We start from the raw sequence: 72,089 nt of genomic DNA, 5'->3' as shown, positions 1-72,089 counted from the left end.
AACAATGGTTCCCACGGCAATGTGTGAGGTATCATCTTGTTTTTATACATATAGCACACCAAAAGTTAGTTGATATAGATTTTTATTCAAAAATAATTTTAAAATATTAAATTTTTATTTGGTGTTATACATGTACTACAGTGTAAAAAACTAGTAGCTACGAGTGAAAGCTACACGCTAAAGACCATTTCAATATTGAAAATCAGTTATTTGTGGAGAAATGAATCAAAATGGATGTATATTGAACTAAAGTATGTCTAGATACATCCAATTCTCTGATAAGTATTTTCGGATGGAGGGAGTATTTCTGAAGCATCGGTGCATTTTTTTTTTGCATGGTAATACGTGCCTCATTTATATCACAATAATCATAGTACAAATCACGTACATACCAACCTGGCAAAATTGAAAAGAAAGCAGAAAGCTAGTCTTTACACAAAGGAACACCAGCCAAGAAGCAAAATTACAAACAAGACTGAACAATCCTCTCAGCTTGACACCAACATTCGTCACCTACCTCTGACACCACCACAACAGACACCAAAGAAAAAATAATGGATCACCTGCACACCCGAGCTCGAAGAAGCTCCATCGCTAATATGCAGCTTTGCGGACCTCCAAAGTGGCTCATCAAAGACGAAACCATTACTGTTGAACGGATTAGGCCAGGGAAACGCCCCGGAGACGCCGTCGAACTCTAGATCAAGCACCCCCATACGACTAAGACGTCGGAGGAGAAAACCATATTTGCCATCCACGAACCACGAACTCAGCACACGATCCACCATCCACCAGATGCCGATGATGCAGATCGCAATCTGCATCCGCTCCAGGACTACTTCTCAAGCTCTGCACTGGTGCTGGAGCAAACGTCGTCGCAATGGTGGAGCCCGACGACACAGGTCCACCACGAGGATGCGACACCGCCGCACCATCTTAGTTTGAATAGACTGGTTTACAAATCTATCCCCGACCATAGGATCGATCGCCTCGTCGGAGTAGAATCTGAAGAATTCTTATTTAGCGCTACCATTGTCGGCCTCGAAGCCACGACGATGAGCAACCTAAAAAAACCTAAACTACAAGAGTCTAAAAACTATCCACACGGATCCGATGACCTCACTCACCACGGACGACCAAGGTCGCCGGCGGAGGGGAACCGCCGGAGGACAGCGGTGGGGGAGACTCCTGGCGACGGCGAGTCGCCTTTTCTTTCTTTGAAGGAACGAAAAGCAACGCATCTATGCTTATTTATAGAAACTGGACTCTTAATTATGAACTCCTTTTGTATAAACTAGGTGATTTCCCCGCATGTTGCTGCGGGCTTTTAAAGACTAACTTTAAATAAATTTTGTATTATCAATAAACCGATCTAAATCAAAAGCCATTATGTTTGGAAATAATTGTGTGTGAACAAAGAGTATGCATGTAGTAGGTTGGATCATTGAAGATGGAACAATTAAATTGAAGTATGCATATGCTACGAAATAGTTTTAATGGATGATGATGTGGCACATTTGGTGAGGTGGAATGTTAAGAGATTAGAGATAATGGAGATTAACCATTTAAGTATTATAGATAAGTATAGATGCTTAAGAAAAACCACATTTGTTTTAAGCACCTTACGTTGTAGAAGGTCTTAATTCCGCACTTAAATAAAATCCAGATAAACCTAAGGCCAAATGATACTTGTGTATTTGAACATGCCAAATGGCATGTAGTATGTACTCCCTCGATCGACGAATAAGTGTATGTTTGGCACTTAAAACTTGTCCACAAAAAAAGTATATGTCTATCTTCCCACTGTACTTTAAAGTACACCCTCCATTTTTATATAAAAGGCCAAAACTCATATTACAGGTCCCAAGGTAAAATTTAATACTCCCTCCATTCCCTTATACAAGGCCACTATGTTTGCATCTATACAAGGCTACTAACAGTAATCGAGACAAAAATTAATGATGTTTCCTCGTACTAGCAACATGTTTAATACTTGCATGCATGTAGTCATAATGACACTGTGCTACTTCCTCCTTTTCGGTTTATAGGGCTTATCTCAAAATTTTAGATTTCTTATTTTATAAGTCTCAATTTGATGGTTCCCTACCACATGTTCAGATTTCAAGGTGCATTAAATCATTGCATGCAAGTATTAATAGAAAATTAACCAATGCATGGACTTCATGCATGCATGCATTGCAATTAATGCATTGGTAAACATAATTTTTTGAGGAAAACGAGTGTATTATTGAGTGCTTTTGCAAACTATAAAAAATATTCCACCACTCGCCATCTACCTTGGTTGATAAGGTTTTTGAATTGAACCCTATAAACCGGAAAGGAGGTAGTACTTTCTTCTCATTCCTTCCTTGCATGCATGCAGGTGTATTAATGATCACAGTTAACGAAAAGAAAAGTTGGCTTGCTAAGCAGTCATTAAATTTTACCTTGGTACCAGTAATTTGAGTTTGTGGCCTTGTATAAGAGAATGAAGGGAGTACGCGCTTTGCAAGTCAACTTTTCATTTTGTTTATTGGGATCATTAATATGCCGCAAGCATGCAAAGAAGGAACAGTTGTGTGTCATTATGACTGCATGTATGCAAGTATTAAACAACTTATTAGTACGAGGAAATATCAATAATTTTGGCCTTAATTACTGTTGATGGCCTTGTTAGATGCAAAATGTTTATTCCATACTTGCTTTGTATAAGTAAATGGGGGAGCAGAAAAAGATGCGTCTTTCTTATCATACAGTAACCAAGACCAATAACATTTATCACATGGTCTACTTACTTTCTATATGCACTTTGCTCATTGGGGTGGGGTAATTAAATAAGAGAGATGATGGCTTGGACCTTTCCAATGCATTTTTCACTCCACTCGATAATATGTTCTAAAAAATTTATATATATATACACTTATTCATGGACGGAGGGAGTAGATAGAAAAGGACAATGAGGTAGTACATACCCGCGTGATCAGAGTCTTCCGAAAGGGGTACAAGACCACACGCCTATCACCGCAATTCCATACGTCTGTTGGCTCGACATTTCTGTTAGAGTAGTCATTATGGTATACGACTTCTAGTCCAAGTCAGTTTTGTACCCCTACCCCAAGTCGGTTTGTACCCTCTTATATACTCTTGTATGCCGCACCAAATCATCAATAAGCAACAGTTTTATTCGGCTTTCATGGTATCAGATACCGGTCCCAGGGTTTAGGGTATGGCTCCGCCAACGCCACCGCCGCCGCCGCCGCCCGGCTACTTCGAGCGCCGGGCCGCACTCATCGGCAAGGCTGCCAACGCCGCGGCCGCTTCTCTCTCGGCCCTCACCATAGCTCCACAAAACTACCCTGCACCCATCCTCGCCGCACCAATATCTCTTGCTGACACAATCTCCGACGTCAGCCCCTACATCCCCATAGTTCTTGATCTCGCCGCCCACAACTACTACCATTGGAGACATCTCTTCGATCTCCACCTCGGCCGCTGCAACCTGCGCTCGCATGTCGCCGCCAACTGTCTTCCCCGCCCCGATGATCCGCAATGGTTGAAAGACGATCTCGCGATCGTCCAGTGGTTCTACACCCGCATCACCACCGAGATCTTCAACATGCTCGATCACGACGGCGCCACCGTTGCCAACATCTGGCACTCCCTCCGTCAGCTCTTCCAAAGCAACACCGACGCTCGGAAAAACGCTCTCCACACCGAGCTTCGCAATATGGTGCAAGGAGACGCCCCGGTGAACCTGTTCTGCCAGCGCGTTAAGACCATTGGCGATGAGCTCCGCGAACTCGGCGATACAGTTAGCGACTCACAGCTAATCAATATCGTCGTCGTCGGCCTCAGCGAAGACTTTGACAAGCAAGCCTCGTTCATACCGATGATACGACCCCCTCCTACCTTCGCTGAAGTACGTTCCTTGCTACAACTCACGGCGGAAACACAAGCTCGCAAGGATTCTCGCCCCAAGGTCTTTCATGATGCGGCTCGTCCTCCTCTGTCATCTACACCAGCGCCGCCTTCCAGGCCGGCTCCTGCCGCCGGGCCGTCCGCATCGTCATCTGTTCAACCGCCCCCAGGCTGGCGTCCTAGTCCGAACTACCGCGGCAAAAACCCTATCTACAGGCCGCCGCCGACTCGTTCGGTTCCGCCTACGACATCACCAGCATCGAGTCCTGCACCACCCACCAGTGCTCCATTTGCGGTTGCATGGCGGCCTCCTCATGATCCTTGGACGGGGCTTGTTCAAGCATGGCCCATGCCCTGGTCCGCTCCGTCCACCCTCGGTGCTCCGCCGGCATACTCAGGTGCCTGGCAACCCGGCCTTCGGCCGCCTACTGGTGCTCCCGGGGTTCTCAACCCCCGACAGCCGGCCAATGCCTATCACGCCGCCCCGACGTATGCTCCTTATGGTCATTACAGCACCGACGGCGGCGCCTACTACACACCTCAGCCGGCCCTGCTCCCGACGCCACCCCCACCACAGCCGGCCAATGCCTACTACACTCCCCAGCCGGCCCTACTGCCTTCACCATCGTATCCGCCGGCACTGCTTCCGACGCCACCCTCACCTGCGACGCCGAGCTGGGATCAAGCTGCCTTTCTCCAGGCCATGAATAACTTTGCTGCACAAGGAAACTCAGGTACGGATTGGATCTTTGATTCAGGGGCCTCTAGTCATATGTCTGCATCTAGTAATTGGTTATCTTCTTGCACTAAATCTCCTTTCCCTTCCATTATCCTTGGAGATGGATCATCTATTCCTATATATTGTGTTGGTCAGGCTCAACTTCCCTCTTCCACCAAACCTCTTTTACTTCGCGATGTTCTAGTTGCACCTGCCCTCATTAAAAATCTTATCTCTGTTCGCCAATTTACTTGCGACAATCTAGTTTCGGCTGAATTTGACCCTTTTGGTCTATCTGTGAAGGATTACCTGACCACGGCCGAGATCGCTCGCTTCAATAGCTCCGGTGATCTTTATTCTCTTAATGGAGTTCCTGCCGCCACCCCTCCAACATCCATGCTGGCCTCCGTCGATCTCTGGCATCGTCGCTTGGGCCATCCCAACCCCGCCGTCTTAGCTTCTATGCTTAGTGAATTTACCATACCATGTAATAGGGACTCTCATAATTTTGTGTTTTGCGAGTCTTGTCAATTAGGCAAACATGTGCGTCTTCCCTTTAGTTCCTCTAGTTCTTGTAGCACTTATCCCTTTGAATTAATAATTGTGATTTATGGACCTCTCCCATTGCAAGTGTTTCGGGTTTTAAATACTACCTTGTTATCCTAGATGATTTCACCCACTTTGCCTGGACTTTTCCTCTACGCAACAAATACGAGGTCCATTCTCGTTTCCTTAATTTTCAATGCTATGTGTCTGTTCACTTCTTCCTCCCAATTCGCTTTATCCAATGTGACAATGGTCGCGAGTTTGATAACATTAAAAATCGTACTTTCTTCTTACAACATGGCATCCTGCTTAGGTTCTCATGTCCCTACACCTCCCCTCAAAATGGTAAAGCAGAACGCTCTCTTCGCACCCTCAATGATATAGTTCGCACTCTCCTCATTCAATCATCTATGCCTCCCAAGTTTTGGGCTGAAGCCCTACACATGGCCACCTTCCTTCTAAATATTCGACCTTCTAAAACTAAACCCAACACTACTCCCTATTATTCCCTCTTTCTTTCCCACCCCGACTACTCCGCGGTTCGTGTTTTCGGTTGTCTCTGTTTTCCCAATGCCTACGCCACTTCTGCAAATAAATTGTCACCACGCTCTATCCCATGTGCTTTTCTCGGCTTCTCTGACGAGCACAAAGGCTATCGCTGTCTCGACCTTCACACCGGACACGTTCATGTCTCTCGTCATGTCACGTTTGCTGAGCACATTTTTCCTTTCTCACAACGCACTACTACACCATCCAACACCCCTAGCTCCGCAAACACCCCCTCTCCCCGTCCTTTCCAACTATATACTCCCCTACCTGCCGAACACAACTTATCACCACCACCATTAACACCCACCATAGCCAATCCCAACCATACACTCACCCCACCCGAGACGTCCCCAACACCCCCGACCCTTGCTCCCTCCCCAACACCCCCGGCCCCTCCTCCCACTCCACCACCCAGCCCTGCTCCCACTCCACCACCCAGCCCTACTCCTTCGTCCGACTCTTCCGCTGCGCCGGACTCACCAGTACACACCTTACCCCCTCGTGCTATTCCTACAGCAGCCCCGATTAATGATCATCGCATGCGTACTAGGGCCAAATCAGGATTTCATCAACCCCAAGACCGCCTAAACCTTCATACCTCTGTATCTCTCACTTCTCTTCCAAAGAATTACAAAACTGCTCTACTTGATCCCAATTGGGCCGCTGCCATGCAAGAAGAATATAATGCTTTACTTCAAAACAACACCTGGCAACTTGTTCCTCGTCCTCCCAATACAAATATTGTTTCTGGCAAATGGATTTTTCGCCAAAAGTTCCACTCCGACGGGAGCCTCTCACGATATAAAGCCAGGTGGGTTTGTCGTGGCTTTTCTCAGCAACAAGGAATTGATTACGAAGAAACCTTCTCTCCTGTTGTTAAACCTAGCACCATTCGCACCGTTCTTAGTGTTGCTGTCTCCTCTTCATGGCCCATTCACCAACTTGATGTGAAAAATGCTTTCCTCCATGGTTCCCTTCAAGAAACTGTCTACTGCCAGCAACCTCTAGGTTTTGAAAATCCATCCTTTCCAACTCATGTATGTCTTCTTCAGAAATCTCTCTACGGTCTTAAACAGGCCCCACGAGCTTGGTTTCAACGCTTCTCCTCCTTCATTCAAACAATAGGCTTCACTCCATCTCTCTCCGACACCTCTCTTTTTGTGTATCATCAAACTTCTGACACTGCCTATTTACTTCTCTATGTAGATGATATCATTCTTACCGCCTCCTCTCAAAAGTTCTTAGATCATATTGTCTCTCTTCTTAGATCTGAATTTTCTATGACTGACCTAGGACTCCTTCATCATTTCTTAGGCATTGCTGTTGTTCGAGATTCCTCCAGCCTTTTTCTTTCCCAACGCCAGTATATTCTTGATCTTCTTAATCGTGCTGGTATGCTTGACTGTCAATCATCTCGCACTCCTGTCGATACTAGTTTTAAACTTTCGGCTACCGGTGAACCCTTTTCCGATCCTACTCTCTATCGTAGCCTAACAGGTGCTCTCCAATATCTCACCATTACTCGTCCTGAAATCTCTTTTGCTGTTCAACAAGCATGTCTCTATATGCATGATCCCCGGGTTCCTCACTATAATCATGTTAAACGCATTCTTCGGTATTTAAAAGGAACTCTCAATCATGGTCTCCACCTCAATAATTCTTCTCCAAACTCGCTTACCGCATACTCTGATGCAGACTGGGCTGGTTGTCCTGACACTCGAAGGTCCACTTCCGGTTTTTGTGTTTTTCTTGGTAACAATTTGATTTCTTGGTCTTCGAAAAGACAGGTTACAGTCTCACGTTCGTCGGCCGAGGCTGAGTATCGCGCTGTGGCACATGCCGTTGCAGATACAATCTGGATTCGGCAGTTACTCTCCGAGCTACATAGGCCTATTGAGCAGGCCACTATTGTCTACTGTGACAACATATCAGCAGTCTACATGACCAGCAATCCAGTTCAACACCGACGCGACGCTGCATTCTGTCATCCTCGTGATCCTTTTTTTATATGGATGGGCGTCCGGGTTTGCATACTACAGATACACGATTGCCCTCGGCTCTTTTAATAATATGCAGGACTGCTTTGAGATGTAGTCTTGTTTTGGAAAAGGGAACACGCTTAGCTATATCAAACTTTTTTTTTTGAGGGGGAATTGGTTAGCTATATCAAACTTTATCTACATACACGGGTATTGACTTCTACTTTTTGTTCTTATGTTTGTTTAAATTGCACATCAGCTCGGGATTTGACGGCTAAAATTCAGTACACCTGCTTCGGTGTTGGGACAGCTTAGCCGAGAGACGTGTAGACTTCAAGTTTTCATTCATATATACATGACTATTTGTTTAAACGCCAAAGTTTAATTGCACATCATAAGATGGTGGTATACTCCTTCCTCTCGTTTGTTTTCTGAGTAATCATGTGGTACCCCTCAACTGCCACCTCGGGCGATTCCGATCGTAGGTACCCCTCATATGCATCGTCAAATAGGCACTGATTAGTGCATGTATTTTGTCTCCAGCTCCCTTTGTCGAAATAGAAATGTTGTTGACTAAACAAAATATATATTAGTATGTGTCAATATCATCTACAGGTAGTTGATGTCATTTTCCCGTTGCTTTACGAGCTCCTCTAGGTGTCACAATCATGCACATTTGTCCTGTTTAGCACGAACGCTCGTGATTCGCCGCCCCCTGTGATCGCACAACCGGCAAAAGGATAATGAAGATATGGTTAACCGTCAGCCTCACCCTATCCTTACGTATGTCCACTTCTTTTTCTCGCGTGTCCACGGTCCCTCGTGCTACCACGACATTTCTTCTCGTGTGTCAACTTCAGAGCGTGATTCCTATCAAAGAAAAAAAAAACTTCAGACCGTGATTCCTCCATTTATTTGAGAGTAGTAACAAAATAAATAAAAAGGTGAGGGATGCAGAACGGAGAGCCACCGCGCCGATGCTAACTGCTACTACTGAAAAGGCCCTTGTTCCTTCGAAAGATTTTTCAGTGGTTCACGTATGTGTGGTTTGGTAGTTAGTTGGATGCATGGGTTGGCTGCCAAAGCCAGGTTATTGTAGCTTAGTGTGCACTTGGCTTTGTGGATTCGGCTATATATCGACCAGAAGGAAAAGCTGGAGAGGAGTTAGCCCCCAATTAAGTTTACAAAATTCTAAGAGGCATATGTCTAGTGCTTCTGCATTTTTTTAAGGTTTATCACAATCCTTTGCTTGATTGTGGCAAGGTGCAATTCGACGCTTTTACCATTCAAAATTCGTCCGAGTTTTACATTGGCCTTATGAATAGTACCAGTTACTCCATCCGTTAGTAAGCAAATGGCATCTACGACCTTTTTAGTGTCAAACAATGTTTCATCTCTTTGGCCATTATAAAGTTATAAAAAGTTAAGCTGGATGTTTTTTAGCAAGTCATCTATGTCGAACAGAGGTAGTACAATTAAGCACCTAGCATAATTTATTTATGATAAGTTTGTCTTTTTGGCCATTATAAATTCATAGAAAAGTTAAGCTGGATGTTTTTGAGCAAGTCATCTATTTACGAACAGAGGTAGCACAATTAAGCACCAATCATAATTAATTAATTTTTATCAAAGGGTAACTTTCTCCAGAGTGACTAGAGAATGTTTTTGCTTGGAAAATGAGAAAAATAACGCCATTCGACCAGACATGCCATTTGAAATCCAGCGGTTGCAGGTGAATGACCTTTCATAAAGACAATTCAGCTAACATTGATACCAGTGGCTTTTTTTGACAAGCGTCACTTCTAAGCCTAATGCAATTAGAAAGCCATATACTACTTTAGTCGAAAGGTGAATATATGGGTGAATGGAAAGAGAAGAAACATCGTTTGACAATGAAAATTCCGTTGATGCGAGGAATTTTTGCTCGCTCCACTCCACGGAAGGAAGAAAAGTCTTTTGTTCCTAGTTCCTACACGTAGTACAGTTCCTGCTTTTTTTTTTTGCGAATGTAGTACAGCTCATGCTAACCACTTGATCGAACCTTTAGTACTGCACAAATGGATGTACCACATGACATGACATAGCTACCTTCTACACCACTAAATGCAACTTAACTTATTCCTCCTTGAATACCAATCAACCAAGACAGAGGCAGCACCCCCAGCAAAGATGGCACATATTTGTTCTCCTGTCCGTTGCTAAGAGCATCTTTAGTAGACCCGCAAAATCTCAACCTGCATAAGTCTTTTGCAGTTCACGGAAAAGTGTATATGCAGACCGGCGCGGGCGAGGTCAGACTTAGAACCCGCAAAACGGACTCGTAAAAAAGATATTCGGTGAATATGCTCTTTAATGGGCCGGCTACGTGGGGTCTGTGTTGAGTAAATAGGCAATTTCTCGATTAAATTAATCCACAAGTAAATCACTAGCATGGCATTGACACATATGATCGCATACTGATATTCAGTCAAAGTAGCACATACTACGCTAATTGCAGAAAGATCTACGTATAACGCTAGCATGGCTAAAACAGAAAACAGTAGGAGCGGGATAAACGAGTTATACCCTCCAGTAGGCCATGCAGAGGCCGCGGCTTTGGTGGCAGCAGCGGCGTCCTCGGCGGCCTTCTTGTCAGCTTCAGCTTTCTCGGTGGCGGCACGTTCGGCGTCGGTGGACATGGTAATGATGAAGGCGACGCGGACGTAGAGGAAGTAGACGATCGGAAGTGAGCAGTCGCGTAATCGCTGCCCAAAAACCTATTCGCCCCTCACCCCGTACAGGAACCAGAAGGGCGTGGTTTCGGAGACCTGCTCTCCTGTCGACCGTGTACGCGGCGGACGGGATGGAGTCACCGGCGGCAGCAGCAGCAAGGGAACGACGGTGGGCGTGCGCGTGGAGCAGATGTGATCTGTTCGTGGCGGCTAGGGTTAGGAGACACCGCACACTTATATAGGCGCAGCCGCGTGGAGAGACGTGGGCTCGACCCACGTCCGAGTCCGTGACAGCCCACGATCCGACGTCTCAGATCGTGGCCCAGCTGTCAGAAAACTCTCCGTTAGTGACTCGCAAAATAAGCGCGTAGGTGTAAGCCCGGCTCGGCTCAATCCCGCAACCCACGGCGCGTCGTGACGAGGCGGGCGGCGGAGGAGGAGTGCGCGAGGGCCTCTTCTCTTCTCAAGCTCCAATAGCATGTAGAAGAGAAACCCTTATAAGGAGGTCCAACTCCTCTTCCATTTCCGGGGTGGGACTAAACTTCCCACTACACCTAGTGGCATATAACCAACATGGGCCCTTAGAGATTTTTCAGAAATTGCTACATGGGCCTAGAGCCCATCTCAAATTTCAGCAGTCTGTTCGGGAGCCACCGCGTCGACCCGCAAACCGAAGACGCCCAATTATCGAATTTGACATCAATTCCGACAAATAAGTTCAAATTCAAACGATAAAACACAGTTCACGCGCAAATAAAAGCTTAAGTTTTGTAGGACAAACGCAAAAGAGGGTCTTGCAAAAGTGACGACCACGTCCGGCATCATCTTGATCGATCTTCACTCCGCGCCATCGAGTCCATGGAGTTCATCGGAACCACCGAATCCACCTCCGGCGCGTGTTCCAACTCCCACACCGAAATCAACGGTTGGTGCACTGAACGCATCGGCGACATTGGTTCCAAACCCCGCTGAGAAAACATCTCCGGCACTGTAACACGCACTGGCCGACGCAACCATTCTCCTCTTCAAGATATCTCTTCTTGCCATATCATGCCATTCTTTGGTGAGGTCGTCCATATCATTGCGGTTCATTGTCATGATCTTGTTCTCTTCAGCGAGCAACTTGGACATGGCTTTGTTTTCAGCGGCACGTGCTCTTCCCTCCTCAATGGCCGCTTTGCACAGCCCCTCTTACTTGAGCAATTGTCAGTTTTCTTGCTTCTACCTTGCCTTCTTCTCGGCCAACTCTTTCTTGATCTCCAACGACTTCACTAACATCAACTCATTTGATTGCACCGTGACAGCAATCTTCTCCCTCAAGCTTGACGCTTCGTGCTCTCTCTTCATCTTCTCCTTAGTCTTCTTGTCGCCATAGGGCTTCTTCAATTTTCTTGGGCCATCATCATCCTCATCATCATCCATGTTTATAAGTGAACCTCTCTTCGGTGGGGATTCTTTGTCAATCAACTTCCACTTCTCGCACTCTTTGAGCAAGTACCAACAATGCTCTAGTTTGAAGAATTTGCCTTCCGAAGCTTCCAAGTCAAATGATGCAATCATTTCATATGATGCAATATGATGTGCACAACTAACAAAGTCAAAACGAACTCACATAGTCGGATTCCACGGTTCCATTTGGAGGTGCATTGCATACTTGCTCCAATCAAGCTGCCCAACGGCTGCACATAGGCTTGATCACATCCCAGCGACCTTGAAGCGACCGAAAGGTGCGTGGAGTCCTATTGGGATACTTCACCATCATGCGGAAGTATTGATCTTCGATCCTTTGCCAATACCTCTTGGCGGTTTGAGAAGTACCCGTGCATGCATCAAGAGACACCACACTCCATGCCTTGATCAAGATTTGATCTTCCAAGATCGTGTAGTTCTTCGATCTTTGGCGTTTTCCACTTTTTGTTTGCGATTGCTCATACGCCCCCTCATCGATCTCCTCCACTTCTTCCTCACCACCATGATCATCCACGCCGCCCTCCGTTTCATTGTAATCGAATGCGGCGAACGGGGCTTGATCGATGTCAACGGCGTTGGTGTCCAACAAGTTCATGAACTCGGCAGTTGCATTGTTCGAATCACCGCTATAGTGAGCGACCACAAGTCGCGAGCTATCGTAAATGGAAAAAAGCAAAGAAAATTGCCATGACCGAAGGCGCATACCTTCCGGCCATTTCGTCAAACACCTCGCTTGCGGTGGGAGCAGCACCTTTGAGCGGCATCGCCGGGGAACCTCTTTCCGGGGCGGAGGGAGTGGATCAAGGAGCCGGCTTCTTTGTAGCCGAAATCTTCTTCCGCTTTACGCCGGAGACCTTGCCGACCTTCTCCGCCGCCGGCCGAGATCGCACAGCGGCTTTGGCGCCCGGAGCGCGGGCCTTCGCGGCGGGGGCACCGGATTCCCGCCCTGCACGACCACGTTGCCCTGCCGCTTGCGGGTAGGCGCAGTGGTGCCTTGGGCGATGGCGGGGCCAACATGGCCGGCGATGAAATCCGCCCGAGGGGATTGAGCGTGCGCGGCCTCGACGATGACGGGGGACAGCAGGGAGTCATCCATGGCGGCGAAGGACTGCCGGGGAAGATGCACCGAGCAGGAGGTGGCGGGGCAAAGGTGGCAGAGGGTGGGGGGAGCGGGAACGGCCGCGCGGAAATGTCCCTCCCGCCAAATCTCACTGCGGATAGAGGCCGAGCTCGGGTCGTCCTCCCACCCCGTGAATCTAGAGGTCGGGGGAGATCTTTTGCCGCACCCTGCAAAAAAAATTACGGGTCGGACGCGTATGCGGTGTTTGATCGGGCAAATTTTCCAGCGCCAACCCATATTTTAACGGTTATTTTGCGAGTCGGGGCGGGATGCGGGGTCTGCTAGAGATGCTCTAACCACTAGACTTTTTTTGGATCTTCAGAGCTAGCTAGCGTTGGTGCATGCTTGCGGGCTACTGAAAGCCAAAGATTATCTCACAGTTTTATATATCAACCATGCGCTCAATGTACTGGAAGCATATCATGCTGCTTTGTGAGATGTGAGAGCAGGGTCATGGACAAACACCACAGCACAACACTTACCTTATCCACCTTTAATCTCCCATGGCTGACTGAGAGTCATGTATATGGGATGGTGGGCTAGGTGACCAGTACTGCTCACACGAAAGCCACAATGGCAAAAATGTCTCGGTGCCCTGGTTCTTTTTAGTAGGAGTACAACATCTTAATGCCCTGTGACTATAAATTAACTAGTGTATTTTATGTTATTTTTGCTGAGAAAATGAATTATTAATCAACACTTGTGTTTGCTTTAGGATGACCATATCATGTCATCATCAATCATTTCGATGCGAAGGCCGTACAGCCACGTGGCAGCATCGATCAATCGTTGTAGTTAGACTAGTCACAATGGGAGTAACTTGACTAGTAACATCACACATTTCAATACAAGATTGCTTATGTGGCAGCTAATTAATGAGGAGAGAGGGGTTTGTAGTAACTTAGCTAGTTACTGTAACATCACACATTTCAAAACATAATGAATCTATAGCTTAATAAATGAACTCTTTCATGATACCACTCATGTGTTACTACCCACTATGGAGGTTGTAACATAGACTAGTAACATCGGCAAGTTACTACTCTATGTTACTCCCTACTGTGAGCAGTCTTAGGTAGGGCCGCATGCACAAAGATGCAGGCAACTAGTATCCTGACTGCCTCCACTTTTGCCAATGAAATCGCTTCTGCTTTTCCTTGTCTGCCATGGAAGATGGGACAACGAATCGGGATAATGAAAGAAGAAAAGAGAGGAACAATTAAAGAGCGAGGAAATTAGAGAGAGGCTGAAACTAAAAGGCATGTGAAATCGCGCCGATCCTCCCGCATGTGTAGATAGATGGTAGCTCAGCAGACACCTAGGAGTACGTGGGTAGAGTGGGTGAATGTGACAGGGTCCCCTCCCTCCTCCTCAATTTCACCAAATTCCATGCCTCCATTATTGTTCCCATCAACACTAACTGTATTATCCGTTCAGCCCGACTTTGATCGCTTGGTTACTACTAGTAGTAGTGCTAAAAAAGAAAGATAACTCATCACAATAACGGGAATGGAGGACGTGAGAAAGTTTAACAAGACTAGGAAATGTTCGGAAAAGGGAGAAACAAAACAGAGGTTATAAACTAAAGAGAGCTAGCATATCTGACTCATCCGGAAAGTGGCTGCCGAGATCACTGGATTCCTGCACTAGAGTCGCAAAAGCGAAGAAGAATCACAAAAATAATAATAGTACGGGTGTTTATTATTATTTGTGCTTGTGCATGCTCCCCACGTACGTCTAGAACAACTTGGCATCAAACTAAAGACATATTCCTGTCCTGATCACACTAACGCACACGCCTCCTTTTCAAAAAATATCAAAAGGCTCACTCCCGCACCTCCTTGAAAAGAAGTCCAATCCAACTCCAACTTGTGAGTTGGATAGCTACCTTCCCCTATCGGGTGAGAATCTAACCTCGGATCTCGTTCGCCATCTTTTTACTTCTTGTATATCAGTTTCTCTCCATTTCTAGTGTTGCTTCGTGAGATGAGATGAGATGCGTTGGTTCCCCGTTGTGATATCAGTTTCAGTTTTAGAAAAAACAAATATGAATATGAATAACAACATGGGAAAGGTCAATAAAATAAAATAAAATAAGTTTCTCACCTCAACATGGGAAAGGCCAAAAAACAAAAGAAAATGATGGAAATGTCAATAAAATAAAATAAAATAAGTTTCTCATGTGATATGTGGTCTCGTTGTTGGGAAAATTAACAAATATGAATTTCGACTTTATTTGCAAAATCTCTCTAGAATTTCTTAAAATGGGCATAACTTTTGCATACGAACTCGGATGAAAAAGTTTTTTATATGAAAAATCATCTACTCGAAAAGTTACATCCGAATTTAACCGAGGGAACCCCATTAAACATTTTCAAAATCCTCAAAAACCTAACAGAAAAAAAGATACGGGGCTTTTAAGATCTGGAGAGGCAAAAAAATTCAAAAAAATTCAAATTATGGTCAAACTGTGGTCAAACTATGGTCAAACAATGGTCAAACTAATTATTCTAGAATATTAGTGTTACTAAATAATTATTTTAGTTTTTTTGAATTTTGGTCAAATCTGGTCAAACAGTGGTCAAACAATGGTCAAACTAATTATTCCAGAAATATTAGTGTTACTGAATAATTATTGTTTTTTAAAACAATAGTTTCAAACTCAAACAGTGAAATGTGTCACTTCATGCTCAAGCTAAATTCCTGAGGGTTAATAGAATTGACATCTTACTATTGTCAGGAAAACAATAAGTGCAGACTTGGAAACGAGGGAGAATAGAACCCGGAAGTTAAGCGTGCTCAGGCTGGAGTAGTGAGAGGATGGGTGACCGTCCGGGAAGTTAGATGATTTGAAATGATGAGGGGTGATTAGAGATTAGAGGATAAATTGAGCAGTGATGAGGGGTGGTGATTAGAGATTAGAGGTTAAAATAATTCAGAAATTTAAAAATAAAAAAATTCGCAAAAAAAAATTTCAAAAGAAATATATCATAAAATTACCTTTAGTCCCGGTTGGTAACACCATGTTGCGTCCACGTGGACGGCCTTTAGTCCCGGTTCGTGTAAGAACCGGGACTAAAGGGGGGAGGCATTAGTAACAACCCTTTAGTCCCGGTTCAAAAACCGGGACTAAAGGCCCTTACCAACCGGGACAAAATCCCCCTTTTCTACTAGTGTCATCTAAAAAGTATTGTAACTGGCGGTGCAAATAAAATAAAGAGGAAACAAGAACAAGTAGATGACCGAAGATTTTATATCCATAACTTATTAATATGTATAAGTTATTTGATATGGTTACTGCTCTTGGATATACTTTAAGTGTTTATTCATCACAAGTCATATATGTATTTATTAAGTATTATTCTAACTAATCTATTTTTGAGTAATGGGACAAATCGGAAATCCAATTTTGGCTCCCTAGAGCACGTGCTGCTGCACGCAAAAAATGATTTTTGAAATGTCAAAAAATCCCAACATTTTTTTATGTTCATAGTCACATGCAAATGCTATCTGCAAAGTTTTAGGCAAAAAGGTTATAGATTTTGGCCTGCGCAGATAAAAAAGACGAATAGAAAAACCAAATGTCCAAATTTTCACCCAAATTTGTTTATTTCACCAAGGAAACACTACAGCTCCATTTCGCATGAAATTTGTCAAGCATGCTTGCGGCACTAACACGGACTTCCGCAAAAAATTCAGAATTTTTTGAAAACATTTTACCACTTTTTTCGAATTACTGTTCATCCGGGAGCAAATGCTCCCGGGAGGCAAAACGCCTCCCCCCGGGACAAATGACTATTCCGCAACTACATAGTAATCAAGATTTTACCGAAACACCATAGAACAAGCAATTTGTGATGTGAAATGACAAAATAGAAAACCAGCCCTCACGCATTTACATACAATAAGCTAGTGATACCGACCGGAATGTGAACAAAGTGCATACCCTACAAGTTTTTGGGCCTTGGCCTGTTCGGCTGCGCTCGGGCTAAAATCCAACAAGCTAGCTCAGGGCGAGCTGGGCTTGGCCTATGGTAGCAACAACTCAAACAGGGTGACTTGGCTCGTCAGCGTCATCCGTGAGGCCCAGCCAATACTGCACAAAGCTATTTTTAGCTTAGGCCGAGCGCAAAAGCCCACTTGCACTACTAGGAAAAAGGCTACTAGCAGCGCGGGTAAAATGGCTACTAGCAGCGCGGGTACCCACACTGCTAGTATCGCGCTACAGTTAATAGTTAGTAGTAGCGTGGGTTAAACCCGCGCTACTACTAACTTTGCTAGTAGTAGCGTGTGCCACCCACGCCACTGCTATCACGTGCACGCGCTACTACTAATGAAATAGTAGCAGTGTGGGTAAACAACCAACGCTACTAGTATCCTATATACTAGTAGCGCTCTGTTTGCTCCCCACGCTACTACTAACTTATTAGAAATTAAAATAAATAAATCAATACACATCATTACAAATACAAGATTTATAATAAACCAGCATTAGAACACATCCAGTAAGAGCATACATAATTGACATGGACACCGAAGCCAATAAATAAGTCAAAACCCCATCATTATGCATTGGTATTCACGATTGACCACTTCAAAGAACATGTAAGTATGTATGTCATTAACAATTGCAAACATAAGTTTTTTTACTACAGTTGTTGTATCTACTGTCACACATTCCTCATTCTACCTGTTCTCACTCCAATAATAAGAAAAATGAAAAGGAAACATAGAGATAATCTGCCGCAATTGCACTTCGGTGTCATGGATTCAGTCTGCCGCTTCAACATCTCATTATCCTGCAGCAATGGAAATTTGCCCCAAAATTACCTTTTGCAACTCTTCAAATCTCTTCGTTGAGCAGACAGTGAGGTCTTAACCTACAAACAAAGATTATCCCATAAGCATTGCGGACTTCAATCATGGGAGAATATAAGAGTGTACAAGGCATATACAGAAGCAAATAGCATCTTCAGTTTAGCAGAAGGATCTTACTAGTTCATATTACTAAATTTACATAAACTGAATCTTACTAGCTCAATTAGAATACTATGATTTCTATAAAACTGTACTTTTGAATACTGTGAGGTGTTTGCCTAAACCAACAACGGTAGTTTCATAAACACTTATATTCCTGATACAGTGTTTTTTAAGTTTTTTTTATAAAAGAGGTCCAGACTAAGACTGATAACCTGAAAATTAACCAATATCATAGCTCTCAGAAACATGAATGCAGAGGACTAAGGAAAATAAATGATTTATGCTATACATCTCCATACACTTGCAAAGTTGCAATCATAAGAGTAATATTTGGCATGGCAAAGTTTGTGTCTCGTGATCGGATGGCAGACACAATTGGCTAGAAGCACATAATAACTAACATTAGCATGAGCAAGGAGTAATCTATATGGGTACTGAACTACTGATACTGTTTGTCAAGCTAAAAAGCAGAGAAGTCATTGATTCTACTCGAGAGATCAAAAATATCTGACATCAAAGAAAATGGCAAGCTTTCAAGGGGAATTCTCTTTTTTGATGTAACTGCTTGGTTGACGATAAAATACGATTTATGATGCTGTTGTATGAACCGTTAGAAAGGTTAAATGGGTCCTAAAGTGTATTGAGGAGTAATAACTATAATAATAAACGTGTCCAGACGTCTTTTTTGGACTTAGGACTCCACATACTGCAGCCTATATGCTGTAAGCAGTTTGCGTCACTACTAAAACAGAACTGAGGTAGAGAGTTTGGCGATGATCAGATTAAGTTTAACCAACATTTCACAATTCACATTAGCAAAGATTAAACAAAATCATACGACAGCCATATCAATTCCTGCTTAACACTTGGAACAAAAAGCATCAAGATAGAACTCAGGAATCAGTAAGTCAGTAAGTTTACCATCGATCATATTCGAAACATATCATACGCATCTTACATATTACAATGAAAGTGTACATTATGCAGATCAACGGCCTAAGTGGTATAACGATCTAGGACAGAATATGATTGAGCACTAGGAGCAAACACGCTGTAATTTTGAAGAACATGGCAGTGTTCAAGTCCCCAACAGACCACAATCCCAGATAGGAATAGCGTTGTTCTTTCTTTAAATTACCATACACAGGGAAACAATGACAAGACTAGATTGTTTTAAAAAAAAGGAAGAGGATGATTAAGTGGTGTTACTTCAGATCAACAACATGTCAAACAAATCACTCTACCAAGGGTACAACTATGAGGTAGGTTGCACCAAACTCTCATCGGAGTGAGGAATAAAAAAGCGAGAGAGAGAGAGAGAGAGAGAGAGAGAGGACCTTCTATCGTGTGGGCAGTAGCAGGGTCGGAGCAGCCACTCGCAGAGAGAGAGGACTTGGTCACTAGTGGTGCCGAGAAAAGGTTATTGCAATGCAGTGGAAGCATTTTCCCTGCAGCAACGCTTTAATATGTAAGCAATCGAACATTTTTTGTATCTATATGCAGAACCATTGCTACTGAAGGCAAATTGCCTGCTGTTTATTTGCATAGGTTACCCCACTCTGTCTGATATATGTAAGACAAGTGCATGTACTACTTTGTTGGATTTATACGAGAACAAATAAAGCATATCATGTTTTTCTAGTGTATTCACGTATAAGATGTACACTTGCACGGCATGTTAAGTAGCAAGAGAGAGGGATCCAAGAATTTTGTGGGGAGGCATAATAGCATAACGGAAAGGGACTTGATTTTTCTAGATAGAGGCATATGAAGGCCACAAGCATTTGCGAGATTCAGTTCAATATACTTAGAGAATCACTGATTTAGCTCTCGAACATCTAAAACAAGCTACGGGACGTCTCAAACACTTGGTGCATTAGTCGAGTTACTGATGTAGGTAAGCTTCTTCATCTGCATCTCAGAAGCGGCTCCGCCCAGAATCCCCATGGGCGCCGACAGCTAAATTGGAACAGCAAAACCACATGCACTATAAATCAATTTGATGAGTTCGAAAGTCGCGCATGACAGGTAACCGGGTCTTTAATCTTTGGGCTTTCTCGCGGAAACCGCCTCATTAGTTGGAATTAGGATGCCATGGCAAAACGAACTGAAAAAGGAAAAAGGCGGCCGCACTGACCTTGATGAATGATACGTCTCCAACGTATCTATAATTTTTGATTGCTCCATGCTATTATATATTCTGTTTTGGATGTTTAATGGGCTTTACTATACACTTTTATATTATTTTTGGGACTAACCTATTAACCCAAGGCCCAATGCAAATTGATGTTTTTTTGCCTATTTCAGTGTTTCGCAGAAAAGGAATACCAAACGGAGTCCAAACGGAATGAAACCTTCGGGAGCGTGATTTTTGGAACAAACGTGATCCAGAGGACTTGGAGTGGACGTCAAGAAATCAATGAGGAGGCCACGAGGCAGGGAGGCGCGCCTGCCCCCCCTGGGCGCGCCCCCACCCTCGTGGGCCCCTCATGGCTCCACCGACCTATTTCTTCCTCCTATATATACCCATGTACCCCGAAACCAACCAGGAGCACCACGAAACCCTATTTCCACCGCCGCAACCTTCTATACCCATGAGATCCCATCTTGGGGCCTTTTCCGGCGCTCCGCCGGAGGGGGAATCGATCACGGAGGGCTTCTACATCAACACCATAGCCTCTCCGATGATGTGTGAGTAGTTTACCACAGACCTTCCGGTCCATAGTTATTATCTAGATGGCTTCTTCTCTCTCTTTTGATCTCAATACAAAGTTCTCCTCGATCTTCTTGGAGATCTATTCGATGTAACTCTTTTTGCGGTGTGTTTGTTGAGATCCGATGAATTGTGGGTTTATGATCAAGATTATCTACGAACAATATTTGAATCTTCTCTGAATTCTTTTATGTATGATTGGTTATCTTTGCAATTCTCTTCGAATTGTCAGTTTGGTTTGGCCTACTAGATTGATCTTTCTTGCAATGGGAGAAGTGCTTAGCTTTGGGTTCAATCTTGCATTGCTCGAGCCAAGTGACAGAAGGGGAAACGACACGTATTGTATTGTTACCATCGAGGATAAAAAGATGGGGTTTATATCATATTGCTTGAGTTTATCCCTCTACATCATGTCATCTTGCCGAATGCGTTACTCTGTTCTTATGAACTTAATACTCTAGATGCATTCTGGATAGCGGTCGATGTGTGGAGTAATAGTAGTAGATGCAGGCAGGAGTCGGTCTACTTGTTGCGGACGTGATGCCTATATACATGATCATGCCTAGATATTCTCATAATTATGCACTTTTCTATCAATTGCTCGATAGTAATTTGTTCACCCACCGTAATACTTATGCTATCTTGAGAGAACACACTAGTGAAACCTATGGCCCCCGGGTCTATTTTCCATCATATTAATCTTCCGTCAACTAGCTATTTATGTCGCCATTTATTTTGCAATCTTTACTTTTAATCTTTATCATAAAAATATCAAAAATAGTATCTTATCATCTCTATCAGATCTCATTTTTGCAAGTGGCCGTGAAGGGATTCACAACCCCTTTATCGCGTTGGTTGCATGGTTCTTACTTGTTTGTGTAGGTACAAAGGACTTGCGTGTGGCCTCCTACTGGATTGATATCTTGGTTCTAAAAAACTGAGGGAAATACTTACGCTACTTTGCTGCATCACCCTTTCCTCTTCAAGGGAAAACCAACGCATGTTCAAGAGGTAGCAATGAACTCGGCGGGGACGCCGCGGACGCGCTCGACGAGCAGGCCGGTGCCCTCGAGCTCGTGCACCAGGCGCGCCACGCTGTCCTTCCCCGCCTGCACACGGCCTGCCAAATCGAATCCAAGGGGGTCAGGGGCTGCCTGCGGTGAAGAGAAAGAGAGGATAAGGGGGAACCTCACCACCATGGCGTCGGTTCGCACTAGCAGCAGGAGGAGGAGGGTCGGAGGAGCAAGTAGCAGGACATCCGGCGGGCTGTCTGCATCGGCGGCGGGCAAGAGGGAGCCCTCCCTGCGCCTTGCCGCACCCGGAGAAGGGGGCCCCTAGCTAGGGTTCAGGGCCGGCACAAGGGCATGGCGAGGAGGAGGATCCGCGCATGGACGCTCGCTTGGCCAAGAACGCAGGACGCGGATTCGCGCGTGAACGCGGGACGCAGCGGGTGGGTCGCGGCGGCCTGAGCTAGGGCTTCGGGCGCCGAGAGAGGCAACGGCTCTGTCCATGGCAGTGGCTGTTGGTGAGGTGGGGGCGCTGGCGGTGGGGTTGGGGGAGAGGAGGTCGTCGGCGTCGGCAGTGGCGGCGGGGTTGGTTGGGGGAAACGTGGGAGTGGAGGACGAGGAGAGGCGTCGGGGGAGAGAAAGGCAGAGGAGGGGTGAGAGGCTGAGGTGGGGCGGCAAGGAGATAACTTAGCAGTAGCATTGGGTTTATACCCCACGCTAATCCAACGCTACTACTATGGCATGTCGTGGGTGCACGATGGAGACCATTTAGTAGTAGTGTGGGATTTATAACCCGCGCTACTACTATCAACTGAGTAGTAGCGTGGGTTTATAACCCGCGCTACTACTATGGCTGGTCCCGAGGGGCACGGTGGAAATCACTTAGTAGTAGCGAGGGTTATAAGCCCGCGCTACTACTATCAACTTAGTAGTAGCGGGGGTATAAGCACACGCTACTAGTAAGTAGCAGTAGCGAGGGGTATAAACCCACGCTACTAGTAAGCATCTGTCTATAAACTTTTCCCTAATAGTGTTGGCTCATTGAACCCTAAGCATAGACGAAGCCGTTTGCAGTCCAAACCACAATTAGAGAATGTACTCCTCGGGCGAGGCAACATGACTGCTTTTGGGTGCGGAAGGCATCATGAACGTATTTTTTTCTCTCCCTATGTCTCCTAGTCATATGTGTTTACTAATATCGTCTTGATCACGTGTTTGTATTTATCTCCGGTGGTATGTGTATCAAAATCTAATTAACATATAAAAAAATGGTCGAGCGAGAGTTACGTGGAAGTGTAAAGCATGGATGAATGAGAGATGATGGGCTTTCCTACGTGTTCGGCAAAATGGGTCAAATATATAGGAGATGGGCAGTGTTGTTTAGACATGTGCAGGTAGGTGGGGAATTAAATAAAATGCACTGGGTAGATGTAGCAGCCAAGTTTTTCTATATAAATAGATGCATATTGCCATTCTATTTCACCTTTCATGGGGTTAGGATGCGTGGCATTGTAATGAACACAACTTGATGAGTAAATTATTTCCAGCAATGCTTACATTTTCTTTAGCAAGGATAGCCTCCTATTTCTACTAACAAAAACAAATGGTGTTTTAGCTATGAAAAAAGAAAAAGAAAAAGGAAAGAACATATAATCCTACTTTGTTTTGCAATGTTTTCCAAGTATACCATTTTAAAGAAAAAACAGACCAAAAAATGGAAACGTTTATCAAGCTTCTTATGCCATTGCTTAGGTGCTTGTTTTAGGCCATACAAAGATTTCAATAGCCTACACACCTTATCTTTCGGATTATTTACTACAAAGCCATTTGGCTGTTGCATGTAAGTTTTCTCGTCTAGTTCTCCGTTAAGGAAAGCCATGTTAACGTCCATCTGATGGACGAGAAGATCATGCGAGGCAACCAACGAGAATAACACTTGAATGGTTGTTAGTCTAGCCATAGATGAGCGGGTATAGAAGGAATCTTATTTCTGGGTATAACCCTTGACCATAAGCCTAGTCTTGTACTTCTCAACATTACCATTAGGCCTAAGCTTCCTTTTGAACACCCAGTTATATCCCAAATGGTTTGCAACCATAGGGACGACCAGTGATCACCCATTCCTGAGCTGACCTGGCCTCCATGTCCCGGTGTCACGATGTCATACATATGCAATTGTGCGTCGTTCGTCCTCACGCACAGCACAGGGATATAATTCAGATGCCGTGTGCGGTGTGCCTGTGACGGGCCTACCATGCATGGTGGACTGTCACAATCACCTTACAATGGCTGATAAGATAGTCTTATCTTAAATCTTGCATGTAATTTAGAGATGACAAAAAAGAATGTCTACAATGAGTCATTTCTTAGCCTTATCTTCAATAACTAGCTATTCCTAAAAACGTGATGAGACGTATTCTGCTAAAAGATCATCTCTTGTCCTCTTTTAAATAAGAGAAGACAAGTCTTTTCTTATGAGTTCTCTCTACTCTACCTCATCATTTATCCTATATGGCACTCCTAAGATAGCACCATTGTACATGCCCTTAGCATTTTCTGGTCAAGTAAAACCGGAGTTTGCGTAGGATGTTAACCACTGGTCTTAACCGAAATCAGCAAGACAGTGTACTTAGTAGTAGTACTGGTAGTATAGTAAGATGTCTAAGTGTGCAAGGCACAGAGAGATGGAAGGGCATGCTATGTTTTGGCTGCTTAACTCGAAGCAGCACCCTCGATCGAGTGCACTCCACCTAGCGCGAGGTATACTATACTAAACGCCTATACCATACCATTACCATGAGTGGGGTAGTTGCGTGGTGGATTCCTCGTGCTGTGCTGCGCATGGTCCATCCAATTGCATGACATTGCAGGCGAGTGATAAGTTTAGGTAGCATGCGCTTGCAGCCGATCGAGCACGCAATCAGCACCAGGCACCAGCACAGGATAGCGTCTCCAGCGTCACGACCGAGATTGTTGCATTGTTGCTTCTTCCTCCAGCCTCATGCGGAAGATAGCGTCCCCCGCTTTTGCTTTGCCTGTACTCACTAGGCTGTTGGCCACGCACGGCCGGCACGGCGTTGCCGTCCGCACGCCCGGCCACCCACGCTGTTGGTACGTGTGCATCATCTCGTCTCATTGTGTCAATCCCCAGCCGGCTGCGTCGCCTCGGACCAGATCAGATAAAGGCGTCGTGTCCCGAGCAGGTGTGCTTGGCTTTGGATGGATGGTGACCTCTAGCTCAAGGAGTGGGGCTGGTGCAGTGCGGTGCAGCGGCCGAGCTCCGGGGCGGCAACCTTCATCGCAAAAGCCAAAAAGGACGTCTGCTCTCTGCCGTGATGGTGCTCTGCTGCCGAAAGAAGGGGCAGTTGGTTCATGCCGGCTGGATGCCGCCTACCGTTAGCGTCAGACTCGGATCACGACACGACAACAGTGGCTGAGCTTCAATGTGATTTGGGTGGGGCTAAATGTGTTTGAAAGAGAGTTGCTGGGGCTAATCTAGTGTAGTATGTTAAATATGGTTGAAAAATGTTTACGTAAAGAAATATATTTGATTGGGTGGCCATGGCCCCATTGGCCCTCACTAAGTTCCGCCACTGTACGCACACCAAGGGTAGGGAACAAACTTCTTTTGGAAGAGAAAAAAAATACTCACTCTGTTCGGATTTAGTTGTCGAGCGTGCATATAGTGGCTATTTTGCAAAAAAAAATCGTACATTCAAAGCTGTGAAAAAGGGTCCCTCTCTCCTTCCTTCGTCCTCTGCCCATCGTGTGCGCGTCGCCAAGGCGAGCCGCCATTGGATTCTGCTCATGGCCCATCTTGTGTCGATTCTGCCGTCACCAACTTGCACGACCAGCACCTGCGCTACCCAGGACATGCCGATTCCACCGCCCAGCGAGTGGCGGAATCGCTCCTACCCCAACAGTCGTTGCGCTGGCATTTTCCCGCCCCCGCCTCGGTTGCTGTTGCGAGTCCAATCACCGGCCCCGCCTCTAATAGGTACTCCAGGAATGCATAACGAGTACTCCTGCACAAGGTTTGTATTTCGGAAACAAAATAATTTCATAGACGAAATTATTTCAGATTTTGATTCAAATTTCACTTAATTTTATTGAACCCTGACATAATTTAAATATATTTTGAAATCAGTTTGAAAATGCCTTGAAATTTTGGGGTTAAAATATTTCAGACCCCACTGAAACATGTGAAATTTCACTGAAATTTTGTTTAAAATTTTAAGCCTGCTCCTGCGTGAAGGAAAATTAACAATGAGCTGTGAAGGAGTATCACCCAACATATATCGACAACAAATTGTCAGAAATAGTGGGGAAGGAAATTATTTAAGTTAGAGCTTGTAGTTTGCCTTAAGCACCATACTTATAATATGATTTATGAATTGAACCATTTAAATTTTGTTAAGTTACATTTCTAATCTAGCAGGGTGAACAAACTCAGTGTTAAAAATTGAGTTTAAAATGCTGCATTAATTGAGCCTTCATATACATAGTGAACAAACTGAGTTCAGCAATATAGCATTTCATTGCATTGCCTTGACCCTTCATATACACAGTGAACAAATAGAGTTCAGAAATTAAGAAGAAGAAATGGCAAGATAGCAGGAGAAGTGGTAAAGTGGTACATTTTTCTTCGGCGAGCTCAGCGGTGAGTCCTCCACCTGCCTATTTGCCTTAAGCATGTAGTCATCCGTGAAGGCGGCACTCAGTACGTGGAAGTGGAAAAGGGCTACCTGTGATTCCACTCTGGAGGTGACACCTAGTACGGGTCGACGATGACCTCTCAACACAGGACGGCGCCCGCATGAAGATGCAGGTGTGTCGGGGCCGACTCTATTCCTCGGGTGCTCTAGCTTCGTGGCCGATGGCGGCCAGCTGGTGAGGAGGTGGTCGGCGATGGACAGAGGCCGAAGGAGAGCAAGGACTGCGGGCAAAGGTGGCAGCAGCGTGGTGTGGGGAAAGCAAGGCATCGGTGGCGTGGGACGGCGGAGGTGGAGTGGTAGCAAGGCGGAGTGGCCCAAGAGGGAGAGGCAGCAAGACGGCATGGGCCAGCATAGAAGACGAAGCACGGGAGTGAGGTAGGAGAGCAGTGACGAGGAAGGAGGGGACTGCGGGTTGTGTTGGGAAATTGCAAGGGACCATTTTGCAAAATGCCCCACGACATCTATTTCTGGACAGTGGGAGTACATGTAGATGTAGTCGAGATGATGCATCGCATCTGGACTAGAAGACAATCTGGTACTAAACCTTCGACTCTCATTTCTCAAGAAACTTTCACTTGTGCGGGTTCGTATATCGGAGGCCTTATTGCACAACATCATCCACTCTAGTTGCCTTGCCCTGGAATGCTTGGTGCTTGTTTTCACAGTTAGAATCGGTTGTCTCCAAATAAAGTCGACTAACCTTGTAAGAATTGGAATTTGTTTTGACGGAAGGCAGCTCATCATCCAAGATGCTCCTTCACTTCAAAGATTGATCCTTGATTCTAGTTATTCACCGTTGCAAATAACCGTCCTCTCTGCGCCTAAACTGGAGACCTTGGGTGTAATACATGATCTCTGTGCTCATTTCAATATGGTGTTTGGCTCCACAGTTCTTTAGGTACTTTACATTATCATCTACACTTGTAACCATAAGCTGCATTTTAAATTTCTGCGTATAAGTTATATGTCATCTTGGAGTACACATTTTGTACTAATATTATGATCTATGCTCAATGAAGAGTTTCTCCATGGATGGCCTATCAATGGTGCTGGATTCTGTCAAGATCTTATATATCCAAATGAATAGTTTTGATCTGAACAAGATTATTGGCTTGCTGCAATGCTTTCCATGTCTGGAGAAGTTGTATATAAAGGTGATAATTTCACGCACATTGGAAGCCTGCATATAGTGTACTAGAATTAACCGTTCAGCTTTTGCTCTATCAACACTCTTTTTTTTAGATCTTAACTGTTTTCAATCTTCATGTCTATTTATGCAACATGACTGGGTAAGAAAGTTATAACCAATCGGTGGATTCGTAAGCATCGGGATTTTCTCACTTCTCATGAGATTCGATTGAAGACAATAACGCTAGAACGATATGTAGCCAACCATGCAAACACTAGATTTGTAACATTCTTCCTGCTGAATGTGAGGTTACTATTGTCCATCAGGCTTAAGTTTATCAGCAGTATGGTTTTGACGGATGGGTATATGTAGAAAAGCAAAAAAAGGAGTTTCAGGTGGGCAAAAGAGCTTCTGAACGTGCCGGGCTTCTATTTACAACATATTGTGGTCATAATCCAGTAAATTTTACGACCCAGGATGTTCATTCTATGGACCTGACCGATCCATTTGACTGTGACTGCCGAAAACAGTGCCGGAGTTAGATGTTGTTGCCCTTTTCAACCTGGTTTTTTTTTTGTAAACCTGATGAACAATTAACCTTCGTGCTTTTGTACAGTTTGTAAGCTGGAGTTAGATGTTCTTGCCCTTTTCAACTCGGCTGTGACTGTCATATTTTCTTTGAAGCAAGGCAAATGGCTTGCCAGTCGTTCAATTTAAAGTGAAATATTGTAACAACTAACAAATCCCAACCAAGGGAAATAACATCACTCTCGCCGGCTGCTTGAGCTCACTGTGCATTACAGAAGCCAAGTGATTAGCCCCCACCAGCACCCACAAACTTATTTCAAACTAGCACATCAAATGGGCTGTAAATTTTCATAGGAAGTCTGCATGACCGTGACAGATTTGGATTCTGACGGAAATAGCCTATCCAAGGTGGTGTCGACTTACTAACCAGTCAACAAACGATTCTGCCTACCAGCCGTTGGATTGACATCCAACATGTGTCGTGTATCTTCTATCTCTTGTCTTCTTCTTCCTCCAGCCACCCAAACCAAACCACCCCGTCGGCTCCGCCGGCTCCTGCCTCCCATCGCTGGCTGCGCCTCCGCCGCCCTACCGTACATACCCTCCAACGTTGGCCAGTCCCTCCCTCTATTCCCCCACATGTCCTGTTATTCTCCGGCGACGTCAGCTCCAACACGCACCCGCATCCGAACCAGTCAACCCTCGTACTCCCCTCCGCCTGCGACTGGACCGGCGCAACTTCCACGGCTCCTGTTCGTTCCGTCCGAGGCCTCACCGTCATCCTCCGCCTTGCGGCCTTGGTTCGCTCGCTGTGCGTGGTGCGCCGCCCTCTTGCGTTGTCAACGTCGTCAACAACCGAGAGGAACAAGGAGATGACTGTATGTGGAGAGGATGATAGTAGGGACCCACCAGCGTCATGGCAGTACGCAAGCAAGTGCCTCTATATTACAAGCCCAAAAATATGGTTCCTCCTAATGGTTGGACATCTGGGGCTCACGCCATTGTTAACATAGTCAATAAACGAGAGAATTACACTACGAGCAGCTGACACCAGGGACCCAGCAGGTCGCGCAGTTTTTTTAGGAACAAGCAGTTGTTATTTATACTAGTTTTAGCGACGGATCAGGGTAACAATGGGGCTGTGCGGGGGCTGTGGCCCATCTAGCCAGGGTTTTATTTATGTTTACCACATCATGAGCCCAGTTGTGTTTTTTTCTTGCTGAAAATGGCTAGCCCAGTTTTTTTTTTAAATACCCAACTGAGGCCTACTTGCTTTATCAGCCCTGCTGGGCTGCAAATCTTTCAAGACGAGGAGAGTTTCATTCGGTTTGCCCAGAAATGGGCTGTAAATTTTTAAAACACATCAAACCGGGAATTAGTTTCTTTTTTTTTCATTACAAGATTTTAAATTCCATTGATTTTTATGCATGGACAATTACTTGGATTTTATATTTATATAAATTATTTTTCAAAATAGTTTGAATGTGAATCGATATTTCGGGATTAAAAACAGTTGAGCGCACCGAAATATGCAAAAATTCGTATACTTTTTAACCGTGGCCACAATATGGGGTGTAATGCTAACAAAAAGAAGATGGGCTCCAAAAAAATTCTTAAGAATTAGCAAATGGGCTGTACATTATTAGAAATAATGCACACGAGAGCAGTGACTGTTGGATGTCCACCCAACGACTGTCGTGCTTCTTCAATCTCTGCTTTTCCTGCTCCAGCCGCTCAAACAAGCGCCGGCGGGACTGCCTGCTCCCTCCTCCCGTGGCTGGCTATGCTGCCGCGCAGGCCTCACCGCCGCACCGTACTCCCATCGCTGGCCTAGCCATCCCTCTACTCACCCACACCTGCTGTTATTCTCTCGGGACGGCAGACGAACCAGTAAACCCTTGTACTCCTCCGCGTGGGAAACAACTGCCGAGTCTTCCCTGGCTCCATGTCGTTCCCTTCCTAGGCCTCACCGTCGTCCACCGCCCTGGTGCTCTCGGCGCGGCCTGGTCAACGTGGTCAATGAATGACATCCATCGGAAGTGGACTGTACGTGGAGAGGCTGACAGCTGGGTCCACGGCCGCACGCAAGGAAATTCCTCCTTATTACGCGCAAAATAATGATTCCTCCACCTGATAACTAGGACCCACGGGAAGGGCTTCTGTATTTCGCAAAAAAACGTTCCCCCCGCTGACAGGTCAGACCCACCAGCTATATCTTCGCACGCAAGGAAGTGCCTCCTTATGACGCACAAAAAAATAATACCCCCTGCTAGCTGGGACCCACCATAGTGGGTGGCTGACTTGTGGGCCTACTAAGTTGACGGGGACGGAGGGCTTTGTCAACTTAGTCAATATGAACGATTCTAGCTCCAGTGACCGTACGATGTCCATCCAACGACCATAGTGCTTCTTCAACCTCTAGTCTTCTTGCTCCAGCCGTCCAAAGCAGCGCCAGTCGTGCCGCTTGCTCCTGCCTCCCGTGGTCGACTGTGCTGCCGTGGAGGCCTCACCGCCCCCATACTACTGCCACCGCTGGCCAGGCCATCCCTCCACTCACCCACACCCCCTGTTATTCTGCGGCGACGGCAGCCTCACAATGCAGCCGAACCAGTGAACCCTTGTACTCCTCTCCGCGTGGGCATCCACTGCCGTGTCTTCCCCGGCTCCACGTCGTCCCCTTCCTAGGCCTCGTCGTTGTCCACCGCCTTGGTGCTCTCGGCGCGGCGTGGTCAACGTAGTCAACGACCGACTTCCATCGGAAGAGTACTGTACGTGGAGAGGCTGACAACTGGGTCCACGGCCGCAGCTGGGTCCACAGCCACAACCCAGTTTTTTTGTGATTTGCCAAGTAAGTCGCTTTGTCAGGCCTGTTGGGCTGCAAATCTTTCAAGACGAGGAGAGCTTCATTCGGCTGGCCGAGAAAATGGCCTATCAGTAATGAGAAATGGGTTGTACATTTTTAAAACACATCAAACCAGCAATTAGTTTCAAATTTCTTTTTTTCATTTCGAGATTTTAAATTTCATTGATTTTTATGCGTGGACAATTTGTTGGATTTTATATTGATATACATTTATTTTTAAAATCAGTTTGAATGTGACTCGAAATTTCGGGATTAAAAACAGTTCGGACCACACCGAAATATGCAAAATTTCGTATAATTTTATAACCGTGGCCACAATATAGGCTTGGACGGAACAACCGATGGAAACGAGGCCTGGCGTACCGCAGAACAGAGGAAACGGCCTTGTGTTCGACCGGCCATGGTCGAAACGGGATCCTGTTCATCGGGAGGGGTCTGGCGTACCGCAAAACGGAGGAAACGGACCTCCTATGGTCGAAACGGGGTCCTGTTGATCGGGAGGGGTGTGGCGTACCGCAAAACGGAGGAAACGGACTTGTGTTGGAGTGCTACAGTCGAAACGGGGGTCCTGTTCATCGGGAGGGGTGTGGCGTACCGCAAAACGGAGGAAACGAACTTGTGTTGGAGCGCTACGGTCGAAAGGGGGGTCCTGTTCATCGTGAGGGGTGTGGCGTACCGCAAAACAGGACTCCACGGGATACTATTCATCTCCACCATCGACCCCCTCCAGCCTCCACGGGCTATTGTTCATCCACCGTCGACCTCCTCCAGCCTCCACCTGCGACTGTTCATCCATGGGCTCCTGTTCATCCAGCTTCCACCGCGCGCTACTCCACCGGCTACTATTCAACCACCCCTCCACGGGTACTGTTCATCCAGCCCTCCACCGTCTACAGTTCATCCAGCCCTCCATGGGGTGGTCCTGTTCATCCAGCCCTCCACGGGGGTCCTGTTCATCCAGCCCCAACCGGCTCGATCGATCGGGGTCCTGTTCATCCAGAGGCAAAACCACGGGGTCCTGTTCATCCACCCCCACCGGGAACTGTTCATCCAAACCCCCCAGCAATGCTCACTGTTCATCCAGAGGCAACACCACGGGGTCCTGTTCATCCACCCCCACCGGGAACTGTTCATCCAAACCCCCCAGCAACGCTCACTGTTCATCCAGAGGGAGCATCGATCGGCTTCAGTTAGCAGCAGTAGCGAAGGAATCGCTTGATCAGGTTCAGTTAACAGCCATTGATCGATCGCTCGGGTTCAGTAACGCGTAGCCTGCAATGCAATCGCTCGGGTTCAGTTAGAGCCCAACGCCTCGCTAGGGTTCAGTTAGAGCCCAACGCCTCACACCCACACACATGCGTGTACGAGAGAAACGCGCATCGCTCGGCCCCGACCACCCACCGTAACCGGGAACACCCCGATATTTTCCTCGCCCTCGCTTCTACAACGGTTTTTTCCGTCATGGACGGCCCAAAGAATGTCATGCAGCTGCGTCTCCGGCCCGCCCAGGACGAAAAGCCCACTTTCTGTCATGATTTTTTGTCATAGAAGTAGGAGCCCACCACATCTATGATGATACCGGGTTTTGTCACAATTATCGTCATAGATGTGTCATAAGTATGACAGAAAAAAAATTTCGTTCGGCCCAAAATGTCACGGATGTGTCTTTCTTTTGTAGTGGTAACTTGAGGATTATCCTCATTGCTGCACAGAAGAATTACGTCCTGGAAGCTCTGCTAGGTGCCAAACCCGCTGCAGGAGCAACTCCAGATGTTATGAACACCTGGCAGAGCAAAGCTGATGACTACTCAATAGTTCAGTGTGCCATGCTTTACGGCTTAGAACTGGGACTTCAACGACGTTTTGAACGTCATGGAGCATATGAGATGTTCTAGGAGTTGAAGTTAATATTTCAAGCAAATGCCCGGATTAAGAGATATGAAGTCTCCAATAAGTTCTACAGCTGCAAAATGGAGGAGAACAGTTCTGTCAGTGAGCATATACTCAGAATGTCTGGGTACCACAATCACTTGACTCAGCTCGGAGTTAATCTTCCGGTTGATAATGTCATTGACAGAGTTCTTCAATCACTGCCACCAAGCTATAAGAGCTTCGTGATGAACTATAATATGCAAGGGATGGATAAGATGATTCCCGAGCTCTTCGCAATGCTAAAGGCTGCGGAGGTAGAAATCAAGAAGGAGCATGAAGTGTTGATGGTCAATCATACCACTAGTTTCAAGAAGAAGGGCAAAGGGAAGAAGGGGAACTTCAAGAAGAACGGCAAGCAAGTTGCTGCTCAAGTGAAGAAGCCCAAGTCTGGACCTAAGCCTGAGACTGAGTGCTTCTACTGCAAAGGGACTGGTCACTGGAAGCGGAACTGCCCCAAGTATTTGGGGGAAAAGAAGGACGGCAAAGTGAAAGGTATATTTGATATACATGTTATTGATGTGTACCTTACTAATGCTCGCAGTAGCGCCTGGGTATTTGATACTGGTTCTGTTGCTAATATTTGCAACTCGAAACAGGGGCTACGGATTAAGCGAAGATTGGCTAAGGACGAGGTGACGATGCGCGTGGGAAATGGTTCCAAAGTCGATGTAATCGTCGTCGGCACGCTACCTCTACATCTACCTTCGGGATTAGTTTTAGACCTGAATAATTGTTATTTGGTGCCAGCATTAAGCATGAACATTATATCTGGATCTTGTTTGATGCGAGATGGTTATTCATTTAAATCAGAGAATAATGATTGTTCTATTTATATGAATAATATCTTTTATGGTCATGCACCCTTGATGAGTGCTCTATTGATACGTCTCCAACGTATCTATAATTTATGAAGTACGCATGCCATGTTTACAATAGTTTTATATGATTTTGGTATGATTTGATTAGAACTAACCCGCACTGACGCTGTTTTCAGCAGAACTACCGTGGTGTTGTTTTTGTGCAGAAATAAAAGTTCTCGGAATGCGATGAAAATCAACGGAGAATTTTCTGGAAAATACAAAAAATACTGGAACGAAGAGTTACCGGAGGGTAGGCCCCTGGGCCCCACGAGGGTGGAGGGCGCGCCACTGTGCCTCGTGGACTTCCCGTGGGGCCCCTTACTTGTTCTCGACGCCAACCTCTCCTATAAATACCAAAACCACCAGAAAATAACCTAGATCGGAAGTTCCGCCGCCGCAAGCCTCTGTAGCCACGAGAAATATCTCTAGGCCCTCTCTGGCACCTCGCCGGAGGGGGCCATCATCACCGAAGGCCATGGAGGAGGATCCCGGAGGGGCCATCATCTCCATGAAGGCCAAGGACCAGAGGGGGAACCTATCCCCATCTAGGGGGACGCCATGGAGGAGGAAGCATAAGGGGGAGAACCTCTCCTCCTCTCTCTCGATGGCGCCGGAGTGCCATCGCGAGGGGAATCATCGCCGCGGTGATAGTCTTCATCAACATCACCATCATCATCACCATCCTCATCTCTTTTACGCGGTCCACTCTCCCGCACCCCGCTGTAATCCCTACTTGAACATGGTGCTTTATGCCACATATTATGATCCAATGATGTGTTGCCATCCTATGATGTTTTGAGTAGATGTCCTTTGTCTTTGGGTTGATTGATGATCTAGATTGGTATGAGTTGTATGTTTTATTTTGGTGCTGTCCTATTGTGCCCTCCGTGTCGCGCAAGCGTGAGGGATTCCCGCTATAGGGTGTTGCAATACGTTCATGATTCGCTTACAGTGGGTTGCTTGAGTGACAGAAGCATAAACCCGAGTAAGGGGGTTGTTGCGTATGGGATAAAGGGGACTTGATGCTTTAATGCTATGGTTGGGTTTTACCTTAATGATCTTTAGTAGTTGCGGATGCTTGCTAGAGTTCCAATCATAAGTGCATATGATCCAATAAGAGAAAGTATGTTAGCTTATGCCTCTCCCTCATACGAAATTGCAATGACGACTACCGGTCTTGTTAACAATTGCCTAGGATAATTCCGCACACCGACCCATCATTATTCCACACTCGCTATTTATAATATTTAGTAATATATTCTAACTTTATGATAACAGCACCTACTTTTATGTTTTAGCTCGACGATACCATGCAAAGTTATCGTCTTCATACCCACAACGTAGTTTTATTTCTCGTTTCTAGTTGGAAGCAAACGTTCAGTGTACGCAGAGTCGTATCAGTGGCATATAGGACTTGAGAGAATATTGATCTTACCTTTAGCTCCTTGTGGGTTCGACACTCCATACTTATCACTCCCACCATTAGGAATTGCTACGATGATTCCCTGCACTTGAGTATTATCATCTATTTTTACTAAATCTTGATAGTAGTGATACACATGTTCATAGTATTGAAGCCAAAAGATATAAGTTTAATAATGATAGTGCAACTTATTTGTGGCACTTCCGTTTAGGTCATATTGGTGTAAAGCGCATGAAGAAACTCCATGCTGATGGGCTTTTGGAATCACTTGATTATGAATCACTTGATGCTTGCGAACCATGCCTCATGGGCAAGATGACTAAGACTTCGTTCTCCGGAACAATGGAGCAAGCAACAGACTTGTTGGAAATAATACATACTAATGTATGCGGTCCGATGAGTGTTGATGCTCGTGGCGGGTATCATTATTTTCTAACCTTCACAGATGATTTGAGTAGATATGGGTATATCTACTTGATGAAGCATAAGTCTGAAACATTTGAAAAGTTCAAAGAATTTCAGAGTGAAGTGGAAAATCATCGTAACAAGAAAATAAAGTTTCTACGATCTGATCGTGGAGCAGAATATCTGAGTTACGAGTTTGGTCTTCCTTTGAAACAATGCAGAATAGTTTCGCAACTCACACCACACGAAACACCACAGCATAATGGTGTGTCCGAACGTCGTAATCGTACTTTATTAGATATGGTGCGATCTATGATGTCTCTTATCGATTTACCGCTATTGTTTTGGGGTTACGCTTTAGAGACGGCTTCATTCCCGTTAAATAGGGCACCATCTAAATCCGTTGAGACGACACCATATGAACTGTGGTTTGGCAAGAAACCCAAGTTGTCGTTTCTTAAAGTTTGGGGCTGCGATGCTTATGTGAAAAAATTTCAACCTGATAAGCTCGAAGCCAAATCGGAGAAATGTGTCTTCATAGGATACCCGAAGGAGACTGTTGGGTACACCTTTTATCACAGATCCGAAGGCAAAATATTCGTTGCTAAGAATGGATCCTTTCTAGAGAAGGAGTTTCTCTTGAAAGAAGTGAGTGGGAGGAAAGTAGAACTTGATGAGGTAATTGTACCTGCTCCCTTATTGGAATGTAGTTCATCACAAAAATCAGTTCTAGTGATTCCTACGCCAATTAGTGAGGAAGCTAATGATGATGATCATGAAACTTCTGATCAAGTTACTACCAAACCTCGTAGGTCAACCAGAGTAAGATCCACACCAGAGTGGTACGGTAATCCTGTTCTGGAAGTCATGTTACTTGACCATGATGAACCTGTGAACTATGAGGAAGCGATGATGAGCCCAGATTCTGTGAAATGGCTTGAGGCCATGAAATCTGAGATGGGATCCATGTATGAGAAGAAAGTGTGGACTTTGGTTGACTTGCCCGATGATCGGCAAGCCATAGAGAATAAATGGATCTTCAAGAAGAAGACTGATCCTGACGGTACTATTACTGTCTACAAAGCTTGACTTGTTGCGAAAGGTTTTCGACATGTTCAAGGAGTTGACTATGATCAGACCTTCTCACCCGTAGCGATACTTAAGTCCGTCCGAGTCATGTTAGCAATTGCCGCATTTTATGATTATGAAATTTGGCAAATGGATGTCAAAACTGCATTCCTTAATGGATATCTTAAAGAAGAGTTATATATGATGCAACCAGAAGGTTTTGTCGATCCAAAAAGTGCTAACAAAGTGTGCAAGCTCCAGCGATCCATTTATGGACTGGAGCAAGCCTCTCGGAGTTGGAATATACGCTTTGATAGTGTGATCAAAGCATATGGTTTTATACAGACTTCTGGAGAAGCCTGTATTTACAAGAAAGTGAGTGGGAGCTCTGTAGCATTTCTGATATTATATGTAGATGACATATTGTTGATCGGAAATGATACTGAATTTCTGAATAGCATAAAAGGATATTTGAATAAGAATTTTTCAATGAAAGACCTCGGTGAAGCTGCTTATATATTGGGCATCAAGATCTATAGAGATAGATCAAGACGCTTAATTGGACTTTCACAAAGCACATACCTTGATAAAGTTTTGAAGAAGTTCAAAATGGGTCAAGCAAAGAAAGGGTTCTTGCCTGTGTTACAAGGTGTACAGTTGAGTCAGACTCAATGCCCGACCACTGCATAAGATAGAGAATGAAAGTCATTCCCTATGCTTCAGCCATAGGTTCTATCATGTATGCAATGTTGTGTACTAGACTTGATGTGTGCCTGCTATTAGTTTAGTGGGGAGGTACCAAAGTAATCCAGGAGTGGATCACTAGACAGCGGTCAAGACATCCTGAAATACCTGAATAGGACTAAGGATATGTTTCTCGTTTATGGAGGTGACAAAGAGCTCGTCGTAAATGGTTACATCGATGCAAGCTTTGACACTGATCCGGATGACTCTAAGTCTCAAACCGGATACATATTTATATTAAATGGAGGAGCTGTAAGTTGGTGCAGTTCCAAGCAGAGCGTCGTGGTGGGATCTACATGTGAAGCGGAGTACATAGCTGCTTCGGAAGCAGCAAATGAAGGAGTCTGGATGAAGGAGTTCATATCCGATCTAGGTGTAATACCTAGTGCATCGGGTCCAATGAAAATCTTTTGTGACAATACTGGTGCAATTGCCTTGGCAAAGGAATCCAGATTTCACAAGAGAACCAAGCACATCAAGAGACGCTTCAATTCCATCCGAGATCAAGTCAAGGAGGGAGACATAGAGATTTGCAAGATACATACGGATCTGAATGTTGCAGACCCGTTGACTAAGCCTCTCTCACGAGCAAAACATGATCAGCACAAAGACTCCATGGGTGTTAGAATCATTACTGTGTAATCTAGATTATTGACTCTAGTGCAAGTGGGAGACTGAAGGAAATATGCCATAGAGGCAATAATAAAGTTGGTATTTATATTTCCTTATATCATGATAAATGTTTATTATTCATGCTTGAATTGTATTAACTGGAAACTTAGTACATGTGTGAATACATAGACAAACAAAGTGTCACTAGTATGCCTCTACTTGACTAGCTCGTTAATCAAAGATAGTTAAGTTTCCTAGCCATAGACATGAGTTGTCATTTGATGAACGGGATCACATCATTAAAGAATGATGTGATTGACTTGACCCATCCGTTAGCTTAGCACTATGATCATTTAGTTTATTGCTATTGCTTTCTTCATAACTTATACATGTTCCTATGACTATGAGATTATGCAACTCCCGAATACCGGAGGAACAATTAGTGTGCTATCAAACGTCACAACGTAATTGGGTGATTATAAAGATGCTATACAGGTGTCTCCGATGGTGTTTGTTGAGTTGGCATAGATCAAGATTAGGATTTGTCACTCCGATTGTCGGAGAGGTATCTCTGGGCCCTCTCGGTAATGCACATCACTATAAACCTTGCAAGCAATGTGACTAATGAGTTAGTAACGGGATGATGCATTACGAAACGAGTAAAGAGACTTGCCGGTAACAAGATTGAACTAAGTATGATGATACCAACGATCGAATCTCGGGCAAGTAACATACCCATGACAAAGGGAACAACGTATGTTGTTATGCGGTTTGACCGATAAAGATCTTCGTAGAATATGTAGGAACCAATATGAGCATCCAGGTTCCAATATTGGTTATTGACCGGAAGTGAGTCTCGGTCATGTCTACATAGTTCTCGAACCCGTAGGGTCCGCACGCTTAACGTTCGATATTATGAGTTTATGTGTTTTGATGTAACGAAGGTATTTTGGAGTCCCGGATGAGATCACGGACATGACGAGGAGTCTTGAAATGGTCAAGACATAAAGATTGATATATTGGATGACTATATTCGGACACAGGAATGGTTCCGAGGTGTATCGGGTATTTACTAAAGTACCGGGGGGTTACAGGAACCCCCCGGGGGGTCAATGGGCCTTCATGGGCCTTAGTGGCAGAGAGGAGGAGGCGGCCAAGTGGTGGGACGCACCCCCCCAAGCCCAATCCGAATTGGGGAGGGGGCCGCCCCTTTCCTTCTCTCCCTCTTCCCCTTGCCCCCCCTCCTAGTTGGACTAGGAAAGGGGGGAAACCTACTCATAGTAGGAGTAGGAATCCCCCTTGGGGCGTGCCCTAGGAGGACGGCCCTCCCCCTCCTCCACTCCTTTATATACGGGGGAGGGGGGCACCCCATAGACACACAAGTTGATCTTAGCCGTGTGCGGTGCCCCCCTCCATAGATTTCCACCTCGATCATATTGTCGTAGTGCTTAGGCGAAGCCCTGCATCGGTAACTTCATCATCACCGTTAACAAGCCGTCGTGCTGACCAAACTCTCTCTCGGCCTCAGCTGGATCTAGAGTTCGAGGGACGTCATCAAGCTGAACGTGTGCAGATCGCGGAGGTGCCGTGCGTTCGGTACTTGATCGGTTGGATCACGAAGATGTTCGAATACATCAACCGGGTTACTTAATGCTTCCGCTTTCGGTCTACGAAGGTACGTGGACACATTCTCCCCGCTCGTTGCTATGCTTCTCCTAGATAGATTTTGCATGATCGTAGGAATTTTGTTGAAATACAGCGTTCCCCAACACCAGGCTGGGTCCTCTCATGTGGTGATACATTTTGATGGACGAGTAGCCTTTGTTTAATCCAAGAATGCACCATTCATCTGAGTTACTGGAAGCAGGTCCGTGTTGCAAATGTTGAAGAAGTAGGTTATACTAATGGTAGGCTTGCTATGACATTGGTGTGTGGAAAAGTTCTGATAAGTCTTGGCCACAAATAGCTGTCCTCAAGGTTTCAACTTAAGGAGTGAAGCTCAGGGAATTTGGTTACCAGTGGTTGCTCCCAACAGTTATCAGACCACAGCGGTGTAGTATTTCCAGAGTGTGCCTTGCAGACTGCAAATTGTTTATAGACTGGCAGCAGCTTGAGTAATGATTTCCACCAGAAAGATCCCACTAGTCTCTCACCAGGGAGAGAATTAGAGTAGTATGATTCTCAAATGATATTGATCCAACGTATATCAACCTTATTAAAAAAATTATGAAGTTGCTTCAGGAGAAGAGCCTTGTTGTGGGTCTCAATATCCAATATCCCCCAGTCCTCCATTGGCTTTAGGTTGACATGTTGTGTCCCATGCTATGAGTGCTGATCCTCTCTTAGTTGATCCAAATTTCCTCCAAAAACAGTTCTTTAGGTAAATATTCAATTGCTTGACAACTGTTGCCGGTAGCCTGAGGGAGCACATGAAGAAAATGGGCAAGCTGGAGAACACTGATTTAATAGGAGTCAATTTGTCTCCAGTGGAAAGCAAAGTTGAACATCCCAGCAGTCTGTTTTCTACTCTTTTCAGCAGAGGCAAGTAGTCTTCAACTCTTGGTTTGTGAAGGCTGAGAGGTAAACCCAAATATGCGTCAGGAAGATTTCCAATCTGACAGCCGAAGATAGAAGACAAGTATTGCATCTGGTCATTAGAAGTATTGATAGGTATCATAATTGACTTGTTGTAGTTGACATTCCGACCATTGAAGGATGCAAAGTGTAGAAGTAGGTTCTTGATATGCATCAGTTGAGAGGCCACAGCTTTAACAATTAGGATGGTATCATCAACATATTGAATGATAGGAAAGTATGGGCTTGTTTGATGCACCAAAGGGGCTTGTATCAGAGAATTATGCATTGCTTCATTCATCATGGATTGTAGCAGATCTGCAGCAAGCACAAAAATGAGAGGTGATAGGGGGTCAACCTGCCTCACTCCACATTTACATAAGAACTGCTTTCCAGGTACCCCATTGAGAAGTACAGAAGAAAACCCAGTGCCATATATCATCTTAATCCAATTGATCCACTTAGAACCAAACCCTTTGGCTTTTAAAATCTCAATAATAGTGTCATGGTTAAGCATATCAAAGGCCTTCTCAAAATCCAATTTCAGGAGAATCACATCTTGATTTGACTGATAAAATTGATGTATGTATTCAAAAAGACCAGGCCAAACAATCTTGTATACATTTGTTGAATATAAACCCATATTGGTTGGGGTGGATCAGCTTGAGAATCTTCTTTTGCACTCTGTTGGCCAGTAACTTGGTTAAGATCTTCAAAGTAGTGTTCAAGAGAGAGATGGGTCTGAAGTCATTGGGTTGTGCAGCATCATCTTTCTTGGGGATCAATGTCATAAAAGAATAATTGATACTCTGCAGATTTACTATCCCTAAATGAAAATCTTCAATAAGTCTATAGAAATCAGGAGCCAGAATATCCCAACAGTCTTTAAGAAATGCTGCATTAAATCCATCTGGTCCAGGTGCTTTATTAGTAGGAATCTTCATAATAACATCATCTATTTCTTTATTAGTAAAAGGTGTCTCAAGGTCTGACAAATCATCATGCTGCAAAAGTAGAGACTGGAGAAGAAGTGGGTTTTCTGTTTTGGAAACTGAGCCCAATCTCTTCTTGAAAGCTCTGAAAAGAATAGCAGCTTTTGCATGATGGTCAGCATGCTCATGGTCCTCTTCATCTTTCAGCATAGCAATGTGATTAAATCTGTTCTTAATGGTGGCTTTAGCTTGAAAGTATTTTGTGTTTGCTTCCCCCATCTTGATGTTTCTGATGGTAGCCCTTCGCTTCCAATAAATTCTCTGCAGCTCATTAATAAGACTGAAATGATCAATGAGTATCCTCCTGCCATTATATTCTTCCATAGACAAGTCCCTATATTCCTCAATGACATCATAGAAAAGAATCATGAAGATGATGTTCTTGATAGTATCTTTCAGGTTTGAAATAGTTTTGGACCAGATCTTTAGGACCTTCCTAAGCCTCTTAAATTTAGCAGCAATGCACTTTGCACTATCAGTTTCATGCACCTCTTGCTCCCAGTTATTTTTTACTACTTCCTTGAATTGGGGGTGCTTGAGCCAGAAATTCTCAAATCTGAATATTTGGGATCTAGGGATGCAGGTGCCCACTTTGATAACAATAGGGATGTGACCTGAAGTGGTTTTGGCAAGAGGGATGGCTTGACTAGAAGGAAACATGATGGTCCATGTTTCAGAGGTGAAACACGAATCCAACTTTTCTAGTAGAGGGGCTTCTTGCATATTGCTCCAGGTGAACTTTCTGCCTTTTAGAGGAATTTTAACAAGTGCTTGAGTACTGATTGCTTCATTGAACAAGAACATGTCATTTATACTGCCACCATCTCTGTTTCTGTTATGAGGATATCTAATGTAATTAAATCACCCAATACAAGCCAATTTTCATCATCCCCCACCTGATAGTTTTTGAACCAATCAAGGAAATCAACTCTTGCATCTTGTTGACAAGGTCCATAGATGTTGGTGAGTTTCCATGTGTCCCCAGAGAGTTTACAAGTAAAATTGATGGTTAAGGAGTAGTCATTCTGATGTATTACTGCCCAAAGAATAATTGCTCATTCCAGGCAATCAACAGCCCTCCAGAAGCACCATTAGAGGGAAGAAACTCAAATTTTGGAATGTTCTTAGGGTAGAATTTCCTAATATAAGCAGTGTCAAAATGGTCCCTTTTGGTTTCTTGAAGGCAGATGATGGAACAAGCAGATTCAACAATTTTGTTGGACAGAGCATCCCATTTCTTAGGGTCATTGATGCCCCTAATGTTCTAGTTTAGAATATTCTAGTTTCTCTTCATGAGGAGCACAGTAAACTAGAGGGAGGAGGAGGTGAGACTGGTACTTGGAGAGCCAATGACATAGCATACAGACCAGAGCAACCAGAACAAGCAGACACTACTAGGGAAAACCTTATACACAAAATCTTAGCAGTAGCGCGGGTCAAAAAGAAGCGCTACTACTATTTACCACTAGCGCCGGGCAAACAAACACGCTGCAGCTAAGTTTATAGCAGTAGCCCTTCTCTGGAATGAAGCGTTACTACTACAATTCTCATACTATTCTAGCCAGGCTACGAATAGTACACTACAAGAAACCTGTTAATACATGACGGATTTCTGGTGACGTTCCTAGAAATCGTCATGGATGATGACGGTTTTCTCTTATCCGTCACGGAAAGCGTCATCGATCAACAGGATGTGACTGCCCTCCGGAAAAGGTAGCCCTTTATGATGGACATCGATGGGCCGTCACGGAAACTGCCACATATCAACTTGCAAGTCTTGTCTTTTTCTTCTGACCGTCACCGATGGCTCCCGCTGATGTGTGTGGTTTCTTGGTTGGCCCATATGTCATTTGAATGTGTAATATAATCTCTACTACCTAAAAGAAACGGAGTGTTCCGTTTCCCCTCTTACGTTCCCCGCTCTTCGTCCAACCCTCTCGTACGACGGTCTCTCCCCTCTAGCGATTTTATTTTCTCCCTCCATCGATTTTCTCTCCTTGCCGGTTTTATCCTCGTCTGGCCGGACAAACCGTCATATACGTTCGTCTTACCTCTTGTCCACCGCATGGACACCAAGCAGCCTTTCCTTGATTCGTGGCAAAAGAGAGTAGCGTAATTATAGGGTTCTGGGATTAAAAGGGAATCAGATCAATGCGTGCGCGCATGCATCGCTGCAGGAAAGGAAAGGCATTAATTAACGCTCGCTAATTACTGTGTGTATAATGGTATCAGATCTCTTGAAAAAATATTTTCTTAATCTCAAAGAAATCCTACCAAGTCCAAATCAATAAAATCCCATTCTCCAGGAAAACCAACATCTTCGGCCGCGACGGCGCAGCAGGATGGTGATCGATCAGGAAGACAACAACAACACGTCGTAGGGCCAAGGATAATACATGGCGGCCGCCGGAGCCCTCTCTGCCTACAGATTCACCAATTAATCTCTCCACCTGAACCCTCTCTTAATTGATTTCATAGCCCTCCTAGGAATCGCCATGGAATTACCTTTTTGCTCACATAATCCCCTCTTACCTTTTTGCTCACCAATTAATCTCTCCACCGAGGCAGAGGAGGATCTCCTGCTAGAGCTTGGCAGCACCGGAGGCGTTGTGAGGAGATGCCAAGGTGCCGGTGGTGTGTGCGTTGCTGGTGGTGCTCCGCAAGGACGAGTGCCGATCTGCACCCGATGGTACACTCCTATTTTTTGTTGTTGTGTTGTCAATCTCCATGACCAGGGACGTAGTGATCCCTCTCCATGTTGTGCCCCTTCCACTGTTTTGATCTAATCTATCCGTGTAGGTCATTGATCTCCCAACGGTTGACGGGCGGTCTGTGCCTAGATCCACTTCTCGTCATTTGTCCAATCACATAATTGTTTTCCTCTACTTGTATTCCACCTTTTGGTTGTAATTCAATTTAGGATCAGCAGTATCTATGCGATTAATTTGAAACTTTGCAGGATCTGTCGACATGTCAGTCACACTCTAATACGTGTTCATCTTTAATTTCCTACCCTATAGTGGGCAACATAATTTGCTCTATGTGCATGAACATTGATAAATTAATTTGGGTTAGTATGTATAGTGGTTAAAGGATGCTAATCCAGGTTCCTGAAACTTGCATTTTGGCCGACCCGTATTACAACTTGTACTGTAATCAACATAGAATTATATGGCCGCATTACGTTTCTTTCCACTGGAACACACGATTTATGTTGATCATGCAATTGTCTTCTTTATTTTTCTGTTTTGTGCAGTTTGCTGGAAGAGCTTTGTACAGAACCGGAGATTAGGAGGAATGGACATACAAGAAACAATTCCGGAAGATTCCCTAGGGAAGCAAAAATTGTTTACTGGTCTGTGTAGGTTCATTTAGGAAATTCGATGATTGTTGTAATATGAATTTTACATCCTTTCCAACAAAAAGTGTTGTTTCTACTTACATCCATTTTGGTGTGATAAATAATGGTTCTGAACATGCTTTCTCTTTCTACCATGGACACTTATCACTTTGTGATACCTTGGATACAATCTCTTTCCTGGGAAGAAGTGATGTTTTGATATGTGGTTACTGACACTTATCACTTTGCTAGATGGAAGAATGGATGACATTATACAACGTGGTTACTGAAGTTGGTGGAAAGAATGTTGTGGTCACTGTTGTGCCTGCCAAGGAAACTACATTTAAGTGCCTTCATGAACTAATTAAGTGCCCTCCTGGTGATGCATAAGTTAAGCAATATGGTTGTGAGTAATCACTATTGGATTTCGCTACAATGTGTTTGTGTCATAATTGATTCACTATTCATTCTAACTTTGATGTTGCATGTATGTGGGTTTGTCCAAAGAGCTTTCACGGAGGTGTATGCTTCGATGCTGCTTGATGTGCATGAGAAATTAGAAGGTAGTATTTGTTCATAAGATTGTTGTTTATCATTAAAATATTTATGCCCCGTTGCAACGCACGGGCAATGCGAAATTTTAAGTCGCGGACGCGGCCCGTGGCAAAATTTTGGAGCCAGCCTATTTAACCCACGATCCATCCCCATCTAACCCTAATCCCCATTCTCTCCTCCGTTCCCTCAGCCGCCACAACTGCCCACTCCTGATTCCGGCGATTCTGGCAGCTATCGCCGGCGCGGTGCACACCGCCGAGGTCGGCTCTTTCGGCTCCATCCTCCCCCCTGGCAAGATTTTCCCTTCCCGGCCTCTACCGCTCGCCCAAATCCCACACCCGTGCTAGGGTTTCGGCCTCTCTCATCGCCTTCGTTATTGGCGCATGTCCGACGGCCTCTGGCGGCTCTTCTCCACCGTCTTTAGCGCCCCCACGTGCGCCCTCGCCTTCTGATGTTCTACCTCGAGCAGGGCGGCGCGGAGGATCTCCTCCCGCAGGATCCACAGACGTGGCGCACCCTGCAGCCGCCTGTCCGGGAGGAGGGCGGACACTGTGTCCTTGTCCTGCTCGATGACGATCGCGGCGAACGCCGGTGCTGCTCCTCATTCTCGACCTTCAAGGAGGAGCACTGGTACAGCAGAAGCACGCCCTTCCCCTGAACAATCTTCATGGCGTCAGGTAAGGTTGTGCTGCCGTGCCTATATTGCCTGGAGTAAACAATTTGATGGGACAAATTGCTTGTGCTAGATGTGGTTAGCCTGTAGTGGTCATCTTGTTTTTAATTTTGGGGACAAATTGCTGCTTGTGCTGTCAAATATGCAATTTAATCTTTTACCAGAAGCGGGCTGCCTGCTTCGCTGCGCCGCTCTTTTTCCAGGTTAACAATCCGTTTGTTTAGTTGTTCGTGGGTCTGTTGCGCCTTTTTGCTGGGTGTTGGGCGTTGCCCTGCTAGATGCATATAATATTTGCATCTATACACACGTGTGTTGAGCATTGGTAATCATGATTTTCAGTAGCCCTGAATTATAAGCTCAGGCAAGAGCATACCAATTCTGGTGTTGTCACTACAAAATATGTACAGCAAAGGGCGAAACAATAATCAAATACTGTGAGCGTGTTCAAAGAATCTATATTATCATATACAAATCATTCTTTCTTAGAAAATCTATATTGTTAGAAGAGTGTTCAAAGATTTACTTATTCAAATAACTCTATCGATTGTATAAATAAGGGATCAAACTGTCAAATAGAATGGATCCTGAAGAAATGCTAATGCCAATTATATTTAGAGAAAAACTTACCAATTAATTGGCAATAAAATCATAGCTGCAGCCTGCAGTACAGAGTAGTTGATATTTATCCGAGGTTACAGCTGTAGCCTACACAATCTTAATACACACATAGGAGAAGAGAACTTGAAGGTGGGAATTCTGAACCATATATAGTTTCAGCTGGATATAAAGATAAAAAGTAACATATATGATATAGACACAGGACCTGTTCTACAACCAGCACTCAGCAATTACAGGTAACACAAACATGCACAAGACTTCGCTGAATAATTTGAAGCACTGGAGATAACATACGAAGCAACAAAATGATGTCTTTTCGTTACTTGGTGTACTTGGCTGTACTATTTATTAGGGTTGATTTCTGTCCTACTAATGACTACTGCCTTCTCCACCCATCCAATGGTGTACAGGACGTCCTCCTCCTTGACGCGGCTGTTCCCAATGAGCTCTCTCCTCCGGAGGAGGTGAAGCAGCTTGTCCAGCACCCCCTTGGCCTCCTATCCTGCACCACATGAACGAGCTCACCGACGGTTGCGTTCTGCCCTCCTAGCGTGGTGAGCTTATCCCATCTCCCCCCTTTACGCCCAAATCTGGATGATACCTGCAATCTAAATATGAATCATGTTTTTGTTCAGTTTAGTGGTGGATTCAATTGCTTAGATGAACATGTGAGCTTGGTTAGTTGCTGATGCTTTTGTGGATCTGGTTCTCTTGCACTGTTACACATAATTTAATCAGTGCAAGCTAATGCTAATCCATAGTATGATATAGCTAAAAAGTTCTAAGATGCACCGGTCTTCATGTTGCTTTGGTACAGATCTTTTGGGAGTTAATTTGGTAACTTCAACCTGTTAGATATAAATTCAGCTGTGACTCTGTATCTTGCCAGAATCGACTTGTTTTGCAGATGCGTGTATGTAGTACTTGAGAAAGAACCTAATTATTTACCTGAAAAACTGTCTAATTATTAACTGGAAATAACTATAAATTTGGATGTCATAAAAATGCGTAAATATTAAGAAACCACACACATTGTCAGAATATGCAAGCCGTTTATCTGGATTATGTATCATTCTAAGTAATCGTATATATGTAGCGCAACATACATGTGTTAGTATGTCTGATTTCTTAGATATACACCTATTAAAAGGAAAATAATATATGTGGATTTCAACTTAGTTTTGACATGTTTAACTTGCATTGATTTATAAATTGTAGTTAGCCGTGTCTGTGGTTATGTTGATGTGAAATTTCTGTCAGTTCAAGTGTCGAGACTTGCAAAATTGGAATTAACCTTCTCTCATGATGCCCAAAAACATCCTTTTAATGCCACTGGAATAGCTCCAGAGTTGATGATGATCTTTAGCCTGGTAAGATAAGGTAGAAGTATGGCTAACTGGATGTTTAGCCTGGTGTGTGAATTAAAAAGAACTGAGAGATGCTAAAACATTCATATATGTAGGTCAGATTATATTACAAATATATGTAGGTCACTGTAATAGTATTTTCTTATTGAAAATTGAAAAAATGTACTACGTGATAAGTAGGCTAGAACTAAAAAATTGCTAGTCGTTGTGTATTGCATATATCTTTTTGCTTGGATGCCAAAAATTATCTTCTTTGTGGCTTGATTAACTTCCTTTTTCTGTTCAATCCATTTTGAATGAGATTACTACCAATAACAGATAGTATGGAGGGGGAAACAATGTTTTACTGTAATTACATTGTCTTCACTTAGAGTTATCTTTTAATGTCACCAGCAACTGTTTCTATGTTACCTCACAGATTCACTCAATAGAAGACACTTGAAATATTGTGCAAATAACTAGCTAGCATTGTGAAGTGTGCATTATTTAGTTGAGATATGACATATCATCCTAATTGTGTAGTTCCTAGAATTCATGTGTCACTGTATTGAATCCCTAGATGATCTCCTTGGACTAACATGCCAAAGTTAATCTTAGATATGGTGAACTATAAATTTATAATGATCAAAACTGTTTGTATTAATGTTAATTAATGAGTGTACCAAGCATTTGATGGTTTGGGAACGAAGTATTAATATTGAATGCTATACAATCAGAATGTGTTATACTAACTTTTTATGCCTTTTTAGCTAAATATGTAAGGGCAGGTAATGCCCGTAATATATTGAAGTGTGATACTACATAATATTTGTTGTATCTATAGTTACTATTTTTATATGTGTAATAATACATACAAAAACTGACTTCTACTTGATCCAATCCTTTATGTCTTCTACACAATATCTGTTGTATCTGTAGTTGGACTATTTTTATCTATAGGAGTATCTTACAAGTGTATTTTCATCTAGATTAATCGTAAGCCACATATGCCAGATCTTTTTCTTGTGGAATATCATATCAGATAGGACACATATTCCATCAAGACATAATCATCATGGAATTGTTTCATTCTTTTTTACCTTTTGAGAAACAATCGCTAGGAATTTTCATTAATGCGCATTATTCAGCTGGGCTGCATTTCTTATCAAGTTTACTGTAGTGATTTTTTAAAATAAGCAAAACGGAGTTTACTTCCAACTCTATTGATCTATGTATGCTCATCATTTCTTTTTGTTGCCACCAGTTGTTTCTTCTCACACCTTTGTTAATCTGTTGCACTACTTTGCATCCTGGGAGTGAAAACATATAGAACTTGATAATGTGTAGTAAGCTACTTGTAGTTTAACCTACTGGCTGTAATTTTTTATAACGCAACATATTTTTCATCATGTGGCAGATATTGGTTATGGCAGCATTTTCAACAAGAAAGACTGCGTTTTGACAACTTTGGCATGGACGGGTGGATCTGCTGCTTGGAAGACCCCTAGTTGGTGTGTGGCCGCCTGATAAGAGTGGCCATCGCTTGGTGGGCGTGGTGCTGGTAGTAGAGTAGGATAGTGTTCTTCGGGACATGCTTGTAAAATTAAGGTTTTTGGGTCTTTTTTTCCGCTCCTGTACAAGTGTATTTTTGGATCTGTTGTTGTAATTTTCTTTTTCTAATGACATGAGCATATACTTTCTGTCAAATTCTTATTGGCGTAAATTTTCCATGGAAAATGAGAGATGCGTGAATTTTAGTGGGCCTTGAAATTAATGGGCTTAAATTATAATTGGGTCGATTGCTATATGGGCCGCCACTCTTGGACAGGGCTGAAATTTAGTGGGCCAAAACTTAGATGGGCTGATTACTACACAGGCTGCCATGTCAGATCCATGTCAGATGGTGATGTGGCATAGAAGTTAACGCCATTATGAGCACCATAGTCATGACGGATCGATACGTCATGGTCGGTGACGGTTTTTGAAGATCCGTCATGGAGTGTACGGTGGTCAAATTATGATGCGATATACATGACGTATTTTAAATCCATCACACATACCTTTGCATGACAATTTTACATAGGTCTGTGACGGACTGAAACTGTCATGTATTAACAGGATTCTTGTAGTGGTAGTAGCGTGTTTATACAAAGCGCGCTGCTGCTAAGATGGTTGTAGCAGCGTGTTTTCCGCGAAAGCACTACTGCTACTACTAATGAAAATAAAACAAAATGAAAAACGTACAGAAAAGTAAATGAAAATAAAAGAAATAGAAAATGGGGAATGGAAAAAAAGAAAATGTGAAGAAAAATAAATGAAAAATAAAAATAAAAGAGAAAGGCGTAGCAGCAGCGTGCTTTCAGGACAAGTGCTTTATTTCATCCAGCGCTATAGTTAAGTTAGCTACAGCTAATGTAGTAGTAGCACTTTTTCGGGCCAGCGCTACTGCTATTTTTGATTTAACCGTGCGGTTCTTCTTCCCCACGGCCACTTCCCCCAAATCCCCCCTCGATCTGTTGTTGTCGCCGTCGGCCGCCACACACTCTCCCGTCGCCCTCCCCACGCCCTCTGCTGCCCTCGGTGGCCGCCGTCGTCGTCGCCCTACATCGCCGCACTCCAGCGCGCGCCCGAGCCCTGACCCCGACCCCGACCTCGACACCGCGTGCCCCTCCCTCGGCCGCTCCCTAACTCCGCCGGCGCCCGAGGTGAGCACGCCTAAACCTCCTCCTCCTCTCCTACCTCTGCTTAGCTAGGGTTCCTAGGGTTCATCAAATTTTAGGGTTCATCTAATTAGTTAGGGTTCATCAAATTAGCTACTATTTGTAGATGCTTAAGTAGTTATATAGGACAGTAGTTGTAGATGCTTAATTAGTTTTTAGGACAAATTCCTAGGGTTCATCAATGGGTGCTTAAGTAGTTGTAGATGCTTAAGTACCTAGCTATGGTTCATCTAATTACTTAGTACTTGTAGATGTATAAGAACTAGGGCGGTAGGGTTTAACTAGATGTTAATTAGGGCAGTAGTGTTTAGTTTAGAGAAAAAATTCAATATACTTTTTTTTACTATTTTTAGTAAGTGTTTAATAGAATTAGTAAGAAAATTAATAGAACTAGTTGAACTAGTTTATTTTTAGTAAGAACTAGTTGAATTAATACTACTAGTTTATTTTTAGTAAGAAAATTAATAGAACTAGTTGAACTAGTTTATTTTTAGTAAGAACTAGTTGAATTAATAGTACTAGTTTATTTTTAGTAAGAAAATTAATAGAACTAGTTGAACTAGGTTATTTTTAGTAAGAACTAGTTTATTTTTATTTATAGTAAGTGTTTAGTTGAATTAATAGAACTACTTTAATTTTAGAAAGAAAATTTAGGTATATGAGATTTGATGATCTAATTAAAATTTTACTATAGAACTAGTTTATTTTTAGTAAGAAAATTAATAGAACTAGTTTATTTTTAGGTGTATTTAACAGTATTCTAGGTTGATTCGTTTTGAAGTGGACATGTCATATTTTGAACATGTCACATTTGTTGTTATTTTTTTAGTTAAAGCAATTATTCCCGCATCGACGTCAACGATGCCTATCCCGCATCCTCGTCGTCGACTCGGCGGAGGACACCTGCTTTATCAGAGGGGCCATGTCTGAGACTGGGCTCCGCCGGGCTGGTACTAGGAGGTGCTACCTTCCGGGGGGCGCAGCTTGGTGAGGAGCCAGCCCGTCGTTGACCTGAACCTTCTTTGGTGGCGGTCGCGTGGGCCAGTGACGGTGCGGAGGCTTTCGTCCCCCGCGGAGGTGGTACGTCACCGTGTCAGCGAGGAGGACGAGCACGCCCGTCGCTACATGGTTGCATTGGAGGGCAGGTTCTTCAGGGATCTCACTGGAGCTATGATCCTGTGATGGTTCCTTCTCTTTGGGTGTCCACCGCCCGTGCCGATACCTGTCGTTCGCTAGGGTTTTAGCTGTATTAGTGATGTTATATGTATGATACTATTCGAGATGTATTACTGATAATATTCGATGATGTACGGATGCAAGAGATGATTTAGTTTTTCTTATTGAATGCATGCTAATTTGAATACTTATTTATTTTACGATTTGAATGCTCAAATTGGACCCCACTATGCAAGGCGTAGGCATTTGATTAGTTGATAGCTTATAGGGTTTTTGTTTTTGCAGAAATCAAGGAGCCCCTCCATCATCCCCGCAGTCGTCCCCGTCACCAACCCCCTCCGACCTCGAGGTAAGACCAGCCAAATCTCCATGTCAATATGAGTCCTATAAGATATTTTGAAATGTTTTTGTTCATATTTTCAACCATTGAAATGCAATGACCATCAAGTTTGAATGCTCATATGATGTAGATATAAACATGTATATCTTGTGTTGCTCAAATAGGATATGTGCTTGCCCAAGTGGCCGGTCATGTTTGCAGGTTACACCTCCGAGTGGCCTATGTTTTGCCGGAGTGTTGATTAATTTCCGTTCCGACAAATTTCAGGCACTCGATATGTCCTTTTTTAGCAAAGGTCATGCCGGATTTTTCCGTGAATTTTGGCACGACTTGTGCTAGAATATGAAGGAAATATCGACTGGCCTGGATTTTCTAGAAAGATAATTAAATGACATTTGGGGTTGACTTTAAGTCTGTTGAGGCTCCATACATGACAGTCAACAAATGAGTCAGGGAGAAAGTCTGCACCATATATGCGAGAAGAAGAATCCCGACTGTTGTCGTGGGGGTCGTTTTTCCTTCTTCTCCTTGTGCTAGACCGTTGTTATGCACTAGGGGAAGGAGGAATAACGACCATCACTGACGGTCGAAAAATCAGTGAGGGAGTGTGTCCACCATATATGAGAGAGGACGAAGAATCCCGACTGTTGTCGTGGGGGTCGTTTCTCCTTCTTCTCCTTGTGCTAGACCTTTATTATGCACTAGGGAAAGGAGGAGAAACGACCATCACCGACGGTCGCAAATGTCAGAGAGGAATTAGTGAGGGAGAGTCTCCATCATATATGAGAGGACGAAGAATCCCGACTATTGTCGTGGGGGTCGCTTCCCCTTCGTTCCCGTGTGCTAGACATTTTGGTGTAATGCACTCGGGGACGAAGGGAGGAGCGACCATCACCGACGGTCGAATATATACACCACGTGAGCTGAGAGTTTTCAAGAAAAGGCTCGGCAGACCGATAGTCAACCCGTGATGAATAATAATGATCTAATTTAGTTTTTAGAGTACATATATTTAATTTTACAAGTTTAATCTTTGAATTATCAACATAGGAAATGTCATCATCGGATGACGAAAGTCTCCCGGGGGAGTGCGACTGGTGCAACGACGACCGAGGTCTGTGCGACAGGCCTCACCTGAAAGAAGATCAACACTTCAGCATTAAGCTCCAGGAGACCTTCGATGTTGAAATGGTACGCAACGACGACAAGTGTTTCTTTTCGTAATTAAGCACGACTTCAACTATTTCAACGTGTAATTTCATCTTTTAAAATTCGACTAGCTTATCCCATGCCATGCAAGACGCTATGTCTTGGAGAGGATGCATTTTAAAGATCATGAATGTATGGAAACAAAGAAAATTCACCTAAGGACCCATCATTGTATGGATTTTGAAGTAAATCTGTACAATTCTGAGAGCGTAACCCATTTTCGTTGCACGAATTGGGAGGCACTTTGGAAGATGTATGGTTTTTATGAGGGTATGCTTTTCACCATGGATCTTGGTGATCCTGACATCACCCAAGACAATATGGATATTTGGGTCCTTGTTGATACGCTTCCAATTCTACCGCTATGTGAGTTTCTCAAACATAGTTATTAATTAATTTATATTGTTTATCTCAAAATGGTTGACAGCTTATTTTCATTCTTCAAACAATGTGCAGAACATGGTAGACAGAACCTACTACACCGATGGCTCAGAATTAACGTATCAGGAGAAAAATCATCTGATCTCATTTATTACTGATCTTGGGAATTACAATATCTATTATCAAACTCCTCCACATTATTGTCAATACGTGCAACTAGTGCACGTGTTGAACTATGGTAACATCCATGGAGATGCCATGGTAAGATTTATTTACTATTACAACATCCGTGCATAATTTTTTCTAAAATTGAACTACATTGCTAACTACGAAGTTATTACTATGTTTTTCAGCAGAAAATCCCGAAGGATTGTGTGACTCATCTGATGTTTCGGAAAGTTCGCCTTGATGTTTTGAACATACGGCCAGGTCATCCTACGAATCACTCATGTCCATATCGTATTTCTAAAACCGATGAAGACATGACAATCAAAGATTGGAAAAAATGTATGGTCAATCGCAGGGAGCTACTTGGAAGCAACATTGTGCGAAGGGCAAGAATTGAAGACAAGATAATCTCCATTCTTCATAATGGAGAGTCAGGGCCTATCTTATGTTATGCTATTTTACCTAAGAGAAGGTAGTAGGTCCTATGAGAGAGAAGTAGGTCCTAGGTACAATGTGTTATTATGTGGTACAATGTGTTACAGTTGATGATGATGAGGAGGAGTTGTGATTATGACTAGTGACCAACTTGCTATATGATGTCTCATTGATGAAAATGAAGATCATGAGGAGGTGTTATATGACAATGATGTATTATGATGATAAGTTGTTAATGATATGATGTTGATGATATTTATTATATCATTTTGGGTGAAAGAACCGCAGATTAGTTTCAAGTGGATGGACATCCACTTGAAACTAGTCCACGGTTCTTTCACCCAGTGATGTAATAACTCATTATGATGTAAAAACAATCTCTAAATTGCTATTGTATGAAAACTTGAATAAAGGTGTATGGATACAACATGAAATAAAAAAGAAATATAATATGGAATAATAGTAGCAGCGCGGGCCGCGAGAAGCGCTACTAGTAATTACCAATAGCACCCTATCCAGCAAGCGCTACTACTAAGTGGATATAGCAGTAGCGCGGGTAAACTCACGCTACTGCTAACCTTTAGCTGTAGGGCCTTACTAGTAGTGCTGCCACCCGCGCTACTGGTAGGCCAAAAACCGCGCTACTGCTAGGCTTTTCCCTAGTAGTGAGAATAACACAACACAGACCAACCCAGAGTTTCATAACACACTGAGATAAAGGATAACAAGTCTGCCACACAGAATCCATAAGGGAAAGAACCCAGTCATACACCACATAAACATGTAGACTCATGGCACCAAAAGATCAGGTACTATTACAGAAGATGGAAAGAAAAAAGGGCTTTCTACTTGGCATTCTTCCCACCAGTGGACCCCTCCTTAGCTTTGCTGGCACCATCCTTTGCTTTGGGGCAGACCTTGGGCTTTTTGATCTTGGTGGTAAGTTTTTCTTCTGTAGTATCCTGAGCATTGACCTTGCAATAAGCAGTGTTCAGATTCTTAATAATCTTTGCAGGTAATGGTGGAGGAAAAGAATGACAGGCCATGCAGTCTTTATCCATGCATACTGATTTTTTGTAACCTTTATTAATCTTTTGGAGTCTACAACTCCTCCTTACCTCTGTTTCCACCAGTTGTCCATTGCCCTTCCTCTTTCTGTTCTGATGAATAGCCAAGGTGGAGGGGGAAGTGATCTCTTGTGATCCACCCATAGATCGAGTTAGGGGTGTTCTCTTGATCCTGAGAATTATCCAAGGGACAAGTAAGATTTGAGCTGACAGGGCAGGATAATGGCAAGGCAAAAGGTAAACAGATCTCCTCACCCTTGTTTTGTGAGATAATTTCCAAGACTTTAGAAGTTATAAATTGTTTGGCCCAGTCAAACTTTTCAGGTGATAGAAAAGTAAGAGACAGAAAACTTACCCAGTCTACAGGTACCTGAATGATGTCCTTGCTGTTTTCCTTAGGAGCAAAGTGTCTGGTCCATATCAGAGCTCCTTCTTTGCCAAGGTATTTCTCTTCATCCTTCATTTCAACCCCTTGTTCTTCAGATGAGATCTGTCTCTTCATTGTGTCAATAAGATTATCAGGCATGAACATAGGAACAGGGAAGCCAGGTGGAGCAGTGTCATCAGAGGAGGAGGATTCACCTTCACCTTCAGTAAATATCATGGGATCAACAGCCTTAGAAATCAAATCAGGATCTTGAACCTCATTCTGTTGCATTACAGTAGGAGGGGGTTCATATGCTGCTTGTTCCATGGGGACAAACTTGTCCATGCTGAGAATTGGATCAGGCTGAGGTTGCAAAACCTGAAGAGTGGACTCAAGTTGTGGTACCTCCAAAGTGACAAGAGCTGCTGAGGATTTAATCAATTCATTTGTGCTGTCAATACCAAAAACAGCCTTGAGTCTGGGGGACAGAGAGCATTCAAACTGCATTGGGTCCACCGAATGAAGAGTGTGATCCTCTGCTGTGACATTCAGAATAGCAGTGAGATTAAGATCTTCCAGTGCTGGTTCCACTAGCCTTCTCTCAGCCTGCAAGACCACTTGAGGGGCCTCCTGGGCCAAAATGGGCTCTACAGGCTCCAGTGGCACAACTGGCCCAATATCAGCATTTAAATAAGGAATGATAGGAAGGATTGGCGCCAAAGGCCCAACAGCAGAAGCAACAGTCTCAGCATTGTGATTAGGTGGTTCCATAGAGTGAGTGACATTGCTGTTAGCCACCTGTTGATCCTCACCTGAATGCTCTAGATCTGAAAAGAAGAAGCATGTCCATGGGGCTCAAGGCTAACCGTAGTAGCCCATCAAGGCAGTATGTAATAATCCAAAGCTATGCACTATTAATATCCTAGGCGAATTCCCTCAAAAAAAAGGCGAGCATGTTCTGTTTCGTTTTTTGTTGAAAACAATGGATCTACACGGCTGTCCAAGCTAAGCATTCTCTGTTCGATTATGCGCATCACGATTAATGCGTCAAACAAATTGCATCCACTGCCCAGTATCATGTCATCTTGACCGCACTGCTGCCGTGACGGTTCAGGGACACACGCTCATCTCAAGCATACAAGATTGCCGCCACATGCATCAAGTCCGGCTATGTATAGTAACACACCGCTGCTTCTGCCGTCTACGTGCTAGCATATCTCCAGCGGCTCCAACTCGACCTGTTTGCCCGATCTTATCTGTTTTGTTTTTTGCGGGGGGCCTGATCTTATCTGTTTCTAGGTAAATAAATTCAATTACAACATCTAACCTCTGAAGTAACAATTCCAAATATTGAATTATTAAAAACATGATTACATGACCATGGTTAGTTGATTTTATTTTTAATTATAGGGCATCCGAGTTCAGCATTTGGTTGTATCCAAATCCTATAGGTCTACCAATGCATCACATGGACAACTCTTTCAAAGAAAAACAAATGCACACATAAATCTGTCAACCTAAAAGAATGGTACTACGACATTAAACCTCTTGGTGAATAGCATGTAAGCATGCACGAGCAGCAGCCCATACGTTCACATGCATCTATTGGGTGGACATATATGAGCTCAGCAAGGACAACCAACGAATCATAGAACGACACTTAGAGTCATGCAAAAAAAAAGAGAGAACGAAACAATTTTTTGTTCTATAGTAAAATCTATATTTGCAGAATTAGCCAGATTCGAGTCAGATTGTTTAAAATAATAATATTAAAAATATATCTTATTAGGTTGACAAAGAATACAACTCTGACTAATATGTGAAGTTCAAATTAATAAAAACAAACTAACGTGTAAATCAACTTTCATTATATTAAATTTATTTATGAATCTAAAATAGAACATGCAATGAAAATTCGAATAAATTAGTAATCCGATTCCAGCATGTTAAAATATATGTTGATGCAGAACAACATGGACAAGAAAACTATGGCAATGTTTAAAGATGGAATATTTTAATAGCAACTTTTTATGAACATACACCAATAGTTACTCAGCTTTAATTTGCCAGGCTACATAGACAATTCAAGTAAGAGAATATTGTCACGAGCATCTGGAAGCACATGTGGAAGATCGAGAGGCATGATATTGTACTATCATGAGACCACAATTGCCACACACATATTAGTGACACGTAGGCTAGAAGAAGAAGGCACAAAGTCTGGGCATCTAATTCTTAGTGAAATGGTCTTAGGTGTAGGACACCAACCTCAATGCCACTGGTAACCTGCTGTCATACAATGACATTTTTAGCTGCACTAATAAATTTAGCACAAAGATACTAGCCAGAGCTTTGATCCTATTACCTCAAGACAGACATTCCAACTACAGGATCTCAAATGATATATTAACTGTAACATGCGGACCCAAAAAATACATTTGGATATTGGGAGATCTAGGAACCAATGAAGAGTGGTAGGAGATGGATTCTTATAGAATCACATGGTATATTTTTTTTATTGTTGGTTGCTGATCTTTATCATAGGAGGGCGTATTTGCAATCAATAATATAACTGAACTCATAACTCCCCAAAAGTCCTGTTTGGTTTCCTCAAGATTCATGTTTGTCTCTTTACATTTTTCCATGGTTTAAATGCCAGATTACTGTCAGTGCATGTCCAAATAAATAGAAGCTCTAAATGTGCCAATTAGAGAATAGTGCAGATAAATTCACACCGTTCGTCGATTAGATAGGTTTATTCCTGAAAGTTGCAAAGAAGATTGCATTATGTTGAGAATATGTGGAGCCATATATATGGACTTACTAATGTATGACATTGGACAGAAACACAAATTTAATAGAGTTGGTGTTCTTGGTGAAAAATCATAAACCATATTTGTCGGAAATATAAATACTGACAACTAAGAAAGGTGAACCATGAAAGCTAGAGATCGGTACCAAAGTATATGTTTTAGCTGGTCGACACAGAGACCTTGATTCTTTTGTTGTTTCAACATGATACACATCCACATATTTTATATGAATACTAATGTAGCAAGTGATGAAATGAAAGAAGATAGGCCGATAGAACACACTGCAATATAAAAACAAATCTAGCCGCACAAATCCGCGATTCACCTTGATAGTTTTTATTATTTTAAGAGGGCGATATTTTTAATATTGAGAGGTGGCATTTTTGTTTACTGACACTTTCTTTTTTGCAAAGTTTTTTGGGTGGTGACTAATAATATGACAACTTTTGTGGCATTTTTTTTCATTTTCTGATTTTTGTTCATGGCATGTTCTAAGAAAACCTATTTAGTGGACCTTTGAGGAACTGGTGGTTGCCATGGCCCTCCCGCTGTCGAATGGGGGAAACGTTCGCCCAGAGGACCTCCCTCCACCCCCGGTGATTGGACAACAGATATAGGTCCTTATAAGTAATGATCTTTTGTATATCTGGTTGTACGAATTTAGGCAACAACCTCTTGCCAGCCGAGAAAATTTTCTATAAATTCAAATCAATCTTTGCACAGTTTAAATTTTGGCAACCAACCTTTTGCCAATCGAGGAAAAATTCTTTAAATTCAAGTCACTCTTTGACGGTTGGATCAGAATTGGATTCCTATCTTTGACCCGCTTCATCATCCCCTGCCGCAAAACCCTTAGACACGCACCATATATGTTGTTCAATTTCTAATCTATGTATTTAATTTCAAGCATTGATCTGCAATACTACGAACTGTTTTTCTTCTTGTTCAACAATTGATCCAATAGCTTTAGGAAAAAGCTAAACTAAAAAAAAAAGGATATAAGTCCTCTGATATCTATGTCAATCAACCATCCTCCTATCTATCACCCCCATCAACAAGGAGGAGGATACTCTACCGTTCGGCACCCTGTCGTTTTACCACTGACATGTGGGCCCGTTGAAAACCTGGCCCACATGTCAGTGGCCCAACGTCACACGGCGCACGGCAGAGGAACCGCTTCCCGTCAACACCAAGTAGAAAAAGTGAACAAAAGAATACAAACAAAAGTCGACTCTAGTAATCCTCAAAAAAAATAAAATCGACACTGGTAAGTTTGAGAAGGAAACAAAATGTCGACTCTAAAACTATTCCTCCCGCATCACGAAAAGTTGATGCAGACGCTGCCATTCTTGGCGCTTCCGCACGCCGGGCACGCCTGCGCCGCGGCCGCGCACGGCGCGCACACGCAGAGGTGCCGGCACGGCAGCAGCAGCACAACGGCCGCGTCCTCGCGGCACCCCTTGCACCTTCCTACTCCTGTCGCGGGACGCTCCTCCACTACCGGCGTGCCCACCTCCTCCTCCGCGCAGAGGGGCACCTGATTCTCCCCCCAGCAGCACGACTCGGCGTCGTCTTCCTGACCGTGGCCGCTTCCACCGCCATGGACCGCCTGGACGTCGAGCGCCCGCTGCAGGTCGCCGCGGAGCACGTTGGCCGTGGCCTCGTGGGACTGCGCGACGTCGCGCCACATCTGGTCCTCCATGAAGAGGTTCCGAAGGCGCTCCTCGAGCGCCCAGTTCATGATCCTGATCCGCTCAATCTCCTCGTCCTTTGCCTTGAGCCGCTTCGCCGCCCTGGCCTCCACGGTCGAGACGATGAGCCTCGTGTGGCTCTGCCTCTGCTGCGCCAAAGCAGTCCACATATTTTTCGCCTGCATCATCGACAACGGTTAACAAAAGCTAGTAGAAATTAAAGGCTGAAACGCAAAGCATCGATCGGGACGGTGGGACTTACATGTTTTAGCAGGATGCGGTCGACGTCCATGGTCTGCTGCTGCGCGTGGGCCGCAAGAACGTCGTTACGCCTCCGCTTCTTGGTGATCATTTCCTGAACACCGTCGGGGCTGCCGCCCTTCTTCGCCAGATCAGCCGCGGCCATCGCCAAGAACTCTGAACACTGACACGGGGCCGGCGTCATCGTCGGCGGCGGCGGCAGCGTGAAGATGTCCGCGTACGGCTGGTGCCCCCGCTCGCACGACGCCGCAGAGCCATAACAAGGCTCACTTGCTGGCATAGCAGCGGCGGAGGCGAGCTGGTGGTGACCGCCGGCGGCGGCGGCGCCGGTGGTGAGTAACATGTGGCGCAGGCGTTGCAGGTCCACGGAGGCCATGGCGATTGATGGGGCGCGCGGGTCGTCCGCTAGCTCCTATATATACAGCCAAGGCGATGCGTCCCTGGCCGTAGTTAGTCAGAGGTGGTGGGAGGTGCGGTCATCGATCGGCGAGGGGACGGGAGGGCAGGGTGGCAAAGAAACAAGGTCCCTAGATGGCAGGCAGCCGAGTATTTATGGTGCGTGACCGGGTTTTGGTTGGCGTCCACGTCCCCTATCCTGAGTGAGAAAGCAACTGACGATGAGATTTACCGGCCCTTTTCAGGAGGGTTTTTCCTTTTATTTATGGCTTCCGTTTCAATCTCTCCCTAAATTTGGAGTAGAAACCACGAATTCCCCGCGTTATATTACCTTTCTGCACCGAAATTGCTGGCTTCCGTTCCCAACAATTCCATCGATCGGTTGACTAATTTGCAGAACCCAAGCATTGGCCATATACTGTATCGTTAGTATATGTCGTGGCGCCAAATCAGCACGCATCGTTGAGCCTTTGATCTCTGCACGCACGAATCTTGGGGTGTAAGGAAACTTAACAAAGCAAAACAAATTACGCGCGGATACGCGCTCTGGTGAGGTCTCTGGACTTGGTAAAGATCGGGAATCACGTAGAAAGCCGTGGTTAGTGGAGGGCAATTCCGGGAAGAAGGAAACTGCAAGCGTTACGTACTAAGTTCATGCACTGCATCTGCATGCAGAATCAACGTACGTACTTTAAAATTCCCTAAAAAAAGTACGTACTTTAATGTGCTGAGATATATATTAGGCTTTTTTTGGCTGGCTAGCTGTAGTTGGTTGAGGAAAATAATATACTCCTACTGTACGTTAGTTAAAGCGTAGAGGTAGAGATGAGGGCTCAAAATTAGAAGGGGGTGAATGAGCTAGTAAATGATTTGGTGAGAACAGATCGACCATTCATTCATTCTTGCCTGTACTTTGGTGCAAATCCAGCCGATCGATCCCTACTTTTAATTTGGCAAAGCTACCGCCAGCTTTTGATTTAATTTGTTTCCATAAAAAGATCTCTGTCAAAGTATAGCGTCGATCGATCTTTTAATTGCGGCATACAAATAATCACGTCGGTGCCAAAATAGAACCACAGTTGTGCATCATAGTTATACACGTGTTCCCTAAAAAAAAACAATAGTTATACACGCGTACGTCGGTGCCATCACACATCTTTTTTTGTGTGCATAGAACTCATAAAACATCTACACGCGTACGTATCAACATCGGACATCGGAATATCTTTTCACGTCAACAAATTAGCTAACCACTATATTTGGAGTAGTGTACTGGAATGGATCGGTAAAATGGGAAACAATGAATAGGTGCATATATATTGCAGTTTTTTAGAGAATATATAATGCAGTTATGCTTTCCATTAATCTCTAGTATATATGGACCTTTGTGCACAAGGAAACAACGTTATGTAGTACTCTATGCATGTATCCAAGCGGAAGACATCCCTCGGTAAGCGGATACGTTTCGGCTTCTACTTAAACTACTAGATAGAAAAGGAAGAGCAAGACAGGTGACGACGCAGGCCAAGGAAAGAGAAGAAACGGAACAGCTTTCAAGGAAACGCATGCTTAGACTATCCATAATGAGACTAATATAGGTAGTAACATCACACAAATCTAGACAAAATAGATAATGTGACAAGTAATAAATAAATAAAAAGAGGCATGCGGTAACATAGCTACTCCCTCTGTCTGGTGAAGAGTGTGATCTAGCTTGAAAATTTGTCCACAAAAGAGTGTATTTCTATGTTCTCAATGCATTTTAAAGTAGAAAAAATATTTCTCTCTCATCACACGGTAATGAAGACCAATAGCAATCTACACATGGTCTTTTTAATTTCTACATGCACTTAGCTCATTGGGGGTTGGGTAATTAAAGAGAAGAGTGATGGTGACTTACACATTTCCAATGCATTTTTTACTTAACTTCATAATTTGTCCTAAAATTTCTAGATGTACACTCTTCACCGGACGGAGGGAGTAGTTACTAAGGCTGGTCATAGTGGGGAGTAACTTATACATTAGTGTCATGCACATGACACTAGTCTAAGTTACTAACCCCATAGTGCAAAGTAACATAATACTAGTGGCATAGATGACTTCATTTATTAGTCTGTAGACACATCTTTTTTCGGGAAGCGCTATGTTACAGTAACATATTCTGTTACTCCCTCTCTCTCAGTTTACAGGGCGTGCACGTACCCCTAGGTCGTCAATTTGACCAACCTAATACAAGTCATATATTACAAAAATATATCAATATAAACTTCAGATGTTCTATTTTCAAACGGTATAATTTTTGTATTATATAGTTTATATTAGGGTGATAAAATTGACAACCTAGGTATACGCGCAGGACTTGTAAACTGAGACGGAGGGAGTACTCTAAACACCTTTCTCCTTATTAACTACATGCCACATAAGCAAAAATTTCTTGGAGTGCGCTATGTTACTACCTAAGTTACTCCCACTATGACTAGCCTAAGTCATAGTAGGAGTAACTTAGGTACTAATATAGCGCACTCCAAGAAATTTTTTCTTATGTGGCAAGTAATTAATGAGAGGTGGTAACATAATATGTAACATAGCGCTTTCCAAGACAAGATGACTCTACAAGTTAATAAATGAAGCCATATATGATACTACTATTATGTTAATTTGCATTATGAAGGTAGTAACTTAGACTAGTGTCATACATATGACACTAGTCTAAGTTACATACATATGACACTAGTCTAAGTTACTCCCCACTATGACTAGCCTAATAGTATGAGTAACATCACACATACCAAGATAAGATGAGTCTATAGCATAATAAATGAAGTGTTGCATGATACCACACATATGTTACTCCCCACTGTGGAGGTAGTAACATAGACTAGTAACATATGCATGTTACTAGTCTAAGTTACTCCTCATTGTGGCTAGTCTGAGAACAAGCATGATTGGGCAAGTAGGAACGTGTCGCGCGCTGCACGAATAGCCCCACATGCATGCTAGCGCGGTAGCACTTGGCTCTGGCGCCACCGAGCGATTGATGCCAACCTTTGACTTGTCCCGAGACGCGCCACGCCTGTTGGGCCGGCGACGTGGCTCTTGACATGTCATGCGTATCCGTGATTAGTAAAAAGAAAACTTCAAGGGGGCTAGCCCATATTATTTTGCATGGATCACCGATCATGCTATACGTTCGTCGACTGTTCTTCGGTAAAAATTGGTTAGTTCGTCGACTGGTCTTTGGTAAAACTTGATTAGGTCACGTGACATTAGATTTACCGCACGATAGTCGACTGATACAGCTGGTGAGTGTGTCCAACATGAGCCATGTTGTGGTCCAAAATTTGCAACATGATCCATGTTGCACTCGAAGATTTACAATGACATGCAAACATGAGCCATGTTACACTCAGATTTGCAGCATGGGTCATGTTGTAGTGAGCTGACGTTGTGAGAGAAGGAAAAAGTGGACGTCGTCACAACCTCTTTGCAACATGGTCCGTGTTGCAAACCTCCTTGCAACATGACATATGTTGCGAACCATGCAAACTACCATGCCCTGGCACCATGTTGCGTGCGATGTTTCTCCTTCAAGCTCTAGTGGTCGACATCCCTTTGTAGCAACTCGCACCCTTAGGATTGAATTGTTGGGGAACATTGCATGGAAATCAAAACAAAATTCTACGCACACGCAAGATCTATCCATGGAGATGTATAGCTACGAGCGGGGGGGGGGGGGGGGGAGCATCTACATACCCTTGTAGATCGCTAGCGGAAGCGTTTATCAACGCGATTGATGTAGTCGTACACCTTCACGATCCGCCCCGATCAAGTACTGAACGTACGACACCTCGGCAGTCAGCACACGTTCATCTCGATCACGTCTTCGCCTTCTTGATCCAGCAAGAGAGGTGAAGTAGTAGGTGAGTTCCGGCAGCACGACGGCGTGGTGATGGTGGTGGTGAAACTATTTCCGCAGGGCTTCGCCAAGCACAACAAATTTAGGATGGAGGACGAACTAGAGGGAGAGGGGGCGCCGACACATGGCTTGGTGAATTGTGGTGTCCCCCAGGGGCTAGCCCCGCTCGTCTATTTATATGTTAAGCCCCAGAGTCGTTTCTTGGAAAAGAGCCTCCTCAAAGTTGGCTTCGAACGCAACAAAGAGTCGTTCTCGGTTTCCAGTATCAGACGCCACGGTACTCGGCGTCTGGCCCCGGGCCAGACACCAGTGTCCCTAGCGTCTGGTCCCTGACCTCCGAAAAACTTCTTTTTGCACCGACCTAAAGCCCCGTGGGCCTTACTCCTTGGCCCAACCATATTGTCCTATATATCAATCTTTACCTCCAGACCATTCCAAGCTCCTCGTCATCTCCGTGATCTTATCCGGGACTCCGAACAACATTCGGTCACCAACATACATAAGTTATATAATACTATGTCGTCAATGAACGTGAAGCGTGCGGACCCTATGGGTTCGAGAATGATGTAGACATGACCGAGACACTTCTCCGGTCAATAACCAATACCGGACCTGGATGCCCATATTGGTTCCTACATATTCTACGAAGATCTTTATCGGTCGAACCTTTATGACAAAATACATAGTTCCCTTTGTCCGACAGTATGTTACTTGCCCAAGATTCGATCGTCGGTATCTTCATACCTAGTTCAATGTCATTACCGGTAAGTCTCTTTACTCGTTCCGTAATACATCATCTCGTAACTAACTCCTTAGTCACTTGGCTTGCAAGCTTCTTGTGATGATGTATTACCGAGAGGGCCCAGAGATACCTCTCCGTCATACGGATTGACCCGAGTATCTCATATTTCACAATTTCATTAAAAATGGCATTTTCTCAAGTTCAATCAAAACAATTTTTCTCTTTTTGTACAATATTTGTCACATGCTTCTTGTGTTTTATTGTTTGCACTTATACCAGATATATTTGCATTTGTTTTAACAACGGTTCCCATGGCAATGCGCATGGTGTCGTCTAGCTTTTATACATATAGCACACAAAAAGTTAGTTGACATAGATTTTTATTCAAAAATGATTTAAAAATATTACATTTTGTTGGGTATATATTATACATGTACTACAGTGTAAAAAACTAGTAGGTATGAGTGAAAGCTACACGCTAAAGACCATTTCAATATCGAAAACATCAATTATTTGTGGAGAAATGAATAAAAATAGATGTATCTAGAACTAAAATACATCTAGATACATGCATTTCTCCGACAAGTATTTTCGGATGGAGCAAGTATTTCTTAAGCATCGGTCTTTATATATTAATAAGTGTTTTAACCTTAGAACAATTTTATACTAAAGTGAGTACAGAGTTGAGACACTTATTTTGGGATGAAGAAACTATTATTTTTGCATGGTAACGTTTCTCATTTATATAATAAGAATCATAGTACAAGTCACGTACATATCGACATGGCAAAACTGAAAAGTAAGTAGAAAGTTAGTTTTTTGCACAAAGGAACACCAGTCAAGAAGTAAAAACTACAAACAAGACCGAAGAATGCTCTGAGCTTGACACCGACGGCCGTCGCCTACCTCTGGTACCACCATACTAGCCAGCAAAGCAAAAAACGTATCACCTCCACACTCAAACTTGATGCGGCTCCATCGCTGATATGCAGCTTTGCGGACCTCCAAGGTGGCTCGCCAAAGACGAAACCATTACCGTTAAACGAATCAGACCGGGGCAACACCCTAGTCACGCCATCGAACTCTAGATCTGGCTCCCCCACACGACCAAGACGTCAGAGGAGTAAACCATATCTGCCACGAACCCAGCACACAATCCATCATCTTCCAGATGCCACCGATGCAAACCACAATTTGCATCCGCTCCTGGACTACCTCTCAAGCTGCGCTGGAGCAAACATCTTTGCAATGGCGGAGCCCGAGGACACAAGTCCACCGTGAAGATGATGTCTCTACGACGCCATCCTGGCTTGAACAGACTGGTTTCCAAATCCATCCCCAATCATAGGACCGATTGCCTCGTCAAAGTAGGATCTGAAGAATTTTTATTCAGCGTCACCATTGCCGCCGTCGAAGCCACGGCGATGAACAACCTAAAAAACCTAAACTATGAGAGTCTAAAGCCTATCCACATGCGTCACTATGAAAAAAAGACACTTCCGTGATGATACATGTTTGTCACAGTAGGTCACGTTTTCTGTCATGCATGTACGTCCATGACGATTTTTTGACAGAATCAAGATAGTCATACCTGTGCTGTCGTAGAAGTGTTCCATGACATTACCAAAATTATCATCACGGAAGTGTCCACTTCCATGACGATAAATCGCGTGTCATAGAAGTGCTTTCGTCAAGGGTGACCGACACGTGGTATCGACCATAACGGCTCGCCGTTAAGCTATTGGGTCCGGTTTTAGATCCGATAACCCATTAACAGCCCGGACCAATGGGGATTTTCCACGTGTAAAATTCTTATTGGCTGACGGAACCACGTGTCAGCTCCTCGTTGGGACAGATGTCGTCCACTCATTGGATAGGAGGCACCTATGACACGTCAACACATGGCACGACCCAATAGAGGCCCATTCTGGTGAAAAGGCCGGCCCAGCTAAAGGCCCACCATGTTTTTCAGACACTAGTGGGATGGCCCGTTAATAGCCTGCCATGTTTTGGGTCAAATTGAGGCCCATATCAGATCAGGCCCATTCACAGCCTGCCGAGTTTTGGGCCAAATTATGGCCCATATCGGATCAGGCCCGCTAACAGGCCACTGTACCTTTGGGCCCATTCTAAGACATGTTTGTATTTCAACCTGTTAAATGCCCGTTTACCAGTTCGGCCCGATAACAGTTTCGGCCCGTTAGCGGCCCGTGGAGTATCTGGGACGTTGTCGGCCCGGTTTAACTTTGGGCCATTTAACGGCCCACGCAGAAACTGGGCTATTTCTTGTCCGAAGTAACTTTAGGCCTCTTAATGGCTCGTAGTCATCGTGAATAAATTTCAGCCCAACTGGCCTATCGGCCTGTTAATGGCCCGTGTAACAGTTGGGCCTAATTACAGCCTGCGTTGAATCCGGCCTACTTACAGCCCATCTGATAATGGCCCGTGACACTTTTGGGCCTATGGCCCGCGTGGATACCGGCCTGCTTAAAGCCCATAATTTTATTGGGCCAAACAGGCCCCAGATATATTTTGGCCTATTAACTGCTCGTCCTATATGGGTCCAACATGGGCCTTAGGCAGTTTCGGCCTATATTGGCCCGTGAATTTTTTGGCTCAACGCTAGCCCAATCTAGGGTTTAGCCTGTTAAAAGCCCATGGTATTCTCTGGCCCAGCTGGCCAGAACTTTACTCGGCCTGTTAAAGGCGGGAAACTACTATAGGTTTAGACCTGCTAATGGCCCAAGATGATTATAGGCCCACGTTTTGGCCCATATGAGTAACGGTCCGGCCTGAAGACCGACAACACTGAGATCCACTGAACCTTCCAGCCTAAATTACAGCATACCGACCAAAGAATAAACCTAGACTATACAATAATGAATTTACGGCATATTACATCCACTGGGAATCAAAGTTCCCTACCAGTGATAATAAAGCGCAACATGACCGCGGATTGCATACACTGGGCATCAAAGGTCGCCACCAGTGCATATAAACGTGCTGACAAAAGAATATATAAAACTAAGAGCACTTCAGAAGGCACTAGGCCTGGCAAGGTCGGGCCCCGCAAGCAGCCGAACAAGCTGATGAGACCTCAGTCGTGTCAATGATAGATGCTTCATCCCTAGCTGTATGGCACCATAGTACGCACGGCAGTCCCCTGACATCTTCATTATATCTTTGACTTCAAGTCGGAGCTGAGCTGAAGCAAGCCTTTCCGCTTTAAGTTGATCATACTGAAGAAGTCGAACTGATTGAGGCAGCGACTGCACAGAGGTTGTCTCACACCTGCTGGTGAGTAGCTTCAACTCACTGTCTTCATCAAGACATGACCTTGGGGTCATCTCGCTGTCCTCAAGATGGTTTGGCTCACTATCTTCCCTAAAGTTCTGCCTGGCATAAGAGATACGACTCTGAAAGAGAAATAAGGAGACACGTAACAGGTTTCACAATTATATAAGCAAATAAATGGATCTGTTCTGCATAAGGAACATGTTTTTACAACTACAATTTAAAACTGGTAGTTGTTGCAAACATCCAATCAGATGTAAACAGCAAAGTAAACAGCAGTGGAGGAAATGATGCCTATCCAAATCTATACTAGAACAAAGATTGAAGGCTTGAGAAGGATGAACTTACATTACATGTTAACACGGGCTGGACAAAGCCCTTCTCCATGTTGATGGAAGGATAATTCAATAAATTCCATAAAGAAAATTCTTTATAAGCGTTGCCATTATTCTACATTTTGCAAAGAGTAAATATAGATCAAATAATATTGGAAGAAACAGAGGATAATGAAGCTCAGGTGCAGACTGATGATACATAATCAAATAGCAATTAATTAAGTACAACGTTACAAGGCAAAAGGTACTGACAGGAGGAATGCAGACATCAACGTGTGAAGTGGCATTGGCTTTATTCAACATTTTGGTAAGAGTAAATGTAGATATGATAATTTGGAGAAAGTGGAGGGCAGGGCAGATAAGATGCAGAGTAATGCTAGACAATCAACTATCTCGCGGCGCAAGTACAGTAATACCACCACCGTCCGTTATTACTTGTTGCTCAAATGGATGTATCTAGCACTATTAAGTTCTAAATACATCCAACTGATCAACAATTAATTCGATACAGAGGGAGTACATGACAACATGTACTTACATGAGCAATCCAAAACTTCATAACCATTGTGTTAATTCTACATTTATCTAAGAGTAAATATAGATCTTATAATTTCAAGCAAATGGAGGATAAAGAAGCGAACATTTACAGTGATGCTACATAATCAAACAGCAATGAGTGTAATTATGCTGACAAAGGGCAAGAGGTACTGACAAGAGAAATGCAGAGCCCAGTATTGTCATGAGATCCTATGATCCTTTGAGCAAGGAGATTCGTATGAAATTAGTTTTCATAGAAGAGAGAAGGTAAGGCACATGCAGAAATTTAGGAGTTCAAATTTTGAATTGATATCATAGACAGTACCTGACGCTGGGCTCTCAGCAGTTCTAATAGGGGTTTGGCCACTGGAGTAGGGGTAAAGTGTGGTATAGTTGGGCCTGTGTTTTCTATGGCTGCTGATCTATCTGATTTAATAGGTATCACTACCTTTTCCAAATACCTAGTTTGTACTCCTTGAGGATCTGCACTCACCCTCTTCCTTTTGGACATCTATTACGAAAGAACAACATTTCACTAGAAAAACATAGTATGACGACACATGGAATAGGTACAGAAAATGGATAGGTATGGCATATACTCATATATGATGCTTAAACTAAGCAGATGGTGTAACAAAGTAGAAGTAATGCAAGAGGTCAGATGCAAAATATGTGCGACCAATACAACCTTGCCAGGTTAGAGCAAGCACCTTGATGGGTGAATAAGATAGGCCATCCTCCACCATGCCAAGTTTGTTAGCCAGTGGATTGTTCCGCAATATTCCTCTCGTGCGCCCATTCTCATATTCATTTTGATGATGTTCAATACCTGACATGCATGAAAACATAGAAACAAGTGAGATTATCTTTGTAATGCAGAAGTGATTCTAATCCAATACTTCCTCCCTGTAAACCACTTTGTGCTATCTCTGCAATTCTTCTAAGAGGTGCCATGCATGCTGTAATTTGGTGTGTGCATTAATATAATGTGGCCTACTACTGAAAATATGAGAGCTCCAAAAGTGATGATACTTCGCAGATGACAGCTTCAACATATAGTAAAGAAGAACAAGTCGACCTGACCTGACAGATTCAAAATATACTAAGGGAGAATAACTCGACCTGACCAGTCGACCGCAAGAGAAGAGGATCATCTTAAAGAAGAGGAGAAGAGCAAGCAGATTGAAGATATTACAAGTCTTTCTATACAATGTCGGTTGGCCACCCATGATGAACCAGAGCACACAGAGAAATACTATTCCTTCCGGTCTCTCCATATGTGGCTCACATGCATTTCGAAACTAAAGAAGGAACATTTAGCTGATCAATTAAACATCTCTCAGTTTTACTAATATTAGCATAATATCATATTTGAATTTGTACAACTAAGCTTGCTTAGCTCGATGGGTGGAGCAGTGCTATTACGACACGAACCACGTAGGCAGACCGTGGTCCTCATAAAATGGGGAAACCGTAAGCATGATGAGTATAGTGTTGACCGTGGCAGTGGGATGGCAGATCTGAAGCTGCAAACCGCACAAAGGGTAGTTAGCAACCGATGTTTGCTTTGAAATAACAACTAAGATTTGGTATGGACAAGAAAGTACAGTCAACAAGTGACAAAGAAATGCAATTCCGCTGTCTCTCTATATGTCGCGACATGCATTTGGAAACTCAAGTGGGACCTTTAGCTAACCAATTAAATGTGTCTGTTAACTAATATCGGTATCATATCACAATCATATTTGAACAACTAAGCTTTGGAATTTTGAGTGTTGTGTTGTTTAGTTTGAAGGGTGGAGTAATGCTAGTACGATAGAAAGCACCTACGCAGATCATAGTAGAGTAGATAAAAGGGGAAAACCCTAAGCATCAAGAGTAAAATCAGGAAAGTGGAACCAGCTAGATCAGTGGGTGGCGCACATGCTTTTCGAAACGAATATAGGAACATTAGGTGACCAATTAAACGTTCTCTGTTTTAGTAATATGAGCATCATGTCAGATTCGTATTTCAACACGTAAGCTTTGGAATTATGAGTGGCATGTTATTTTGCTTGATGGGTTGAGGTCTCGAGGAGCAGTGCTAGCACGACACGTAGCCGTGAAGCACCTACGATGATGGTAGTGAATACAAATGGGGGAAACCATAAGCT

The 72,089-nt window shown here is 43.9% G+C and overlaps 2 protein-coding genes and 1 long non-coding RNA gene across 3 annotated transcripts; 1 reads left to right on the top strand and 2 right to left on the bottom strand.

Annotated features, from left to right (window-relative positions):
• Positions 1-41,154: 41,154 nt before the first annotated feature.
• On the bottom strand, positions 41,155-42,216 carry LOC141027385 (uncharacterized). The gene has a single exon (XM_073504393.1). The coding sequence runs from the start codon at positions 42,214-42,216 to the stop codon at positions 41,155-41,157; it is 1,062 nt and encodes a 353-aa protein (XP_073360494.1).
• A 3,388-nt stretch (positions 42,217-45,604) lies between these two features.
• Positions 45,605-49,825, top strand: LOC109749850 (uncharacterized). The gene is made up of 3 exons (XR_002229764.4): positions 45,605-46,128; positions 47,153-47,296; positions 49,506-49,825. It is a non-coding gene; the product is annotated as an uncharacterized lncRNA (long non-coding RNA).
• Positions 49,826-59,981: 10,156 nt separating this feature from the next.
• LOC109749843 (BOI-related E3 ubiquitin-protein ligase 1-like) lies at positions 59,982-61,238 on the bottom strand. Its single transcript, XM_020308785.4, has 2 exons — positions 60,718-61,238; positions 59,982-60,634 (listed from the first exon to the last, which is right to left on the bottom strand). Exons 1-2 carry the CDS (start codon positions 61,090-61,092, stop codon positions 60,083-60,085), a joined length of 927 nt encoding a protein of 308 aa, XP_020164374.1. The 5' UTR covers positions 61,093-61,238; the 3' UTR covers positions 59,982-60,082.
• Positions 61,239-72,089: the final 10,851 nt, after the last annotated feature.

This window comes from Aegilops tauschii, chromosome 7 (genome assembly GCF_002575655.3).
Source record: "Aegilops tauschii subsp. strangulata cultivar AL8/78 chromosome 7, Aet v6.0, whole genome shotgun sequence".
In the NCBI taxonomy this organism is placed as follows: Eukaryota; Viridiplantae; Streptophyta; class Magnoliopsida; order Poales; family Poaceae; genus Aegilops; species Aegilops tauschii.
This window is presented reverse-complemented; position numbering and strand designations above follow the sequence as displayed.

What these genes read in the sequence shown, in the direction of transcription:
- LOC141027385 (XM_073504393.1), bottom strand. Translation starts at nt 42,216, where the DNA reads ATGTTTCCTTCTAGTCAAGCCATCCCTCTTGCCAAAACCACTTCAGGT.
- LOC109749843 (XM_020308785.4), bottom strand. Translation starts at nt 61,092, where the DNA reads ATGGCCTCCGTGGACCTGCAACGCCTGCGCCACATGTTACTCACCACC. An exon ending in ACCGCATCCTGCTAAAACAT is followed by an intron (nt 60,635 to 60,717) that starts GTAAGTCCCACC and finishes TCGATGATGCAG; the next exon opens with GCGAAAAATATGTGGACTGC.